Raw genomic sequence first — 70030 nt, forward strand, 5'->3', positions numbered from 1 at the left:
ACCCAAGGTATACTTTGGGGGGCCCTCCGCCCCCGTAGAAGAAAAAAAATTTATCTGTTTTTTATTAAATTTTTAATATTTTATGTTATTTATCTATTAATTTATACCATTTAGTCCCCCAAACTTTAAATTTAGTATCATTTTAGTCTAAAAAAAATATTCTAGCCCCCCCTCCATTACTCCTTGGGTCCGCCCCTGCCTGATAAACTAATAATTTCGTTTAAACAATATACTTTTGCCTCTCCGATTCGGGTACAGCATGCTAAGTTAATAATTCACCAAAAAAATTAAGAAACCGGTATAATACATAAATTAATAATGCATAAAAACAATTCTTAAATTACGTAGTACAATACATATTTTATAGATCTATGAAAGTTTAATAAAATACAATTTAATTTTCGTTTGATTCTTATTAAAATTCACATCACCATCAATCGCGTCCCTCGTTTTTTCGTAATATGGTTAGAACTTTGGGTGTAGATTTCTTATAATTCAGCTATAAAACTTTTTTCCATTGTTGTTAATAAGAGAATCATTTCGAGAAACAGGCTCTATAATACATTGAACTAATGATACAATGAATAATCTATACTGGACAGAAAAATGTATTTATCGAAAATTATAATAAAAATAATTTCATAACCGAATAATTATTAAACACTCGAATACCAAAAGAAAATTAAAAAATAAATGAACTCAAAAAGAATTAAAATAAAATAAAATAAAATACCAAACCAACCAATAAAATAATATTTCCTAAAAAAATAATAATGAATCCCAATATCCAATCATAGCTAAATAATTAATTTCTTTCTTTTTTCCTGAAAAGAATCACATGCAATTTGCCTTTATTTAGTGATCACTGTGTACAAATCAAGCCTTCGTACATTTTGTTTTTCCATGGACGCCATTGAAGAAGCTTGGAGGAAGCTCTATCCATTAATAATAAATCCATAATTCATTTATATAATTGGAATCAACAACCTCACTCCTCTCTGTTTCCTTCCTTTTTTAGATACATCACAAAATTTATTAAATCATCCATTTTTTATTTTTTTTTTTAAATTATATATACATACATGTATATATGTGAGATTCTGTTTTGAGATTTTTTTCTCCGGATTTGTTTATTAATTAATTAATTGATTGATTGATTGATGGATCGTCGCGAAGATGATGAGAATTTGGGCGGCGGCGGAGGGGATATAGAGCACGACGGCGGCGGAGGCGGCGGAGGCGGTGGCTTGGGTGGGTATTTGTACGAGAGAAGAGACAGCAATGCGTCGTCGTTTTGGGATAGGGAAGGCGGCGCGGTGAGAGAGCCGTTGTTGAATCTGAGGAGCAGAGTCAACACCACCTCTCAGATTGCCATTGTTGGCGCCAAGGTTTATCCCATCGAGAGCCTCGATTACGAGTATGACTTTCTTTTTCTCTTCTTTTTTTATTTATTTAATTAATTAATTTTTCCATTAATTATATGTAGAATTCTCACTGATTTGTTTATTGTGATTATTAGTTTTTTTTTTGTTTGGATTTGGTTATTTCTTCAAACTTTGGTTGGTTCCAGAAATTGATCTCAGATTTTGGATTGACTTTTAAATTTGGCATGTGATTAGTTGATCTGTATATGTAATATGTATCTATATGTGTATGTATCATATGCTAGTTCTTTTCTGGTGGTGTAATCTGTTAATAAACCGAATAGAGAAACGCAATCACGAAGCGACCGAATTTTAAAGTGTTTTATCTACTCTGTTTAAATTATTCTGCAATCTAGAGGGAATAATTATAATAACATATGATTCACTTTATTTTGCAGGATTTTCGAAAATGAACTCATTAAGCAGGATTGGAGAACCAGAAAAAGGATCGAGATTTTTCAGTACGTTTTCCTCAAATGGACGCTTGCTCTTCTTATCGGATTATTCACAGGCGTTGTCGGCTTCTTCAATAACCTTGCAGTCGAAAACATTGCTGGTGTCAAACTTCTCATCACTAGTAATTTAATGCTCAAGGAAAAGTAAGCCCACTCTTCTTGATTTGTACCGTACCGTATATACAGCTTTTACTTGTTAAGTCGACAAATTCTTAACATATGCGTATGTATGTATGAAATGCCGAGTTCTTGGGAATCGTTTGTACTTGATTCGTCATTTAATTTTGGAAAATAAGGATATCGTAAATTTATTTCGCTACAGATACTATCAGGCATTCGCAGCATTTGCTGGAATAAATATGATACTTGCAGTGTCTGCTGCTGCGCTATGTGCATTCATTGCCCCGGCAGCAGCGGGGTCCGGCATACCCGAGGTTAAAGCCTATCTTAACGGTGTAGATGCTCATTCCATTTTGGCTCCGAGTACCTTATTTGTCAAGGTTCGTCCAATATCTTGTTGCTTTTTTTTTTTTGTTTTAAACTTATATTTTTTTTTATCAGTATAATCTACTAATAGTCTAATACACACACATTCTAATTTTCTGTAGATTTTTGGTTCTATTTTTGGAGTTGCTGCTGGACTTGTGGTTGGTAAGGAAGGTCCAATGGTACACACTGGTGCGTGTATAGCAAATTTACTTGGACAAGGTGGGTCCCGCAAGTATCGTTTAACTTGGAAATGGCTCAGATTCTTTAAAAATGATCGAGACAGAAGGGATTTGATCACCTGCGGTGCTGCTGCTGGTGTAGCTGCTGCTTTTCGTGCTCCAGTTGGTGGTGTACTTTTCGCTCTTGAAGAAGCAGCTTCATGGTATCTTTCCCTTCTCAGTTCTCTCTCCATCGGTTTTATTATTTCATTAATATTTCGAAAATATTATTGAATCGTTATCTATAACATATTGTAACACTTCCCTGAGGAAAATAAATGATTACTCTTAATTGCTGTTGTTACCTGAAAAAAGCCCTTTTCAGTGGTATCTTGAAGTTTGGTAGCAGAAAACGAGAGACATTTTCTGCTATAGAAAATATGTAAATTCCACTTTTTATGGCCTTCTTCGGCTGTTTTAAATGATGGCTGCTAATTTGTTCCATTTTGTAACAATTGCAAGATTTATTAGCTTTATGAACCGATCTCTTTAGCTCCTCCGGATTTGATGGGATTTATAGTATATATATACGTTTGCAGGTGGCGAAGTGCTCTTCTTTGGCGGACATTCTTCACAACTGCAGTTGTGGCTGTGGTGTTAAGATCATTCATAAGCTTTTGCCGAAACGGAAATTGCGGACTATTTGGACAAGGAGGTCTAATCATGTTCGATGTAAACTCAGAAATCCCTGCTTACAACACTCCTGATCTGCTTGCGGTTATACTAATTGGTGTTCTTGGTGGCCTTTTGGGATCTCTTTACAATTATCTTGTGGACAAAGTCCTCAGAACTTATAGCTTCATCAACGAGTACGCTTGCTTTTATCTTTTTTTTCAATATATAAGTGAATGTTTTTACACATATGTATATGTTTCAATACATTTAGGGGTTGAAATTGGAACGGAATCTCCGACTTCTGCCAATTCCGATCCGACATCTTCTGATTTTGGAACAAGTTTTTTCACTCAGAAAGTTCCCATTCCAATTTTCTCAATGTTTTTTTTTTGGATTGGAATTGGAACAAATATGAGATTTTGATTTCCGTTTCGATTTTAATTTCCGAAAGTAATTCCAAAATTTTGATTTTTTTCCCCGAAAATACACTTATAAAATCAATATTATTAAGTATTTTGTATTTTAGGTGGCTAAAAATTTTGAATTTTCTGCGAGGACTTTGATCCTGAAATTTCTGATTTTTGAACGATTTTTTCATTCTGATTTCCGGTTTTTCCCTTATTTCTTTTTTTGGAACTGAACTAGAATTAGTTTTTCACTTCCGAAAAAAATCTGATTTTTCAGAAGTATTAATTCCGATTTTTTTTTTTCTGAAAATACACTTACTGATATCAATATTATTATGTATTTTATATATTAGGTCGCTAAAAAATGGAATTTCTGATTTTGGAAACTGTTTTTTTCATTCCAACTCCCGAAATTCCAATTTCCGAATTTTCCCTTTTTGTCTGGAATGGAATTAGAATTACTTTTTCACTTCCGAAAAAAATCGTTTTTTTTTTCTTTCGAAATTGCTAATTCGGATCCGATCAGTCCGATCTCCACCCTAATCACAATCATCTATCTTCTTCCCTAATCTTCATCAATCAACAATTATATTACCTGCATGCAGGAGAGGCCCTGCTTTCAAGATCTTGCTAGTTATCGCCATCTCCCTTCTAACATCTTGCTGTGCATACGGCCTTCCATGGATTGCACAGTGCACGCCCTGCCCCACCGACTCCGACAAAGAGTGCCCCACAATCGGACGTTCCGGAAACTACAAGAACTTCCAATGCCAGCCTGGACACTACAACGACCTCGCCTCTCTCTTCCTCAACACAAACGACGACGCAATTCGCAATCTCTTCAGCTCCGGCAACAAAAACGAGTTCCACATCACAACCCTCTTCATTTTCTTCACCGGAATATACTTTCTTGGAATCATCACCTACGGAATCGCAGTACCCTCCGGGCTGTTCATCCCCGTCATACTCGCCGGAGCTTCCTACGGCCGCCTCGTCGGGCGGCTGATGGGCTCTTTTTCCAGCTTAGATGTTGGCCTGTTCGCCTTACTAGGAGCCGCTTCATTTCTCGGTGGGACCATGAGAATGACTGTATCTCTTTGTGTTATACTTCTTGAACTCACTAATGATTTATTAATGCTGCCTTTGGTAATGCTTGTGCTTCTTATTTCGAAAACGGTGGCGGATTGTTTTAATAAGGGCGTTTATGACCAGATTGTGAAGTTGAAAGGGTTGCCTTATTTAGAGGCCCATGGTGAACCGTACATGAGGCATCTTTCTGCAGGTGACGTTTGTTCTGGACCGTTGATTGTTTTTTCGAGCGTCGAAAAAGTGGGGAATATTATGCACGCGCTTACGATGACTAGGCACAACGGGTTTCCGGTGGTGGACGAGCCTCCGTTCGTGGAGGCTCCAGAACTTTCCGGGCTGGTTTTGAGGTCACACTTGCTTGTTCTGCTGCAAAGGAAAAAGTTTACGAAGAACAGAGTTTTGAGTGGTTCGGAGCTTCTGACAGTTTTTCATGCGTTCGATTTTGCTAAAGCTGGGTCCGGGAAGGGGCTTAAAGTGGAGGATTTGGATCTGAGTGAGGAGGAAATGGAGATGTATGTTGATTTGCATCCGGTTACTAATACTTCTCCTTACATGGTTGCGGATACTATGTCTCTTGCTAAAGCTGCTGTCTTATTTCGGGAACTCGGACTTAGACACTTGTGTGTTGTCCCGAAAACACCTGGGGTGAGTTCAAAATTCAATCTTTGTTTCTTTTTTCTCAATGATTTCTGTTAGAAGTAAATGTATCGATGTTTTCTTGATTTTTACAGAGGCCTCCAATTGTGGGAATCTTGACGAGGCACGATTTTATGCCGGAGCATGTTTTGGGACTCTATCCACAAATTGCTCACCAGAAGTAGTCAGTCAAATTGGACTGGCCTTCGAAAAAAAATGCCATTTTTTTTTTCTTTTTTTGGGATTTACAGTCGTTTTGTCTATCTGACGAGATTGATGACTGGACGACGAAGACGAAGCCTCGTTCGGCTGTCGAGGAGTTTCTTCCTTGGCTGGCCTGCAGAATTCGAAGCTTCGGTTTCCCACATGTATGTATTTATGTATACTTGCATATTCGTTACTGAAATAAGACAATTTTTTTGGTGGACTTTACACAATAGTGGATAGTTCACTCATTTGGTTTTTTTGTATGAACTCAAAATATTTATTTTGCACAAATATGTTGTTGACATGAATAATGTCAAATTGTCAATTGTTGTGAGTGTTGCTGGGAATAAAATTTGTGTATCAATAGTCCAAGTTAAAACTGTAAGTTATACCTTACGATTTTCCACACGAAAAAAACTAGAGAAGATAATAGCGGCGTAAACATAGGAATTCAAGTAGCTAATTCTTGATATATGTTTCACCAATTACCGCATCTTGTGCCATGTGGCTGAATGTATCGTACAATCGTCTAACTGTATTGTTTTCGAGTTTAATACACGACGAATAATAATGATAGTAATGGCTTAGTAATATTATTTACAAATTCGTCCAAGGGATTATTCTCCTACAACATATGTACAACATACGGCATACTTCATCAATCTGTATCCACCTGTTATTTCTATTTCGGCGGAGCCTGTACAGTATAAATACGGACCTTTCTGTATTCGCAATTTCCACCTTTTTAAATAATGTTTTATCAATCTGAATAAGAGAGGATGCTTTCTTACAGGCGAAGAACGTTCCGATTGCTTGATATCCACTTTTAGCAAATCAAGCAGCGTTGTCCTTGAACGGGCTAGATTCGTGTAATAACTCCATGACATGTTCAAGCTGTGTCAAACAATCCAAATATAAAGGTAAGGTAGAAAAATTGACAAACACGGTGAAGATGAATACTTATTATTTTTTTTTTTAAAGGATTATATATTTACCTGAGCTCTTTCACGTAGCAAGAAATCGGAAATGACTCTCCTGAAACCTTCATCGAGAATAAAGTGACAACTGTAGGTAGGCACCGGCAAATAGCCCCTCTGAATTTTATGCTCACCTTGTGCTCCAGCCTCTACCTTGTCAAGGTTAAATTCAATTGCTGCTTCTATAGCCTGCAATAATAGCCGGAATTGTATTTTAGGAGTGGAATTGGTAAATCGGATAAAAATATAGATTACAAATTCAAACATTTGAATTTTTTCACGAACTTTTTGACAATAAACACTTCCTACTAATCTAATTCTAAAATCACATAAATAATGACTCTTAATTAAACAACTATCTCGAGTAAAGGGAAAAAAGAGAACCTGATAATAGCAGGCTTCAAAATGTAGACTTGGGTAGTATGCTTCGGGGAGGCAACCCCAAAGGCGTCCATATAAAGTATCTCCACCGATAAGATTAAGTGCTCCAGCGACAAGTTCGTCCCCTTCTTCCGCAACTACAAGAAGAACATTGTCGCCCATTTTTGAAGCCATGTTGTGGAAGAAATCTCTTGTTAGATAAGCACTACCCCACCTGAATGAACGATATTTACTGTCATAATTAACCAAAAAAATCCTAAAAGTAGTCGAAGTTTATGATGTCAGCGAGAGGTCAGCAAACGAACTTGTTATCTGTAGTGTTTTTGTAGAACTTATAGAACGTGTCCCAGTGCTTAGCCTGCCGACATAACAGACAAACAAAGTTGAGACTGTAAGTACACGAAACGGTTGTTGACTGTTTTCGGGGCGACGTATGTAACAATTATGATAAAACCTCAAAAACAATTAAAAAAAAAGATAATACGGCAGTAGGGCTGTGAAGATACATACTTAACTCAAAAGAAGATAGAATCCCATGCATACCTTAATTTCATATCCTCTTAGGCGTTTCATGGTCAAATTCTGTGTAGAAATCTGCAACAAGGAAACAATGTACATTATTAGCAACTTCTTTTCTTGTGAAACAAGTTATCCTAACCATCGTGAAATGACAACGTACCTTCTTGCGCTCTTGACGGATATTTTTCCTTTTATTTTGCTTCATGTCCATCAAGAAATCGTCGAAACTGTTGAGATAACGACAATTGCATTAGCACAAGAATAACCTTCATTTTAGTGAATTACTTATTTATATATATATATATATATATATATATATATATATATATATATATATATATATATATATATATATATATATATATATATATATATATATTGCTATCTTATAAGGAAGTGTTGCTTAAATAAGGATGGGTGGCTTACTACCTGGCCGTGATAACTGTTCTCAAAAGAAGGAATAAAACTGAATATGGATTAAATTAAAAGAGCTTACAAGTTTATGCATGCAACTATTTTCTTAGCGATATCTCGTATAAGGACATCAATAAGTAATTTTCATACACTGCAGCTCAAAGAATTTGGTTCATGCAAAGTTTATAGAAGTTGGTTAAGGAGATCATTTTGCATTCTTTACGTGACTTCTTCTTATTTTCTTCTCTGAGGCACCTATCTTTTAGCAAGCAACTACTCCTTGACTACTAATAAAGAGAACAATTTCAGATGCAATTTATTAGATTTTTCGATTCAGCTATTGCAATGAGAAAATGAAATATGCAGAATCTAGCTACCTTTTATAATTATGATTTTTCCAGTGATACTGCATTCCGACTCTCTGCAGAAAGCCCTTCTCCTTCAGCTTCCCCCACTCATTTGCAGATGGGAAAGTGATGTGCAGCGACGAAACCTGAAACTGGGAGATACGGATATTTTAGTACGAAAGGGCAATCAGAAAATATATCATTTCATTCGGTGGATTTTTATACGGATACAATGAGAAACGTTAGCTAGACTAAATAACTACCTTGATTGTCAGTGCTATCATAGCAGAGACTAAGATATCAAAGACCTGATCTCTGTAATTTGTATTACGGATTAAGATCCTCGAGCCGGTAACAGGTGTGAATGGCACACAGGACTGCAATTTCGGATAATATCTCGACCCGTAACTGTAATAGGCATCTGCCCATGAATGATCGAACACATATTCACCGTAAGAATGGCTGCAGAGTAAAATAAAGGGATATACTCAGGCACAAATATATAAGACAACGTCTCGTCTTTTTGTAAGCATTATTATGATAGCTATTTACAAGTCCGTGTCACTTGTATATAAAATCAAAACTAAAAATTAGGAACATATTTACTTTTTTCTTTTTGCATCTTTAAATAAATCAAACCTTTTCAGGTAGAGAGGAATCACTCCAAGAACTTTATCAGATTCATCCCGAGCAACAATATGTTGTGGAAGCCATCCTGTTTCCTGGAAGGGAGTTTAATAATCACTATCATGATTTCTTTTCCCATGACGTACATAATAAATCACGAGCAAATGGTACAGAAGTTGAAATTGCTAACCTTCACTGCAGATCCCGAGTCCTCTAGGCTTGAAAGAAAACCATGTGTAAGAAACGGATTAAATTTATCCGGACCTGCAGCATCAAGACTGCACGCATCCCATTCATCCGCTGCAACCTCTGAGATCGACGAAACCACTTGAACTGATAGCTTTCTGGATTTATCGAAACTAGTGGTATCTCCCTATAACAGATCAAAAAAATAGCACGACATTGACATTATCGTCATGAAGTTTGAGAATCAAACTCGAAAAGATATTAAAGGGCCACCAAGTAGGTAAACAACCTCAGATGCTGATTCTGTCAAACTGAAATCGCCAAGGGACAAGTCCAGTTTGGTGGGCTCCGCGGCCTTCCTTGGCCCCCAAAATATAGCTTTTATGCTAAATCCAACATCTGAATTACGTCTGTATCTATTAACGGATGTTTTCCTCTGTAGTAAGAGAGTTAGATTAGTCAATTTTACTAAGCAGAAAAAAAAACAAGAAACAGTAAAACATGTCTAGTCTCGGTTACGAAGAAACAATTAAATAAAGAGCACCATCATATGAATAGCACATTCAACGGCAAGACATATGTACTACAGTTTCCTTGAAACGAAATAAACCTCATCTTGTAAAATATGATATCGAGCAAGTCGAAAATAATTGTATGCCCATATTTAAGACCATAACATAAGTGAATGTAGGATATTCCATACAAATTTCAATTGACAAAACGAGGACTCGGACCGTTTTAAAGAACATCGCAACGAAGAAAAAAATACCTGCTATTGAAACGAGATGCTACAAAAATCAAATCAAATTAACAGCAATTCAATCTTTTGACAGTACGGCGTACACAAATTCTGCCAACAATTTGCTGACTAACTCATGCACAATGCAACTCCTATCGAATCAAAACCCTACTACTTGCATTACCCAATGCTATTCAAACGTATTTCAATTGGAGCAACAAAAAACATGACAAATTTCATGCAGCGCAAACAAATTGATGAAATTAATTCATTCAAATTAATACAGATACACAAACAACAATTCTAAGTTTCAATCGAAATTCAGAGACCCAGAGTAACACAATCAAAATTCCTCGAAATTCTAGATGTTAGAACTGAAGAGAAGAACCTAGAGAAAAAAAAAATACAAAATCAAGTGGTTAGTAAGAGGAGTGGAAGAAGCTTACGGCGTGAAAGGAGGTGTGGCCGAGAAATGGAGAAGAAGAAGCAGCAGCCACGGCAGCAGCAGCAGCAGCCATGGCAGGCAGAGTGAGATTTTTTAGTGTATGTTAATTTGTAATTCCAATTTACAGCCATGTATTTTGTATGTGAATTTTTTTTTTCCAGCTATTTGCAGTTTGGGGGTTTTTGATATTTTTAAAAGTTTTGGGGAGTTTTGTTATAAATCGCGAATAGCAATTTTGTGACCGCAAAATAGCATTTCCGATTTTGTATACATACATACACATACTCCTTTCCTATTTCTTCCCTTTCACCATTTACTTTAGATTTTTCTAAATTATCTTTTTTTTTTTTAAATATATATATATATATTTTAACCCCATTCAAATAATTAACTAATTATTAACAGTCCAACGTCTCATTATATTTGATTGAGTACTATGGACTAATAACTTTATTAAATTATTTCTAAAATTATTCTTCATACAAATGGAATTTGCACCAAGTAATATTACATTTTTTACTTTTTATTCTCCATTAATCTCTTTATTTTTGCACCTCACGTTTTTTTCTAATTTTTTTTAGGTAGAACAATTTCTCTTTTTTTATATATATTTTTTTCACTATTATAATAACTTAACTTTTTCCCTTTTTCTTTTGTCTGCATAAAAATTAAAAATTATGTATATAACATATTTTTTTTTTTTAAATTAAAAATTCTGCCTAATCATTTATAGACACCCGTAGTAATCTGAGTGACAGATAGTTAGTTATACAATTTAAAAACTTTAGCCCCCATTTAAATTACTACAAGTTCCTACGAGTGTCTATAAATGCCTAATGTCAAAAAAACGAAAAACAAAATACGTGTCTTTTTCATAATTTTCAATATTATATAGAATAAAAGGAAAAATATAGGTTTTTATAATAGTGAAAAAAAGGAGATATACAAGTTCTACTACGTAAAAAAAAAATAATCATTCTACTAAGCTCAACTCAAGCAGAATGGCAACACACCTGTATTTCTCACCGTACGGAGCATACAATCGACAAAACACGAAACATCTACAAGTTAATTTTTCCCCAAGTCTTGGAGGTACTTTGTAACCCTCTCGACAAAGAATTATTTTCGGAAGCTAAACAGTTCAAACACATTACATTTTTATTTCACATTCACAGGGCATGAATATAGGCACAAGTCTCTTTCAGTTTCATTTTAAAACTCTATGGAATATCTATGCCACGGTGAGAGACGCGCCATTGTGTGCCACATTCAGATCAAGAATTATAGGAGCTGCCTTCTCAGCCCTGTTAGACAAAAAAAGAAGAGAAATATCAAAGAGCTTGACTTGAACAATAATCGGAAATCCAAACGTTTTCGTCACCCCTTTTTTAAGTAAAATCAAATGAATATTTATTTTACTATGTTAGTGGTTTATAAATTATGACAGCTCAAGTAGTGTTTTCTACGGTCGACAGATTTTGACGACTTTGTTCACATAATTGCTCTGCAAGTGCGAAGAATATTTCCATTTAGACCCTGCACAATTAAATAAACGAGATTCTCGCTCTCAAAAAAATTACGAGTTTCTGAAATCCTCTTGCTCTTAAGTAAGGAGTTCAATTCTGACTTAGAGAGAACTTTCATCCACTAACATGTGAATCGCTATTCACATCCAATATATCTAACGAAATGAATTTAACTTTTAACGGTTCCCACTGACACTTCCGATGGCAGTAAAAACTGAAAGGGAATGCTCACGTGTTTCGAGTTCTTCTTGAATTGAAATAAATGAGTTTGAATATTAACAAATATTCCATGAGAAAAATAACTTTTATCTACAAGGTGTAGTCAGAAACTGTAAGTACACAAGTGATTTTTCATGTATATTTTATAATGATGGAACACTGATTTTTCAGCAATTTATTGTAGAAAGCTACTTCACAATTATAAACTTACTACTCAAAAAGATCATTCAACGAAAGAAATCCGAAACTTGATATCATTAGTTCACCGTAAATCGATTAATTGTTCTCATATACATATGCAAGTAAAATTATTACCGAAAAACAAGATTTATAAGAGACGAAAATATTGTGGATGATTTTTATTTAATTTTTTGAAATAGATGATCTCTAAATTTCAAAATGCACATAAATTGACAACGCATGCAGACGCACATACAGAGAGAGTACCATGATTCAGGCGTTTGATATAGAGCAGCCATCCTTCCAAAACATGATTCAAGCATCATGGTATTAATCACACCAGGATTAAGTGCAATAACAGCCACCTCAGGAGGCAACTCCTTTGCGACTGCCTTTGTCAAACCCTCGACAGCCCATTTTGAAGCACAATAAGGAGCTACCTAATATTATAAAAAAAAGTTTCAGCACAATAAATAACATTTTACGGAAACAGGACTTGAAAATGTAGTACTTGGGAATTAATATTCAGAACTTAGATGCTTGTAACCAAACATGCCGGGTACAGCTCAACTTCAGGAGACTGAAAATTAAAACAAATGTTCGAAAATGGCTTAAAGAGAATGTATTTGCCTAACTAACTCTTTAAACTTAAAAGCCTAAGAGAGGAGTAACTATCGTTTTATTAGTTAATTGAACCATTATATATTTAACAGACCAATGCACCAACACCGAAAATACTTAAATTATATATAATATTGCCCAACATAATAAAGCGAACACATGTGCTAAAACTCTATTTTACCTCTGCAGCAACAGATCTTCCCCAACCAGATGACATGTTGAAGATTATGCCCTGCTTTTTCTGAATCATGAGAGGGATAAAGTGACGAAGTACATTTGCTGTCCCCTTGAGATTGGTGTCAATTACTGAGTCAAATTGTTCTGCTGAAACCTCCCATAAATTGTTATTCCTATTTATCGTTCCAGCATTATTTACTGGAAAAAAATCACGCATTATTTCACATAATTTGGCTAAACGAGTACAAAATATAAATTGCGAGTGCATAAAATCGAACACAAACCAGCCCTTTTAACAACCTAAAGCAAAGTTCTCTCCCTATGTTTTCATATGCAGCAACATAAGTACCATTAAGAAATAAGAACTAAACCAATGCCATGTAAAAAATAATGTGTTTGTAATGCAAAATTATTACTTATGCCAGAATAATGGGTGATACTGCAACAACAATAAGAAAGGTGCAATAAGACCAGTTATGTACTATCGAACACATCCAAATTATTACATAAAAATGCACAAAGGAATTGGTTCCCAAAGTAGAAACAAGGAGGGGGCAGGAAAAGTGAAAAATAGGTCTTGATTGCTTGTAAGAGTTTTTTCAAAACTTTCTAATTTCAACTATTTTTATTCTTCATAATTACATGGTGATTGGATGCGAAATATTTGCGATAAAATATCTAAGGCCCTATTATTGACAGGAAAGATATTTAACCCACCATTACTCACTCACTCAATGACAACAATGAAAAAGTTCAGCCGTATGTTCAATTTGCACAGGGAAGAACACAAGGGGGGCAACCATATCCGCTTTGCCTATTTTTTAGCGAGCTGATAAACGAGATACTGTACTACTATTCAACTCCAAAACAATCTTATATCCAAACACCATTTCATCAAAAGTGAATATCGCCTCAACTAATTTGTTATACTTCGATCTTTTATTTCATTTTTTTGTTGAAATGAAATTTTATCTATGCTCGGATGAGATAAATGTATAACACCCTTCGGTTATTGTGTTTATCATCTTGTTTAATTTTCGCCGTCACTACAAATTCGTAGCCACGTGTGGCCTAAACTATTCAAAATCTGTTTGCTACAAGTCTAAGCAACTGCCATCATCAATTGAAGTGTGCACAGACAAGGAAGCATTGCCTAAAACGCATATCCAGATCGAAACATTAGATTGTTCGAAATTCAAACTATATCGTAAAAATAGAACGACCAAATCTCATCTAAAAATAAAACAAATATATCTAAAGCTGCAACAAAAGAAAAAAGATCATACAAACAACCATTTCCACAACAAACACATTCAACAGTAAACAACAATCTCAAATAAACACAAAAAAAATATAAAAATTATTTAGTAGATGTACCTATAACATTGGGAATGACCTTCTTTTCTACAACGGTACGCGCCAACTCCTCGATGCTACTATCGGACCTCTGATTGAACACCAGTTGCCAAAAAATGAAGAAAAAAAAATAAAAATAAAAAAAATGGAACCATGATTACAGACACATAAAATTAAGCAAGAGAAAAATAGAAAAAAATAGAGGGAGTATAGTGTAGGATAAAATTACCACGTCAACATTCAGGATGAGGTGTTTGCCGCTGTTGCTCTTGTTCTCGGAGGCGGCGGCGAGCTCCGATTGGAGTGAGGAAAGCTTGTCCGCGGAGCGAGAGCAGCCGATTACGGTGTGGCCGAGCTTGGCCAATTCCAGTGCTAGGGCTCTGCCGAGACCACGGCTCACCCCCGTTATCAGCACCGTCCTGAGTTCAGCCGCGGCGGCGACACCTTCCACGGCGTTCGAGACTCTCGTCGGCGATGGTGGTGCCTGTGTGGCCGACATGCTTCTCCGGTTTCTCCACGCACAAACAGAATCTCTCTCTCTCTCTCTCTCTCTCTCTCTCTCTCTCTACCGGCGGTTCTGCACTTCACAAACTGAATCTCTCTCTCTCTCTCTCTCTACCAGCGGTTCTGCACTTCACGGTTGGAGTTGTTTGGGGGAAACAACGACGGTTATATATAAAGCTGTGATTCAAATTTGAAGGCTCTGTTTGGTTGGGACCTCCTAAAATCGGATTTTTGGTTATACACAAAAATAATAACCAACTCTTTTTTTTTTTTCTGTTTTTTTCACGATAGTTAGGTTTTTTTTTTTTTTTTTTTTTATTTTATTAGTTTTAAGATCGCTTTATTCTATGGTGTTGTGGGAATTATTTGATGTTATACCCGATAAAATACAGTGTGTGATTATACACAAAAATAATAACCAAATTTTGATCTCCAATATTTCTTATTCAAAAAATCAAGTTAGCAGTACCCAAGTAGTATAATTTATGATTTTTTTTGGAGAGACTATTTGGATTGGGATTGGAATTATATTCAATTTTTGGCATTCAAAATCATTTTAGAAAATTCTATATTTTCGACAAATTATATATATGAGATATTAATGTTTTTATATGTTTTACTTTTTCATACTATTTCTTTCTAATGGAACAAAATTGAAATTATTTTTCTTTTCCTAGAAAACTATATTAAAAAAATCGAGAAATAGCCACCAATTACCTCCATCGACCACCCGATTTTTCTAATGCAATCAACTCGGTTTTCATTTCAGGTTACATTCCATGAATTTTATAGAATAAGATACCACTATACATGTGTACCTTTAATTAGGTTGGACATGGGTGGGGTCGGACAATTAGCGACCAATTACCTCCATCGACCAACCGATTTTTTGAATATCGAACATCATTCCCAGCTCGATCATTTCGGGTCGGATAATGGTTGATAATCGATTTTGTCGGGTAAATAATGGATGGACAGGTAGCATTATCGGCCATCTCCCTTTTTTTCATTTTTCAGTTTTTTCTTCAATTATAAGATGTTTTTAAAAGTGTTTTCAAAAAATATTTAAAATTTTAGTACGTAGATATTTATAAATTTATGTTTCGAGTTTTTGAGTTTACTACGTCTATATATTATTTCAACGTGAAGAAAACAAGAATTACGATTAAATATTTATAATAAATTTTTATTATCAAAAAAGTCTGTAGTACACTATTATCAGACCAACCGACTTTTGAGTAAAATTAATGTTTAGTTAGAGAATTAATCCAATTTCGTATGTATATATATATATATATATATATATATATATATATATATATATATATATATATATATATATATATATAACAAATTTATTTTTCAATTACTACATTTTAATTTTAATTTTATACCCGCACCTATTCGGCGTGAAGAAAGGATTCTGCAGATGGGAAAGTGGTATGCATCGATGAAACCTGAAACTAGGAGATACGGATATTTTAGTACGAAAGGGAAATCAGAAAATATATATATATATATATATATATATATATATATATATATATATATATATATATATATATATATATATATATATATATATATTAACCCCGTTCAAATAAGTAACTAATTATTAATAGTCCAACGTTTCATTATATTTGATTGAGTCTATGGACTAATAACTTTATTAAATTATTTCTAAAATTATTCTTCATACATTTAAAATTTGCACCAAATAATATTGCATTTATTATTTTTTATTCTGCATTAATCTGTTTTTTTTTTTGCACCTCACATTTTTTTTCTATTTTTTTAGGTCATACAATTTCTTATACATATATATTAGAAACTTATGGGCTCGTTCGGTTACCTATATTGGATTAGATTGGATTACATGAGATTGGATTAACTTCCTACTGACTAATTAATTATTTAGTTAGTAGAATGTACGGTTTCTTAGGTTAGATTTTCTATTAAATTTTGTTAACATCAGTTATTACGTATGAATTCTCTATAAAACCACTTAATTTACAATAATAAAATATAATTTTAAGGATAAAATTGTATTTTTCCTTTTTAGTCACCCCTATTAAATTAGGGATTATTAGCAATACCTCCATCATCTAGGAAATGCAGTTAAGCAAAACTCCCTTCCAAAAATAATTAGAGAAAACCCCATTGGTTAGTATTCTATCAAGTATTATTTTTATAATTCCAAACCTAACCTTAATTGTCAATATACTATTTTGAAACCCTAATTTCTCCACTGCTACCGCCGCCGATCCTCACCGACCACCACCGTCCCCTCGTCCTTCCACCACTCAACCTCACTTCGTCTTCACCGCTCAAAACCCTCACAATCACAGTCGCCGACACCATCGCCGCGCGTGCACATGACGCCAACAAGTCGTACACGCTCGACATCCCCTCCATCGCCGTCGCCGCCGTTCTGACCGCAGAAACCCCATGGGGAACTATGCGGGGACTGGAGACGTTCTCGCAGCTGGTGTGCTTGAAGTCGTCGGTGGTGGCCTGCGGGTGGTGGTCTGCTCCGCCGCCGCCGCCAAGGAGTTCTTCACTAAGAACAGGTAATTCATAAACAAATCTGGATATATGCTCGCCTTTCTTTCTTCCTTACTGTAATTATCGCATTTAAACTTTCAGCCAAGGGGAAAAGAAAACTCCCACCAAGTCCGGCGGTGTGGTGACGATGGGGAGGCTGATTTTGAGTTTTTTTGTGGATCGGACGGAGGACGGCGCCTGTAGAGAATTTCGCACAGGTTGAAACCTTAATCGACTATGTCCATGTTCAATAGTCGATTAAGCTAATCGACTATGTTCTGGCAGTCGATTAAGGTTGATCGACTCCATTTTTTTTTTTGGATTTTTTGTTTATTGATTCCAAGTGTTTAAATCAATTATAATGTTTGTATATTTTTTGTTTTTTTGTAAAATATAGTTGATTTTGCATTTTTTTCGCAATTGTGATTTGTTATGTTTAGTAGCAGATTCTTAATCGACCATGTTTCATCATAGTCGATTAGAAAAAAGAAATTTAAAAACAAAAAAAAATTTAAAAATTAAAGATTTTCCTTCATCGACTATGAAGCATAGTCGATTAAGGCTAATTGACTATGTTTCATAGTCGATTAAGGAAACTGATACAGAAGGGGGAAAAAAAAGGGGAAAAAAAAATCGCTGAGCGCGTGACCTAGTGATGATGTGGCGGGCGGGGGCAAAGCTGGAAAACATAATGGCTCAAAATGGGTGTGAGCTTTTCTCAAATGAACTGAAATATTTTGGACCTCTCTCCATTAAAAAAAGTAATGAGGGGGTTTTCTCAAAGAGTCCCATTAAATTAATCTAGGGGGAGGGGTGCTACTAATTTAATGAAATAGTAGCATTTAATAGCGGGCTTTGAATTTAGTAGCGGGTTTGAAAAAGTGTGAATCTTACCAATCGGACATGCAATTAGTCCCTACTATTTAGTCAGTTGAACCTTATAGCGGTAACCGAACGAGCCCATAGTAATATAGAGAGAAATAAGTATATTATTCTCTTGTTCTTTTTTTTTGTGTCCAGCTCAATACAATGAAACACTATGGGCCTTTTTGGTTGGATGGTTTGGATAGATAGAGTGGGATGGGACAATTAATATTGGGATTGATATGACTCTGAGTGACACTAATCATCTGGTTTGGTTTGTGGGATGACTTAGATATTAATAGTCAAATAATTAACAATCTTTTATTTTGTTCACTTGATTAGATGGGATTACAGGTGAAATGTCTAAAATACCCTTAAATTCACCTGTCACCACCACCATCCTCTTCTTAATTTTTTTTAACTCAACAATTTATCATCTCTTGGATAAAACAATTGAAAATCTCATTTTGCAAAATTCGAGCCAGCCATTTTAAGTTTTGACATATTCATATATGCACACAATAATAATTGTCGTCTTAACAATTAAATTACGAAAAAACAAAAATCATGAAACCCTTACCAAAAGGCGTTACCAAGTCTTAAACACTAACGAAGTCTACAAACATATGTAACAATTCATCTAAACACTCCAATCCCAAATAATGGATCCATCGGACATCGGAACATCTCTCGAACATTACTACTTTTGTCTTCATCATCAACATCCGCATTGTCGCTAGCATTGCCATTGGCATTTCCATTGTTGACATTATCGATAATAATATTTGGAAATTGACGATGAAGATAGTTCAAACAGACGCAATAATCCGGAGCTGTCAAATTTTTTCGTGGTCCGTTGTTCGTCCACGTCACATTATCACGAACTTTATCATCATCATCATCATCATCTATTTGCAAAGAATGCTTAGTATTTAAGCCTCCAAGCTCCAGGAAGTTAACCAGCAGGGCTTGTTTCTCTTCAATCGCCCATCAACATTCTTCGTAAAGAGAAAATTAATTCACCCCAAAACACTTTTATTGTTTTGTCTCCTACAAACATGTACATCAAACCCATAAACTATTAAGTAAATGCAGTACTTAGACCACCAAACTAAAGAATTAAGAGGTCTTCACACTGCCATTAAACATATAACTAATCAGGTTATTGACAAATCAATTTGTGGTTGCTATCGACCTGTTTAACCAACTACATATATGTATTTCAATTGAATATGTACATGTAAACTGAGTTTGCTTCTCGCAATCATCAAAGTTCCACACAATTGTTTAAGTTAATAAAATAAATTGGAAATCTCAACAATCCATTGTCTACGAAAAGAAGAATATGATTTGGAAGAACCACAATAATACATACACAAATACACTATGATTTTGCAGTAACAAAATGGCAAAAAGAAGAAAAAAAAGGAACTCATTTCTTCTAATAATATGACATTACCCCCGAAAAAAAATTCACTTCGCACTACCATTAAGCAGACGAAATTTATATGGACAAATACAATAAACACAACTAGATATTTAAGCTATTTCAAAAATTTGACTCCAATGCGTACTAGTATACATTTTCAACAACAAACGTAATTTGTCCTGTACACATCTATGTATGTATCATCATATCAGTTACATGCACTTTAATATATAAAATATGTCCAAAATCAAACACACCAATTTTTTTTTATTATTATTTGAATATGAATTGCATAATTAAACACATTAACAAGTAAACATATTGCACATGTTTTTCAGAAGATGACACATAAACCATAACCTGACATTTCAATATATAACTAAAATAATGTGAATAACAAATGCTATACGACTGTTAACCGAATGCAGAACCAACATACCAAATCAGAAATCACACATTGAACAAGAACCAAAAATTAATAGGTTAATATAAAGAAAGGACCAACTAAAATAATTCAAATCCCCTTTGTATTTGAAAGAATCGAGCGCAATTATAACACAAATTTCACATTAACAAAGGTTAAGTAAAAAAAATTAAAAGACAAACAACAACAAAAAACGAACACCCCCGGCCCTTTGTTGGCACAATTTTATGTAAAAAATACAAGGAGAAAGGAAAAATCAAACCCAAACATAACATTACGCAGGAATAATAGATTTAAATTGCAAATATCTAAAAAAATACAAATGACCCATATTTTATACTTTCCACCCAAGTACATACCTGAATTAAATTCAATGAACTTGCGCGACAAAATGGGTTATTTAGTCAAGAAATCGTCAACAATGTAACCAAATAGCTGTAGTCTCTGCTCCCACTCAAAAACCCTAATTTTGTTGGAAAAATAGAAGGGATTACAGCATACAAGACTTAATAATGACACAAGATGAAAAGAAGATTCTGAAATTACCAATCGAAGTCTGAATCTGAAATTTGTCCTCCACTGCATTCAAACATATGTTTTTTTTTTTATGAAATTCAAAACTCCCATAGTCGTAAAGACGGTCCTAATTTACAATTGTCTTGAAATTTAAGCAGAAATATTATGTGAAGAACTTGTCGATTTCATGGAAAAAGAAATTGGCCGGATGAAGGAAGGGTTCTTACCTCGTAAGATTAGGGCTCTGCCGTAAATGGGGTTTTCTGAAGAAAATACTTATTTATATGTAATATTTGTGTAATTGTTGTATGCTTTAAGGGGAATATCGACATTGTACATGGAAGCAGCTGATGGGATTAGACGGTGATAAGTTGTCAAGCCAAGCCAAAAGCTTGACAATTAATAATTCGATTGGATGATAAAAATGGTGGGCCCATTTATCAACATGTGATCAACCCCCAAACCAAACATCATACTAAGTAGTACTATTTGTCCCATCATGGCTAATAATGCCAACCAAAGATGCCCTATATATAGTATAAGTAAGACCATAAAAGGTCATGAGTTACAAGAAGTTATGGGCCTATAATGATGAGTAAATGATGAGAATAGTGGTGAGAGTAATAGTGGTCATCCATAACCTCCTAGAGTTTCGTAACATTTTTCACTATTATAAAAACTTTACTTTTTTCTTTTTCTTTTTTTTTGTCTGCATAAATATTAAAAATTATGTATATAACATATTTAAAAAAATAAATAAAAAATCTACCATAGTCATTTATAGACACCCGTAGAAAACTATAGTAATCTGAGTCACCGATAGTTACACAATTTAAAAACTTTAGCCCCCATTTAAATCACTACAAGTTCCTACGAGTGTCTATAAATGACTACTATCGAAAAAAACAAAAACAAAATACGTGTCTTTTTCATAATTTTTAATATTATATAGATTAAAAGGAAAAATGTAAGTTTTTTCAATAGTGAAAAAGAAAAAAAGAAAAAAAAAAAAAAAGGAGATTTACGAGTTCTAGTAAAAAAATGAACATTCTACTAAGCTCAACTCAAGCAGAAGCGGGAAAATATAAATCACCTGTATTTCTCACCGTACGGAGCATACAATCGACAAAACACGAAACATCTACAAGTTAAATTTTTCCCAAGTCTTGGAGGTACTTTGTAACCCTCTCGACAAAGAATTATTTTCGGAAGCTAAACAATTTAAACACATTACATTTTCTTTACATTCACAGAGCATGAATACAGGCACAAGTCTCCTTCACTTTCATTTTAAAACTCATGGAATATCACACGGTGAGAGATGCACCATTGTCTGCCACAGTCAGATGGAGAATTAGAGTAGCTGCCTTCGGAGCCCTGTTAGAAAAAAGAAGAGAAATATCAACGGACTTGAACAATAATCGGAAATCCAAATGTTTTCGTCACCGCTTTTTTAAGTAAAATCAAATGAATATTTATTTTACTATGTTAGTGGTTTATGAATTATGACAGCTCAAGTAGTGCTTTCTACAGTCGACAGATTTTGACGACTTTGCTCATTTAGACCATGCACAATTAAATAAATGAGATTCGCGCTTTCAAAATAAATTACGAGTTTCTCAGAAATCCTCTTGCTCTTAAGTAAGGAGTTCAATTCTGGCTTAGAGAGAACTTTCATCCACGAAATGAATTTAACTTTTAAGGGTTACCTTTGACACTTCCGATGGCAGTAAAAGCTAAAAGGGAATGCTCACGTGTTTCGAGTTCTTCTTAAATTGAGAAATTTGAGTTTGAATATTAACAAATATTCCATGAGAAAAATAACTTTTATCTACAAAGTGTAGTCAGAAACTGTAAGTACACAAGTAATTTTTCATGTATATTTTATAATGATGGAACACTGATGTTAGGTGTTGGATACGCAGAGGTTATGCTTCAATATTCAGCGATTTGTTGTAGAAAGAAAACGATAACAAATAAGTGCTATTTCACAATTATAAACTCACTACTAAAAACAATCATTCGTCAACTAAAGAAATCCGATGACTTAATATCATTAGTTCACTGTAAATCGATTAATTGTTCTCGTTTACACAAAACAAGATTTATAACAGACGAAATTATTATAGATGATTTTTATTTTATTTTTTTGAAATAGACGGATCACTAAACTGCAAAATGTGCATGTACAGAATATACAGGAATGTACAAAGTATTGACAATGCATTATGACACACAGAGAGAGAGTGTACCATGATTCAGGCGTTGGATATAGAGCAGCCGTACTTCCAAAACATGATTCAAGCATCACAGTGTTAATCACACCAGGATTAAGTGCAACAACAGCCACTCCAGGAGGCAACTCCTTTGCAACTGCCCTTGTCAAACCCTCCACCGCCCATTTTGAAGCACAATAAGGAGCTACCTAATATTATTAAATAACGTCTCAGCACAATTAATAACATGGTCCAGGAACGGGACCAGAAATTTTTTGAGATTCAGAACTTAGATGCTTGTAACCAAACATGTCGGGTACACTTCAACTTCAGGAGACTGAAAAATTAAAACAAATGTTCGAAAATGACTTAAAGAGAATGTATTTGCCTAACTAACTCTTTTGAAAAAGGTGATAAAGTAACTTTGCAAAAGTCATATTACGCTCCCTACAAAAAACACAAACTCTTGTTGTTCCTCAACATATGAAACATATTAATTAACAAATTAATACGTGCCATGTAGCTTAATTAATAACCATTCACACAGATTAGGTATGTTAATTAAGATGTATGAACACGACTTAGTTATTAGTTAAGTTGTGTCCCCAGATTAATTAGATTGTCGGACAGCTTAATTAGGTTTCGGAGACAGCTCAATTGGGATGATTACAAAATTTAATTATCACCGATTTACAGCAAAAACGTTTAGCAAGCTTTCCCTCTTTTCTAAGACAATGCCTCTTCCCATTGTTGATGGAATTCTTCTCTTTAAAGTATATAACAAACACTGAATTGAAAAACACTTTAAAATTAAAAGCCTAAGAGAGGAGTAACTATCATTTTATTAGTTAATTGAGCCATTATATATTTAACAGCCAAATGCACCAACACCGAAAATACTTAAATTATATATATTATTGCCCAACATAACAAAGCGAACACGTGAAAACTCTATTTTACCTGTGCAGCAACAGATCTTCCCCAACCAGATGACATGTTGACGATTATGCCATGCTTTTTCTGAATCATGAGAGGAATAAAGTGACGAAGTACATTTGCTGTCCCTTTGACATTGGTGTCCATTACAGAGTCAAATTGCTCTGCTGAAACCTCCCACAATTTGTTATTCCTATTTATCGTTCCAGCATTGTTTACTAGAAAAAAAAATCACGCATTACTTCACATAATTTGGCTAAACGAGTACAAAATACAAAAGGCAAGTACATAAAATCGAACACAAACCAGCCCTTTTAACAACCTAAAGCAAACTCACTATGTTTCATATGCAGCAACATAAGTACCATTAAGAACTAGACCAATGCCGTATACAAAATAATGTGTTTGTAATGCAGAATAATGGGTGATACTGAAATAACAATAAGAAAGGTGCAATAAGACCAGTTATGTACTATCGAACACATCCAATTATTACATAAAATGCACAAAGGAATTGGTGCCCAAAGTAGAAACAAGGAGGAGGCAGGAAAAGTGAAAAATAGGTTTTGATTGCTTGTAAGAGTTGTTTCAAAACTTTCTAATTTCTAACTATTTTTATTCTTCACTATTAGAATGGTGATTGGATGTGAAATATTTGCGATAAAATATCTGAAGCCCTATTATTGACAGGAAAGATATTTAACCCACCATTACTCACTCACTCAGTATCCGTTTTGCCTATTTTTTAGCGAGCTGATAAACGAGATACTGTACTACTATTAAACTTCAAAAACATCTTATATCTAAACACCATTTCATCAAAAGTGAATAGCGCATCAACTAATATTGTTAAACCTTGATCTCATAACCATCACAATCTCAAAGCTAACCGGAATTTTTATAGTAATAATAATAAATCGATCTTTTGTTTCTTTTTTGTTGAAATGAGAAATTTTCTATGATAGGATGGGATAAATGTATAACACCCTTCGGTTATTGTGTTTATCTTGTTTGATTTTCACAGTCGCTAGAAATTCGTAGCCACATGTGGCCTAAACTATTCAAAATCCGTTTGCTACAAGTCTAAGCAACTGCCATCATCAATTGAAGTGTGCGCAGACAAGGAAGCATTGCCTAAAACGCAGATCCCGATCGAAACATTAGATTGTTCGAAATTCAAACTATATCGCAAAAATAGAACCACCAAATCTCATCTAAAAAAAACAAATATATCTAAAGCTGCAACAAAAGAAAAAAAAAATCATACACACAACCATTTCCACAACAAACACATTCATCAGTAAACAACAGTCTCAAACAAACACCAAAAAAATAAAATTATTTAGTAGATGTACCTATAATATTAGGAATGACCTTCTTTTCTACAACGGCACGCGCCAACTCCTCGACGCTACTATCAGACCTCTGATTGAACACCAGTTGCCAAAAAATGAAAAAAAAAAAAAAAAAAAAAAATGGAACCATGATTACAGACACATAAAATTAAGCAAGAGAAAAGTAGAAAAAAATTGAGGGAGTATAGTGTAGAATAAAATTACCACGTCAACATTCAGGATGAGGTGTTTGCCGCTGTTGCTCTTGTTCTCGGAGGCGGAGGCGAGCTCCGACTGGAGGGAGGAAAGCTTGTCCGCGGAGCGAGAGCAGCCGATTACGGTGTGGCCGAGCTTTGCCAATTCCAGCGCTAGGGCTCTGCCGAGACCACGGCTCACCCCCGTTATCAGCACCGTCTTGAGTTCAGCCGCGGCGGCGACACCTGCCACGGCGTTCGAGACTCTCGTCGGCGTTGGTGGTGCCTGTGTGGCCGCCATGCCTCTCCGGTTTCTCCAACCACACACTGAATTTCTCTCTCTACCGGCGGTTCTGCAATTCACGGTGGGAGTTTGGGGTAACAAAGACAGTTGTATATAAAGCTGTGATTCAAATTTGAAGGCTGTGTTTGGTTGGGACTTCCTAAAATCGGATTTGAAGTGAGCTAATTTATGAGCCATTTACCTTTTGTGAAGAATAAGATAAACAAAAAAATAATAGCCAACTCTTTTTTTCACAATAGTTAGGTTTTTATTTTTATTTTTTATTTTTATTAGTTAGATATCGATTTATTCTATGGTGCTGTGGGGTTTATTTAATGTTACACGCGATAAAATACATTGGATAATTATTAACTGTCGATTTGCACACATTTACGTGTATGTGTGCTTAATGGGAATATATTCTATTAAATCAACGATTAAAAATCACTCCATGTATTTTAACCGCCGTAAAATCTCAATGACCAGTGTCATGGGTAGGGGTGAGTTCGGGACGGGATTTCGGGAATTCGAGATTTTCGGGATCGGGATTTCGGGATTCGGGATAGAAATTTTAAATCCCAATCCCGTCCCAAACTATTAAATCCCGATTATATCGGTATCCCTAAATATTTCGGGAATCGGGATTGGGATCGGGAAATCCCATATTTTGCCTAAAAACTAAGAAATATTACATCTTTTTTCCATTAGTATTATTTTATACACTAAACCAACTTGAATATATTATATACATACTATTGTTCTTGCCTTATTTATTTTTACCACAAAACTTGGAACAAATAAAAATTTAAAAATTTAAAAATAAGTTGAAACAATATATTTTATATTGTATTTCTCATCTCCTTTACACTATATATATATATATATATATATATATATATATATATATATATATATATATATATATATATATATATATATATATATATATATATATATATATATGTGTGTGTGTGTGTATATTTTTTTATTAGTTTTTTTTTCTTTTTTTCCTAATTCGGGATTAAAATATCCCGATCGGGATTGAACCAATTCCCTAATACCGATCCCGTATTTGTTCCTAATCCCAATCCCGAATCCCGTAATCCCGAATTCCCGAAGTTTTAGTCCCAAATAGTAAAATTCCGATCGGGACGGGACGGGATCCCGAATCCCGATCCCAAATGCCCAGCCCTAGTCATGGGGTGAAAACTGAAACCAAATTCTGATCTCCAATAATTCTTATTCGAAAAATCAAGTTAATAAAGAAAATCAAATTTTAAGGAGAAGAAGAAGCATAAGCTTAATAAAGAAAATCAAATTTTCTCTCTGAATGAGAGGTTTTATTCTCTCTGAATGAGAGGTCACCAAGTTGAAATCTCCTCTGTTCACAGATCCCCATCCCCAGGAAACTCGATTGTGCGCATATAACTAATGGGACTTTTAGTCGTTTGAGTTTTCTGCTAGGGTTTCGTGGCTGCTAGGGTTTTATCGTGTTTACTCGGTTTTGTTATTTTCTCTTTATTTGTGCCCTATTTTTTCGAGTTTGTTTATTGCCTCCGCAGATCTATTTTCTTTATCTAGTTATCTAACCCGCCTCTCTTTTTTCCTTAGATCTATTCTCTGGTTGTCATCTATTGGAATTTCTAAAACTCAGTTGTCTGCCCTTTATCTATCTCACGGCATTATGGAAGGACTGGCTGAAATAATGACGTCGAAGTTCTCTCTCACGCACGAGGAGGAGGACGGAATAACTGTTGTCCCAGCCATGAATTCACAAGGGATGGGATCTGCGACGATTCATCTTTTGGTGGGAAGGGTGGTTTCGGATAAGATATACTCGGCGAATTCTCTCAAGGGTAATGTTATGCGACTCCTCCAACCTGTCAGAGGGTGTGAAATTCAAGTAATAGATTCTAATAAGTTTGTGATCGAATTTCGTCATAAGTTGGACTGTGCCAATGCTCTTGAAGGCTGCCCATGGCTCCTGGACAAAAATGCTCTCATCTTTCAACAGTTGGGTGAAGAAGAAGACCCAATGAACGTAGAGGTAGCCTCGATGCCTATTATTATCAGACTGCACCAACTCCCCATCGGGCAGAGGACAACTTTGGTGGCATCTATGATAGGCAACCGCATAGGAAAGTTTGTGGATATGGCGAGGGGACATCAACCGAAGTACTCTCAGTATTTGCGTATCAAGGTGCTGATCTCAGTATATGAACGGCTACCGAATTTCTGTTACCTATGTGGGATCGTTGGCCATGGCGAGCGTCGTTGTCCACTCCGTTATGCGGATGATTACGTGGACCCTGGGGATAACTTCCAATATGGACCATGGTTGAGGGTCTCGCAATTTGCGGAGGAGAAGGAGGTCCGACTCCCTCTCCAGGAACTTAACATAACTAGCCGTGGAAAGAATACAATTGGGGAGAAGAGTGTCCAACGAGGGATGGATATTTTCAACTTCTCGGCTCAAAAGGAGAATAACTATAATCCTCAGGCGATAGAATCTTCTCTTTTCACCACTGAGATATATATGCAGGATCAAGATGGGATTTTATTAGACAACAGGAAAAAACACATTGTGCCCTCGACAAATAAGAAGAAAAGGGGTGCTCACTTAAATGTGTCGGGGTCTAGTGGGACTGGAAAACGGCAACAACTGACTCTTCGAGATGAAATCATATCAACGGCGGAGACTGCAGGGCAGTCCCGCCGATCACCATGAGTTGTCTATTCTGGAATTGTCAAGGGCTCGGGGTCCCCTTGACAATTCACACTATCGGAGGTTTACTCTGAAAACATGACCCCGACCTGGTGTTTCTATCAGAGACGCTAGCAACATCAGTACTAATCGAGCGTCTTAAGAGAAGGTGGAATTGTTATGGTATTTCGGTTGACAAAGTGGGTAGAAGTGGTGGGTTGGCACTTTTATGGAAGAAGGATATCACAGTAGACCTCTTGAGTTTTTCGAGGAACCATATTGATGTTTCTGTGGAATGTCGGTGTTCCGGCCGCCGATGGAGGTTGACGGGTTTCTACGGTATTGCTGATCACAGATATAGGAACCAATCGTGGGCATTAATTCGTCATCTTTATAATCAGAGTACCCTCCCATGGCTTGTGGGAGGGGATTTTAATGAAGTCTTGACTAATGATGAGAAGGAATGGGGAAATGTAAGGATGCCCGGCTTAATAGATGACTTTCGGCAAACCTTGGTGGACTGTAATTTACTTGATTTGGGATTTGTCGGATTCCCTTACACATGGTCCAACAACCGCGCATTCCCCGAAACGGTTCAATGTCGTTTGGATAGGTGTTGCAGCACAAACAACTGGCGGGATATTTACCCGACAGCCCAGGTGCAACACCTCGATCCTATTGGATCTGATCATCACCCCATATTACTTACCTTGCGTCCAGATCACAGTAATCACATTGGGGTGGGAAAACGAGCGTTTCGCTTTGAGGCACTATGGATCAATAGGGAGGAATGTGAGCCCATTATCCAAGGGCTATGGGAAGCAGAGGCAAACCCCAATCCAGCGGAGGCTTTTCTATCTCGGGTGCATGGCTGTAGGGTGGCGTTGGTTCATTGGAACCGGACTTTTGTTTGGGAGAGAAAGAATCGTATAGAACTGCTTAGAAACAAACTCAGAGATTTTACTATGGGACCTCAAACGACAGAAGTAATTACCAAACTTCATACAGTAAGAACGGAACTAGAGAAAATTTACGAAGAGGGGGACATGTACTGGAAACAATGTAGTAGAGTTCAATGGATGCAAGAAGGCGATCGAAACACTAGTTTCTTCCACGCGAAGGCAACGGCTGGGAAAAAAACCAACACGGTAGCTCGGCTCAAGGATAACCTAGGCAATTGGAAGGAGGGTCCGGAAATGAAGAGCGTGATTTCAAACTATTTTGATTCTATTTTTCAGACAACCTTTTCGAGTGCAAATGAGATAGATGAGGTGGCGAGTCATATTGAGCGGAGGATCTCCGAAGCTGGCCGCCAGAGCTTAGATTTACCATTCACTCCAGCTAAGGTATCTCGGGCCATCTCTCAGATGGCCCCGCTTAAATCACCGGGTCCCGACGGTTTACCGGTTCTTTTCTACAAAAAGTATTGGCATATCGTTGGTGATTCAATTATTTCTTGTGTTCTCAATTTTCTTAATCACCAAGTTCTCCCTCATCCTATTAACTCAACCTTCCTTGTCCTTATCCCGAAAATTAAGAACCCTGAGAAAGTTTCTGATTTAGACCTATAAGCCTTTGTAATGTGGTTTATAAAATCGGCTCAAAAATGATTGCTAATCGACTTAAACCCCTCCTAAATGATCTGATTTTCCCTACCCAATCCGCTTTTGTGCCAAAATGTTTAATCACTGATAATGTCTTAGTGGCCTTTGAAATTAATCACTATATTAGATTAAACTCTAGTAAGCGGAAAACTTACATGGCTATTAAGTTAGATATTAGTAAAGCGTATGACCGGGTGGAATGGGGTTTCTTGGAAAGTGTTCTCCGAAAATTTGGCATTGGAGATCGTTTTGTGAATTTAATTATGATTTGTGTGAAATTTGTCTCATTCTCCTTTTTATTAAATGGTTCGCAGTTTGGAGCTCTTGTGCCGACGAGAGGACTACGTCAAGGAGATCCATTGTCCCGTATCTATTTATCTTATGTACGGAGGCACTCACAGCCATGCTCCATAAGGCCGTACACGAGGGTCGACTACATGGTGTCAAAATAGCTCAATCAGCTCCCACCATTTCCCACTTATGCTTTGCGGATGATACACTTCTTTTCTGTGAGGCAACAACTGAAGACGCAACGACGGTGAGGGATATTCTGACTCGCTATGCGAGAGCGTCGGGACAAGAAATTAATCTTGAAAAGTCGACAATGAAGTTTTGCCCTTCGACGATTGCGGAGAGGAAGACCCAACTTCATGATATTCTTGGTTTTTCCATAGTTGACCACCATGATCGGTACCTCGGACTTCCAACCACTCTGGGTCGAGCAAGAGCAACAGTCTTCTCTTTCCTTAAGGATCGAATCTGGAACAAAATTAAGGGGTGGGGGGAACGACAACTTTCAAGGGCTGGAAAGGAGGTTCTTATAAAATCAGTTCTGCAGGCGGTCCCCTCATATGTGATGAGTTGTTTTCAGCTTCCACATGGACTTTTGCGTGATCTCGAATCGGCAATACGACGTTACTGGTGGAGTAGTGGCAAACACCGTTATGTGCCATGGCTTTCTTGGTCGCGGTTGTGTCAGTCAAAAGAGACGGGGGGTATGGGCTTTCGAGAACTTGCGAATTTTAATTTGGCGCTCCTTGCGAAACAAGTATGGCGGCTCCTCACCCAACCAGACACGTTATTCTCCACTCTCTTCCGAGCTAAATACTTCCCACACGGCAACATCTTCACAGCCGACTTAGGACTCCGACCGTCTGTGACGTGGCGCAGTATTCGGGCAGCCATACCCTATGTGGAGAAGGGAATAAGAATTCGAGTTGGAAATGGTTTCAATACGGCAATTTGGGGTGATCGTTGGCTGACGGATGACGGTAACCGCCGTATTTTGACACGCAGATCGATGACCTCTGTCTTTCCTGATAAGGTGGCTGACCTAATCGATCGAGACACAGGTACATGGAATATGGAAGTATTGAAGCATGTGTTTTGGCCGATTGATTGCGACCGGATCCTAGCTTGTCCTCTGGGCGGACCTCAAACACAAGATCGTATAGTTTGGCACCACTCTGCAAAAGGTAATTTCACCGTTAAATATTGTTATCACCTAATTCTTTCCTCGTGTACTCAGCAACATAACTCGGGCGATCAAGGGCCTGTTGGGGGCAGTGGAACGTCTGGTCATAAATGGACGAAAATATGGCAGCTTCCGATTCCACCTAAGATGAAGGTTTTTATATGGCGTGCCTGCTCTGAGTCACTACCCACGGGGGTGGAACTATTTAGGCGTAAGATTACTCAGTCACCATTTTGTTTCGGTTGCAAAGAGAAGATCGAGACCACTATTCATGCACTAAAGGAATGCAATCATGTTAAGGATATTTGGTTGAGTGCGCCGTTCAATTGTCCGGTGGGAGAGGCATTTGGTTCGGTTTGGGCATGGTTTGAGGCTCTACAATCTATCTTGAGCCCGGAAAAGTTCATTCAAGCAATGGTGGTAATATGGAAAATTTGGGACAATAGGAATTGTCTTTTGCATGGTGAGAAGGTGACGCCAGCTCATGATATCACTAATTGGAGCACCACTTACCTAGACGCTTTCACACAGGCACGACATTCGTACACCATGGACAAGCATCAACCTCATCCCACCTCTTGGAGCCGACCACCAAATGGAGTTATCAAGATCAATTTTGACGCCGGTTTTCCAGCTGGGGAACAATTCTATGGTATCTCAATGGTAGCTCGAGATGACAGTGGCACATGCTTGGGATGGCTGGTTCGTCGGATAGAGGGTCGACCTGCGATCGTAGTGGGAGAAGCCATTGCTGCACTTCAAGCCATGCGAATGGCGGCGAGCAAAGGGTGGAATGCAGTTAGTTTTGAAGGGGACAATATTGAGGTTATGACAGCTTTACAGGATAAAGATATACTATCTTCCTTGATTGGTGCAATTATTGAAGAATGTCTTAGTTTAGTTCGCTCTTTTGAGACTTGTAGTTTTCATTTTGTTAAACGCTCAGGCAATGAACTAGCAGCACATGCCCTTGTTTCGACCCTATGTCATAGTGGTGGTGATGGTTCTGTCCTCCCATCCTCTCTTGCCAATTTGGCTTAATAAAATTTTGTTTTGTCAAAAAAAAAAAAAATCAAGTTAAAAATACTCTTTTAGGTATAATTTATGAAATTTCGGTTTTTTCTGGAGAGACTATTTGGATCGAGATTGGAATTATAGATTCAATTTTTGGCATTCAAAATCATTTTATAAAATTATATAAAAAAAATCGAGAATTACCCACCAATTACCTCCATCGACCACCTAGTTTTTCTAATGCAATCAACTCGGTTTTCATTTCAAGGTAGCAACAATTAATTAGACTTGGCATGGGTGGGGTCGGACAATTAGCGACCAGATACCTCTATCAACCACCCGATTTTGTTGAATTTTGATAATCATTACCAGCTCGATCATTCCAGGTAGGATAATAGTTGACAATCGACTTTGTCGGGTAAATGATGGGTGGGTTGGTAGTATTATCGAACATCTCTTTATTCTTTTTTTCATTTTTATCTTTTTACAATAATAAGTTGTTTTTTTAAAAGTTTTTTCAAAAGATATTTAAATTTTTTAGTATAGATTTGTGTTTCCAGTTTTTGGATTTACTTCTTTTATGTATTATTATTTCACCGTTAAAACAACAAGAATAACAATTAAACATTTATAATAATTTTTTATTATTAAAACAGTCCGTGGTACACTATTACGAGACCAAACAAGTTTTGAGTAAATTAGTTTTTAGTTAGAGAAATAATCCAATTTCGTATATTACAAATTATTTTGATATATATATTTATGGCGGCGGATGTATGCAAGTCCGTTTTTGTATTAGTTCAAGACCTCCAATATAAAAATACTAATTTACCCTTAATGAAATTCAAAACCAAATAAAAAACATAAATCATAAAAAAAAAAAATCGGCGTTACAACACCGATTTTGACTTGTAAAGTCGGCGTTGTGTCGTCGATTTGGTTAACAAAAATCGGCATTGCGACGCCGATTTTCGTGTACAAAATCGGTCTGGATAAACCGATTTGGGAAACCAACGAAAACACACAAAAAAAAACAATTTCAATCTCAATTTTTCTTCCAAAATCGGCTAAAACATTGCAACTCAACAAGAAGTAAGCATAGATTAATGTTCATCCACGCATATTTATCAAAAATCGATGCTCGATTAATGTTTTTGAATTGACAAACAAAAGTTTTAAAAAAGACTTGTTGGTGGTGGTGGGGTGGTGGTGATGGTGCGGTGGAAGTGGTGCGGTGGGTGAGTCGATGGTCGTCACCGGCGCGGTAGAAGTCTCGCTGGTCGGTGTCTCGGCAGTCTGGTGGCGTCAGTTGTGAGTTTTTTCTATTTTTTTTTTTTTTTTTTACTTTTTTATTGTTTATGTTTTGGTCTTGAACAAATTAAAAATAAAGTTTATTTGTATTTGATATTATTTATTGATAAGGGTATATTCGTCCCTGTTTAATCTTGATGTAATAAAATTAAATTAATTTACGGGTTTGAACTCGTTTGAACTAATAAAAAGATGGACTTGCATTTATCCCCGCCATATAAATATAATAACAAACTTATTTATCAATTACCACATTTAATTTTAATTTTAATTTTTCACCCGCACCGCACCGATTCGGCGTAGAAGAAAGGATTCTGCCACAATCCCAAACCCAGAAGATTTCCCCAAATTCGAAAAACTCCGACCATGGCACAGCAGCAATTATTGATCAACGTGATGAAACATAAACCAGAAGAAGATGAAGAAGAAGAAGAAGGAGAAGCAGAAGATAACCTTAATAGCACCAATACTTGCACGGCAACTTCGGAAAACGCGGCGGCGGCGGCGGCGAGTCGGAAAGAGAGGAGGAAGGCGGCGAAAAAGGAAAAGAGGAAGAAAAAGAGGAAGGAAATGGCGGATATGGCGCGCCGAGAGGAGGAGGCTCGGCTAAACGATCCCGAGGAGCGGCTTAGGCTCCAAGCTGAGGAGGAGCAGGAGAAGTTGAGAGTCGAGAAAGAAAGGATGGAGTTCGAGGAGAGGGAGATGAAGATTCTGGAAGAATGGGAGAGAAGAAGAGCTCAAGAACAAAGGGATGAGGAGGAGAGAAGACTAGCTCAGGAAGAAGAACATCAATCTAAACAAAATCAGGTGACCTATTTTACATATTCTAGTTGTTCATGTATTTTTCTCTCTATGTATTAGTTAAAAAAAGGTGTATTTCTTTCGATCAGTGATTAAATATGTATTTCAGGTGAATGAATGATTTAACTTCAAACAGAAGCTATGGTTCCTCATTTGTAATCTAGTTGCATTAGGTTTTGATGATTCTTGTTTTACCAGCTATTACTTACGTCAGAAAAAAAAAGATAGATCGATGAGATGCGATGTTTGGAGTTATTTTTGGGGGATGCATATGGTTGTTGGTGATTGTATCGTACCGACGGAACTCGAGTAGTCTACGAGTCACTTATTGAGGTAGATAAAGATATAGTTTGTTGTAATATACCCTGATAGTGGCTGTTGGATAGAAAAATATTGAAATAGGACCCTTCTTTTAAATTGATCCTAAAATGTTTACTTTTCGTCGGGATTCTTTATTATGTGAAATTTGGTTTAAATAGCTCAGGGGGAAAAAATGCTGATACAGTATTATGTGAGCTGACATTGTCCGAAGTTTCCTTAAATAATTATTTAAATATCTTGTATGGGGATCAGGAGTCCCTTGAAATGACTTAATCTAATTTTTTTAGGGATATGTGAAGTATTTAATTTGGACTTCTTTTGTTGGATTTTTCGTTTACTAACAATCCCCCCACTGTAACCTATTGTTAGAGAAAGATTCTTGTTGTTTGTGTATTGTGATATTGTTTTGCCAATCTGTATCCTCACTGTTTGATCTAGTAATATAGTGTTACCAGTTTCTTACCTCATGGCTGCTAAATATAGTGCTTTTCTGAGGCATCTGACCTTCCATGCATTCCTCTGCTGCACAAATGAATTTAGCGATTGTACTATGTTGAATTTCTTACGAGGCTACTCATACAGGTAGGATATGAGAATGAATTAGATGAAGATGGTTGGGAGTACGTGGAAGAAGGGCCTCCTGAAATTATTTGGCAGGGAAATGAGATTATCGTGAAGAAGAAAAGAGTCAGGGTGAAAAAGCAAGATGCAGGCGAACAGATTACTAAAGAGGTTTCACTTTCTATTTACACTTTGTTCCGATTCGTTACATTATAATCATCCCGGTGAGCTAATGTTTGGAAGAATCCTATAACAATGTAGGATCCTAACAGGCCCACGTCAAACCCTCTTCCTCCACAGTCAGAAGCTTTTGCCGATTATAAGAACACACCTAGTCTTTCAGCTCAACAGCTGCTACAAAGTGTTGCTCAAGAGACTCCAAACTTTGGAACGGAGCAGGTGGAATCTGCTATCCTAATCTCTCTTACAATATGTCTATTGATATAGTAATGATTAGCAGATGGTAGGACATTAGTCGTATCGGGAGAAAGTAATGCTATTTATATCCCCCCTTGCGACCTTCTCTTTCAAAAAGAAAGCTACATCTCATTTCTTGGTTGTATGTCTGGCAGGATAAAGCTCATTGCCCTTTCCATCTCAAAACAGGGGCTTGTCGTTTTGGTTCACGTTGTAGCAGAATTCACTTTTACCCCGATAAGTCATGCACTTTGCTGATCAAGAACATGTACGGTGGTCCTGGCCTAGCTTGGGAGCAGGATGAGGGTCTTGAGGTCTGTTAATGAAGTCTTCATGAGACTCTAGTATCCTGCTATTTAATAATTCTTACAGCATTATGTAGTTGCATGTAGTCTCTTTTAACTCTCTGACCACAAATGCTTGATAGATATACAAAATGTCTTTTAAAATAGAATAAAAAACTAAGAGAATTCATTTTGTCCTTCCTCTTTCCAATCTTCTGATCGTTGATTGAAGAAGAGGACATACATGCTGGCAATAATGGATTCTGAATGCTTTCTTTCTATGCAAACATGACAGGGACAAGCGTTGAGGATAGTAATAATAAATTTGCTCGTAAACACAACGTTATTAGTTCTTATTTATCTGGATTTTCTTATTGTTATGCATGTTTCTTTTTCATCGCTTTGTGGAATGCAAGTTTGAGCTCTAATTGATTTCATGCTACTGAAATTAAATCAGAAAGATTTTTGAAAGAAGGTGCATGGTACTGGTTTTGGTGGAAGTTTCACTAGAATGGATGTTTGTGTATACCAATGTGCTTCACATGATCAGTATACGGGTAGACCAAAGATTGTAGTTATTTTCTTATTTTGCTACAAGTTCTATGTAATATTTGCTTCTACCTTGATTGGTGCCTTTCTTGCTTCTTCTTTTCGACATTCTTTTTTTTTGCCATTTATCATATGTGACCTGCTGATGTGAACTTATGCCTAGTATCTCCACATGGACATAAAGAAAATGATACATCTTCTTACTCTCGAATGTGTTAGCTTTTAATATTATTTTTTGACAATTTGGAGAATCTTTATATGCTAAATGGGGTTTTTCAGTTTTCACACTACCTATTTGAGTTCCTTAACTACTACTAGTATAATGGTGAGCTTTTGTTTACCAGATGTTGCAATCTACTACCTGTAGGTGTCAGTGTCACATCTTAAGTTTTGATATTGTGAAAACTTCAGGAACTTGTCTTATCTGTATGCGTTAGAGAAGAATTGCATCATCCTGCCCGTGACTGTAAGTGCACACATAAGAAATTCTTATAAAAAACGTACATACTAAAGCTGTGGCGATTGAATACTTATGGTTTATTCCTTAATGAACCTCTATTATATATGATGGGCTTGCTGATGAACTTGTATCACATGGCATGTATCCTCTACACATGACAAAAGTTTAATTGAGATGCAGTACCAGACTACCAGGTTACCTCAAACTTGACAAGTATGTATATTTTTTACAACTGACACTATTATGATTATTATTATACTATGTGAAAAATATTTGGATGAATGATAAGAAAAAAAAAAGAACATAAATAAGTTGTATACTAGATTGATTATGTAGAGTGCTGACGTCTAATGAATAGGGTAAATGTGTAGCACTGCTGTGTTTTGTCTGGCAGTGCTTCTGACCGCCCTTTATTTTTACGCACATTTCTCTGTAGATCAATTTTTTCATGTCTGTTCCTTTACACAGCACACAGATGAAGAGGTTGAATCCGCTTATGAAGAGTTCTATGAGGATGTACATACAGAGTTTTTGAAATTTGGGGAGATTGTAAATTTCAAGGTAGCCTCATCTTCAATAGAAATTTAGATGATTAAGTTCATTCAGTTTTCATTTAATAATTTGCCTGCCCTCATCATTATGGATTTGAGCTTCATTACACTATATAGGAGAGACATTAGATTTTAGTGCCGTATGCAAGTTTGTCATTTCAAAATGACTATTTAGGTGCTGTTATCTTCTGTTCAAGACGGGCAAGAAAAAAGCTAATCATTCTGATATAGCACACAGTAGTTGTAGTTGTACTGAAGCAAATTTTTCTTTTTGCGCACTGCCGATCTACAATTTCATGTGTAATGAATTAATAACCATGTTCAGGTATGCAGAAATGGTTCATCTCATTTGCGTGGAAATGTGTATGTGCACTATAAGTCTTTGGATTCTGCTGTGCTGGCTTATCAATCAGCAAATGGTCGTTACTTTGCAGGAAAGCAGGTATCGATCGCCTCCTTTATTTCTTGCAAATAAAATTTTTCATTGACTGATCGCTATTATGATTGGATGCTTGGTTTTATTTTCAAAAACATCCTTTTTTTTTTCCTTTTTTTACTTATTAAAATGCAAAAAGCATGTTTGTGATTCCATCTTATTAGAAATACTCTACTTCACCTTTCTTATTTACCTACAAATATACCTCTCAATCCTATGTTGACTTTAGATCATTCCTCTTAATGATAATATATTGAGGAGTTTAAGCTAAATTGACAGGTATATAAAACGAAAATGATTCATGTTTCTAACACCTAGCCATTATCATGAGGGTGTCTTAATGCAATTCAGTGTTTAATACCAACTCAGTTACGTGTTGCGATGCAATTAACAGTCTTCATTAAACTTCATACGATTGCATTTTCTTGCGGATAAGGACTATATTCTTTTGAAGTGACAATTGTATAATCGAAATTGGTTACGGCGATAACAGGTTTCTTTTGCCTAATGTACGCAGTACGCTGCAAATTATGTTAATCTGGATTCCGGAAGTTATACAAGTTTCGAGTTCATGCTATGATCTACCGTCTTGCTAAAAAATCTAAGTATGCGTTTCGATGCAGTTTGTTTTTGCTGCTTGATGTTTTCATGTTGATTTCCCTATTTGTTTTTGCAGATTCAATGCGAGTTTATTGGGGTAACAAGATGGAAAGTTGCTATATGTGGAGAGTTTATGAAGACGAAGCTTCAGGTAAATTTAAAACACTTTATGAATCTATGTTTCTTCATACTTGTAGAATCATCCTACCTCCCTTGAGAGGTATCGCTACAAAGTTTTTTTTTTTAAGCTACAAATGCATGTTTTTTTTTCTCCATACAATAACTAAGAGCACCATGTTCCCCGCATATGTGCATTTCTTCCTAGACATGTTCTCGTGGAACGGCCTGCAATTTTATTCACTGCTTTCGAAATCCCGGTGGAGACTATGAGTGGGCTGATTGGGATAAACCACCTCCGAGATACTGGCTGAAAAAGATGACTGCTTTATTTGGTTATTCTGATGACTCTGGATACGACAAACAAATAGAGCGAGGAAGCCCAAGATCTTTCAGGAATTCCAGCAGAAGTTCGACTGATGATGCAGACAGGTGCGCTTAAATGTTTCCGTGTATGCTACCATGTAATTGAAATTTGGCATACTAGTCAGGTGCATAAATCGAATGAACGCAATGCTTGAATAACATTCTGTACCTAACCCCAGTTTGGCTTTTCTTTTATGCTTTGCTGGCGTATACGAGATTTCTGGTATTCTGACATGGATGGCCCATGATTGCCTTTGTTAGCCGTTGTTTGAATATCTGAGGAGTTGTTTTTCTTGTTTTCTTCTATGTCAGATATCACTCTCGCAGATCTCAATCAAGGGACATCGATTATGTAAGAAGTTCAAGAAATCACTCCGAGGATCATGTTCGAAGCAATTCTCATCGGCGATGGTCCAGAATTGCTGACACAAAAAAACAGCCAGAAGATCTCGACGACAAAAAATACGACGATACATCAAATTCTAGAGAGAAGCCACATCGTAACAATGTGTCCTTTGATAGTGATTCCGACAGAAAATGTTCAGACAGGAACGAGGATAGACACAGCAGCTACGACAGCTCAAACCGCACTCGGACTCACATGAAAGGGAAATTAGGAATTCGAGATGGAAAAAGCAATGACAATGGTACTGATCGAAGTAAGTATGATAGTGATTTAACGAGGCCCCCTTGTACTCAAAATTCATGTTAATAAAACATATTCTTTTCGCCAAAAAAAAAAAAAAAAAGTGACAATGATAAGAATCTTGCAGGCAGTACCTACAAAAGCCACCAAACAGTTGATTGGTCTGATGGGGAGAGAGTGTGTGGGCCCCATATTCACGCAGAACAATCTCCGAAATCTAATGGTTCTAAGGAATTTGAACATAAGAAGTCCAACAGTCGTAGCTGTAGATATTCTGATTCTAGCTCTCGATACTACTCCACGAAAGATGCTCGAAAATTGGAGATGGATGAATCCGAGAAAGAAATTCATGATAATCTGAAGAAATCATCAAAAAGAAAAAGAGGGGCTGACAAGAAATCGGATTCTGAGAGTCGAGCTCGGTCTCGTGCTGCTGACTATCGAATTGATAAGGCTACTGACGTAAGAGACCGCTGGGAACCCGAAAAAGTCGAGCCTGCAGATATTTGATTAGGGGTTTAAATTAAGCTATTGGTAAGTAGTATATGCTAAATGACTATTTTAACCTGGTGATTATTATGATATAAATGCATACGTAGAGGTGAAGGTTATGTACTCAATGCTTCACTAATGAATCCAGATAGTGTACTCAATGCTTCACTAATAGAAGATAACAAAGCTGGAAAAATATTGCATTTCCTTTTGACCAGACAGAAAACCAACTGCTTTAGGTGCAAGGGGGATTTTTTTCGTTTTTCCAATTCAAGAGAGAACCGGGAAGAGAGAATTTGTTGGTTATACAAATTGACACAACCACATGAAAATGAACGTCGCGTAAAGCAGTTGTGGCAAAGGCTAACCGTTTCTGGAAAACCGGTTATTTCCTCCAACTCGGTAACGGACATGCCAGAACGTTCCAAAGTAGAAGTTGTTCGTCCGGTTGAAACAATTATGAAAATTAAGAATAGAAGATTATATCATTAGTGTCGGGCTAAATACCTAACAAGCAAGTGCATGTATTGTAAACAAGTAGTAAAAGTGGACTCGGAAGAGTCGGGTGTCGATCCGACGGGGAATGCTTAAATTATCTAGTTCCAAGCACCGAATTCTAACAATTATAATTTTTGTCCAGCATCGAGATTTTAAGTTCTAAATTATTAAACTAAATACGGAAGCAAAAAAACACAGAAAAATCTCAATTAAAAAAAGAACCTAAGATTTTATCTTCCTCCTATGCGATGATTCTTCACCTCATTAAACATCTATTAAACATCTATTATGCAAATTAAATTCATGATTATTAATTCGAGACGCTAAATTACTCATAATCCAATGTCGCGTGTATTATAAGTTTATTATTCATAAACAGTTCACTATATGTCTATGCAAAACCAATTATGAACAAGGCATTAACTAACAAGTCTCGTAAACGGCTACCTAAGGTGATATATGTATGTCTACGATACACATGTAATTAACACACTAATCCGGTGAAAATCACTCGAAGGCTCTTCTATCCATGTTCTAATTATTAAAACGATCTGTCGATTCAAAATTTAACAATAACACATAGCAACATAAATTAGCTAGATTCAAGCACTAAATAAGATCAGATAGAAGAAATAACCATGAAATTAAACTTGCATGATATTAGAAAAATAGGTTCAAATCACCACATAGGATTCCAATAAAATTTCAAAATCGATGTCCGAATGATGAATTGATGGGCACTCTTCAAGCGCATTTGCATATTCCGCACAATTAGCTTCGAGCTCGGATATCTTTTGGTTTTGTTTCAAGATGAGTCTTCTCAACTGACTTTAGAAGAGTGATTTCGGCCTCTAGGAAGATTTGATTTGCTCTGTACTCATACATATTTGTCAGCGAGATATTGTCCGCTTCAACACTCTGTATCAACAAGACTTTCGTTTCGTTGTCCAAATGTGTTGTACCATTCGTCAGCTCCGCAAGATGTTTGACGAGGGATTCATTCACTGTTTTTAGTTCACCATTCTCTTTGAATTCTCCTGGAGCTCATTCGTGTGTCTTTGTGTTTGGCTCAAGATATCAAAAGACAGTCCATCAGCTATGTTAAGCGTGATCTCATTTTGGAGTTTTAAAAGTTGAAGTGTGATAGATGTTTTTTCGTCACCAAGTACTTGCTTGTCGTTTTTTAGTACTAGCAAGGTGCACGTGCGTTGCACGTGTCGTAGTATTATTATATGGTGAAAATAATTTTTTTGTGTCCATATTAGATTGCAAGATGCCTTTTATTAAATATGAGTCAATTGGTTTTAGACCAAAAATATATTGCTACTTGTTGGTGATAATACCTACACGCAAGTGCACGTATCGTACAAGTAATATAGTTGACAATTAAGTCCGGATATAGATCTCACAGAGAATATTTAATTACTTAATCCTAGACGCTAAATCCTATCAATTATTATCAAGCCCACCCTACACAGTCGAAAGATGAATAATAAACTAAATTAACTAAACTAAATTAAGCAAATTAAAAGACAGAAGCAAGAAAGCAAGTAAAATCGAACATTTAACCAGAGAAAGCAAAACGAGGATTTTATTCTCCCCCCTTTGTGATTATTACTCCCTCAATCCCTTCAATTATGCAAGTAATTAACTCAGATTATTAACCTGAGATGCTAAATTAATCATAACCCGCTTCCGCGTGTATTACGATTCTAATACTCTAGATTCAATTATTGTATTCCTACGCAATTAATTCTAGAACACAGCATTAAGCACAAGTCTTAATAATGGCTACCTAAGATATTAACTATATTCCTATGTTAATACCACAAAGGCTCTTCTACCACAATTCTAATTATTAACCCGATCTTCCGATTCATGCGATTAACAATAACATAAAAGCACATAATGTGATCAAGTTTATGCACTTAATAAAACAAGTAGAAGAAATAATCCGGAATTAAAACTTGCATTAAATCATAGAATTGGGTTGATAAATCTCACATAGGGTTCGAAATAAAATCCTAGGAATAAAAGAGTTAGCTACTCATGATTAAAGTAAAAACAAAATAATAATTCATAAAAAGATAAACTATGCTTGTAATCTTCGAATTCTTCGTCTTTGTTATTGCTTCGTTGCTCTTGAAATTGCGTAAAAGATTGATGCCCAATTATGTGCTTGGCTTGGTCTTATATAGGATGGAAAATTTGGAGGAGAAGGTAGTTTTCATGTGCAATTAAAATTCATTTGCTGCGCTTCTACGCCTTCTCGGACGGCCGTCTGAGATTATGTACTAAAATCGGACGACCGTCTCAATTCCAGAGACTGCCTCTGTTTCTTGGACGACCGTCTGAGATTTAAGTGTAATTCTCAGACGGCCGTCTGGGCTATAATTCTTCAGATTTTTGACTTCTTCACTTTTCGCCCATATTTTCTCCAAAATTGCAGTTTTTACCCCTTACTTATCCAATTCTTGAATTTGTACCTAAAATACAATAAATCAACAGTTTAAGCACCAATTATCATTAAAACACACCAAAAGCTCCAATTAAAACGTATGATTAAGTGTAAACATATACACTTAACACTACTTCTTTAAATATTAGAGAAATGTAAACTACATCAAATCAAACTTAAAATGCTTCTCTTATCTTCTTTGTATTGCATATACATTGAAATTCAGGTGAATCCTAGGAAAACATATTTTTCGAGATTTATGATCAGATCTGCAGTCAATTACAAGATTTTGTTTAGTATTGCTACTGTAATATGATAGTTCTTGATGTTAATGATGTCTATGTGAAATTATTGAAAACTAATACAACTCTTATAACTCTCTGGTGGGACAGCAAATGTACTCATGATAACCAAAATGCATCATCCAATTGTAATGTTCCTCATAGCACACCTAGTCCTTATGCAACAGTACTCTGCTTATTATGGATTACCCTCTCTTTAACCAATTCCATATTTTTTTTCTTATTGAATGATGAAACATATATTAGAAAAATAAACAAAAAACTTAGAAGCCTGTGCATTAACATAATTTCCAGCTACCAAAGAGCATGAATATAAATTATGTTCCAACCATACTCTACACAAATTTAATTGGTCTATATGCTTCACAGTAGTGTAAAGAGACGGTTAGGTTCGTGCAACCTTTACAAAGAGTATCACTCCACATGACCGCAAGTCTAGAGTAGCTCTATAATGGTCTCGATCGTTTCAGAGTTAGAGAATTTAGATAAATTCGAAACATAGAAGATGACAGGTTCTCATAAACAAAAAGGAGACTTGCATATTTTAATAACATACCTCAGGGCATTTTGACTTTGACATACTATGTACCAGGCCATCATCCTGTCAAAATAATGACATAATAATTTCACAAAGTGAAACTATGTCTAATTATAAAGAATAAATAATTCATGGAAGAACTTTAAATATTGTCCATAAGTTTGCATACAATGATATCTTTGATATGTTACAAAGATTGAAAGATATATCTCAAGTGAACTTGTATCTCAAGGGTAGTAAAATGTGCCTTCTTTATTCTAGAGCACTGAGTTGATTGTCTATTTGAATGCATTCTAAAAGAGCGTATCAAGAGCATAATTTTGACCTGTATACAGTAAAACCTGCTACAATTCTAAATAAAACAATGAAATATATTAATGAAACTAAAACAGTTTGTCTTCAACCATTGGTATGTCATGAAATATCAAAACAAAGAACGGACTACATGTACAACCATTTCTTCACTTAGCTTCCTTAAACTAACTATTTAGTAAAACCATTCGAGAATACAAGATTGAGCTGAAATTTCTGCCTATGCATTTTGGATGGCTTCATTTTGTCCTTCAGCTATCAGTTTCATCATCATGTGACTACACCATGGATCGGAGAATCCATTTGTTGTTGACTTCACATGTACGGTTGTACCTCCCATGCCTGTTATGTCTAAGAAAAATGATGTACATCCAATATCCTTATCTTGTAGTTTTGACGGATCACATCGACTTGCTATAAAAGGAAAAAAAAAAAACGAACCAAATATAGTTGTTGAATGACCACCTCAACCGAAAATTAAGCTATTATTATTTAATACTAATATCTTCAATTCGCCCCCTAAAGTTTAAGCAAATTAAATTTGAAGCCTTGCACTTGAAATATTTGAAATGGATGGCGGTGGGATTCGAACTCATAACCTTTCATTTGGTCTGACTCTGATACCATGTTGAATGACTACCTCAACCGAAAGTTTAAGCTATTAATGAAGTGTATCATTTGTCACTAAAATCTCCAATAATAACGGTGACAAAGCATATAAAGTAAACTGGCATAATTCACTCTAGTATCCCCTTGAATGGCTCGTAGATTTTCTATAATAATATCTCCCTAAAACTCACCTGAATAGTAATGGGAACCAGATCGAAGATTTGTGTTAAAGGAATTTAATATCTAATAACATTAATTTCTTTTATGAGAGCACGACAGCGAATACAAGTGTTTTACATAAGGTGGGAGGTATTGTCTGCACGAAGGAGAAGGAGAAGGAGACTGATGATTCAATCAGAGCTTAAAACTTAACTCATGATTTTTAATTTGGAGTAAACACAAAACTTACTAAATTGAAAAGGAAACTATCTATAGCCATTGGACCCTAATATTTAGAGGGAAAAAATATGAATTGGAAAATATAAGAAGTTCATGAACAAATAAAATCACTAAAAATTCAAATAATATAGAAGATAAAACAAACAAGGGGCATTAAAATTTTTGCCATCAAAATAAAAATCACGGAAACAAGTTTATATAAATAAATTACATGAGAAATAACTTTTAATTTCATGTTATATTTGTCTACCATTTGACAACATAAAACCATCAGTCAAGTGCATAAAATTTAGAGTAAATTCCACTTTCCCCCTTGTACTTTGGCTGAATATGACTTTACTTGAAAAATTGTCTCAATATGGCCATCGCCGTTAGTTATCAGACCTTTGACCTTAACACCGTTTGATCTAAGTCTGAAAATTACAAAAAAAAAAAAAAAACACTCCTCCTAGCTTAAATAATTATTAAAAAATCCAAAAAATAAATAAATAAATAAATGGTGGCAGACGTCGTTGACTATGTTTTCTCATTTCTTGATTTTTTTATTATTTTATTATTTTATTATTATTATTATTATTATTATTATTATTATTATTATTATTATTATTATTATTATTATTATTATTATTATTATTATTATTATTATTATTATTATTATTATTATTATTTTTATTATTATTATTATTATTTTTATTATTATTATTATTATTATTATTATTATTATTATTATTATTATTATTATTATTATTATTATTATTATTATTATTATTATTATTATTATTATTATTATTATTTTTATTTTTAAATAATTATTTAAATTGGGAGGGGTGGCAGTTTTTTAATTTTAGAGCTTAGATCAAACGGCGTTAAGGTCAAATGTCAGACAACTAACAGCGAGGACCACGTTGAGACAATTTTTCAAGTATAGGGGGCAAATGAATAGAATGGGGTAAAGTGATACCGATCCAAAGTAAAAGAGGGGAAAGTAGAATTTCCCCTAAAATTTATATCACTAACCAATAGAGATAGTCAAGCCACCAAAAGTGAAGTCTCCGAGTAACTAAAACATGACAATCCAATATAATCATGTAATGCAAAACTACCAATAGCAATATAAATCCCATTTAACAGATTATTTCCTATTTATCCACTCACAATTCATAACATTAGCAAAGATTAATAACATGGCAGTTCAATTCCTATTTTCATAAACGGGATGTGGAATACCAAGAGCTACGTAAATCAAAAATTAAATTATGGTTTCCAGAAAATGTATAGCTTAGTCTTGTTGGAGAAAGACTAACAACTTTGATGAGATTGGATCACTGGCTAAACCCAAAGTCATGCAACATCACCTTTGGATTAAGCAAATAAAGCAGTTGCAGGATCAATACATTTTCTTTCTTTTGTTATGAGTCCCTGATAATGTACATACGTGAATTTGAGATGACAAGAAGAAGTCAATTGAAATAGAAAGTCGTTACAAACTTCACGTATAACATTCTTAGTCATAAACTATATCACAATGAATCTTACCTGCCAATACATAAATAAAGAATTGAACGGAAAAATTAAATGTAATTGCAAGTAAATTTAGTAGATAAAAGTTAAATCAATAATCCCCATGCATAGACCATTAATTTTATGAAACTGAAACACGTGTTTTGAATTACCTGAGTAGAAATAATTTTAAATCAATAATCCCCATGCATATAACCCATACATGTTTCATTAAGTCAATTAATTCAAATGAATAAAAAAAATTAACTTAGTACATAGATGTGGGAAAAATATGCAAAATAACTTACGAACTTTATTAACAGAGGTTCAATCCGATCTTGATATGGAGGATTTATTCCTTCATTAATCTAGAAAACTTTATCAATTTCTCAAAATTTAGGGTTCAAACAATTAAACATAGAACTGAAAACAAAAAAAAAAGTAAATAAAAAAAGAAGAAAACGAAAAAGAAATCGAGAAGAGAAAGAAAAGATGAATGAGAACTTGAAACTGGAAGTTACGATCATTTATTTCTTTCTTTGGTGTAACTGATGCAAAATTGAAATTCATATTGAATTATCGACCATTGAGTTTCTTTGAATTTCTTATATGACTAACATTTAATAGATACATGAGTTCATCTTTTCAGATGCCTTTATACATTGAACTCTAAAAAATATCAATTATTTTCATAAACATACATTAAAAGACTAATTATAAATTAATATTAATTATTTTAATTTTGATAGGGGCATTTTGGTCATCACAAAAAAGGGAAGAAACCTCCCCTAACATTCCCACTTTTATATGTAGTATAGATTACTATTTCCATCTTAAGGTCTTCTATGGTGGCCTGCAGTTGCAACACTTAAGCTTGTTGTTATGTCATTTGTTTTGTTTCTACCTCCAACAACCTCTTTGTTTCATTCAGCTCGGTTGTGATCTTAAGTTCAAGTGAAGACTGACTCTTTTGGTACCAGGTTTTGATCGTTACATCTTCGTCAGAATCTGAATTAGCGTCAAAATGAACACTAGCATCGTTGTTGCTATTATGTTCATCAATGTCAGGCTGACTCTCATCATCATTGTTGATATTGTCGTGGAACAGAAGTCCATTCAAGATCTATTGTTCTTAATCGGTTGGAACCAACAGATTTTCGCTAACGAGTTGTGGAATGATATCTTTTATTTCCTTGTTGCTCAACACAGTTGCAAGCTCTGTTATATCCACCGCCTAAATCTTGGAAAAGCAAAATCAGCCATTGGATGCACGAGTGCTACACGCTCACACACCAATACTGGTTAGATATGCATAAATTAGTCAGCATGGAGATTTATACGTGTTTAAGTATAACTGCATATGGCACCAAGTGGCTATAAATGAATATTCATACTTACCAGTATAAATGGTATGCAACCACGAACTGTGTCGCGTTTTTTTTTGACGTGTGGATTTGCTTAATGAAGAAAGCAGTTATTCATCTGGCCTAGTTGAAGTCATCTATTTGATTTATATCTTCACAGTACTTGAACATCCACCAAGTTACGAGTTCGACTGAAATATTGAAAATGATGGTTGACATAAGGTGCATAATTATAAATCTGATCACGTCTTCAATGCCTTCATTTTCATCGCAATCTACGCACTCAAGTAGCTTATATTTCAAAGTTTTTTGATAGAGTGATGGGTATGCGCTGAATCTCCGTGTTGCGAGCCCTTAAGGCTTTTTTGACTTGTCGAAAGTCATTCTTGTGTTGCCAGATTGGATGTTAAAGATTATCTTGCAATCATGTGATGTGATTGTAATATTCTTCCCTCTTACATGGAATGCCCTGTCTGTTTTGCTGTAGGTCAGCATTATTTGAAAAGCTCCATTTTGTGTGCCTGCCACGTCGTCTCTGCAGAGTTTGTGTTTTGTAAATGGTACAACCAGGTGATAGAAAGGAGGACGGTGAAGACATGCATAGTGTGGTGGTTGCAGGTGAATATCTTCGAAGAATGACACGATTGACGACATGTTGGCTCAGTATAGTATATCCAATTCCTCCTCTTACGTGTGTCTGTCGATTCGTTTGTTTCATTATTTGGACAATGATGTAAATATATGTTAGGGTGTCAACGTGACTACTAACAACTATTCTTGAAAAGAACCACCACACACAGGAAAACACATGTTGTAGCAAATATAAATATGACTATACAGCAGTGCACATGAAAAGAACCACTACATAGAAAAACACATGTAGCAAGCATGAATATGACTACATATGTCATATATGATTATGCAGTACTACACATGAAAAGAACAACCACACAAAAAAACACATACTGCAGCAAGCATGAATATGACTACAAATGTCATATATCACTATGCAGTACTACACATGAAGAGAACAACCACACACAAAAATCACATGTTGTAGCAAACATGAATATGACTACAGATGTCATATATGACTATGCAGTACCCCATCACCCAATATGACTACAACTGACTACTATTAACATGAACACATGACTATGCAGTACCCCATCACCCAATATGACTACAACTGACTACTATTAACATGAACACAGTACCAAAATTGAATACATGACTACCAAAATTTGGACAAATTGGTGTAGTTGAAGTAGTAAAATGGTTGAATTAGGGTAAAACATGTTTTGAGGGTTACGTTGTCTTCGTTCTTTTGCTTTCGATTACGGCCAGTAAAACATTTTTTATTGGGGGTGTTAGATATGAACGGAAGGTAAACAAAATATGTTGTAGTTAGCCATAAACTTACGTTTTTGCTGTATCTTCTTCGCCATTGGGGGAAGATGACTATTGTAGACGCTAGAGGAAAGTGATGATCGGAAGTTGACTACGGTAGTTGATGTATGGTTTGCCTTCAAGGAAGATGACTACTTCAACCAACCCTCATTAGGAGAGTTGGTACCTAGCCTTACCAATAGGGTAAAAGGTCTAGGGTTCGAGTCCCCCTCCCCTATTTCCCCTTGTAATGACTTGAATTACTCAAAAAAAAAAAGGAAGATGACTACTTCTTTCGTTCTGGTAGAGCAGTTTTGGGGTCGCCGGTGAATCTCTGTAACCAAGGTGGGTTGCGATTTTACAAAGGAAGTACATGCATCGTTTTTAGTAAATTTTGATAATGGGGCACGTTTAATGGGATTTGGTTTTTCAATTGATTTAATCCGTATTTGGCTGCAGGGGTAGTTTCGGGATATTAGGTTCTAGGGGTTATCTCAAAGAAGAATTTTAAGGGTGGACATATCCCTATTTAGTTTCCATATTAGGGGTGTATATCAAATAGCCTCATTAAAATATTTATCAATCTATAATGATTTAATTACAGTAACGTTATTAATTTTATCCGTATAATCATCAATTTCGATTTTCATGGATTGTGTTACTAGTAATTGTCATTAATTTTGATTTATAGATTGCTGCTCATTCTAATATTCGAATTTTTGATTTTTTTACCTCTTTCCAAAATTATGTTCACAATCCATACTATATTGATATGCCTAATTGGGCCAACCAAATGGGCCTACAATTTCTTTACCTACTGGGCTACGAGCCCAATATCGAAGACCAATATCACCGAGGCCCAAACACCTTCAAGTAAGGCTTGGGCCCAACAAAGCAAACCCAACCCAATAAACGACATATAAATAGAGGTTTTACTCATTTTATTAAGGTACGTCCTATTAACTGAGCAATACTATCAACTGTATTCTCTGGACTATTTCTATGATCAGCATGTCAGACTTGAGCGTCGGAGGGGTTTCCGCCGGATCAACCCCCGGCGTAGTTCACGTGTGTTCATTTCGCAGGTACCTCAGGATCATCAAGTTACCAAGCTACTGATCTGCTTTGCTCTCCCAGTTCATTTTCTACACTACCTCAGGTGATCTAAGTAATTAGCATCATCATTTTGGCGCCGTCTGTGGGAACGATGCAAACCAGATCACGTAGCCAACAAGATCCTCCTGAGGCGTCTGCTCGGAGAGAAAATGACACAGCTAACGACCTCCCATCTTGTGGAGGCTCTGGCTTGCCACCTCCTCCACATCCCATGGATCCGCATCGCGAGGTTCAGGTGATCCCCCATCGGGACCCACTACTCGCCGATCCACCACTCCCTGCTCCTCGAATGGTTCAAATAACCGAGGATGCGTTCCAACGCATGATAGCAGAAGCTTCAACTCGCGCTGCCAGAGAGGCCGTGACCCAATATTATCGCCACGATGGGAGCAAACGCTCCCAACGCGATACCAACACCTGCTCCACATGTAGAGCCACCTATGGCACCACCGCCATCGACTCCCTAGGGGCTTACATCTGCCCCCAAAATATTTCACTCGCCAAGGGTTGTCGACTCCCTGGGGGCTTACATCTGCCCCTAAAATATTTCGTTCGCCAAGGGTTATCGACTCCCTGGGGGCTTACATTTGCCCCCAAAATATCTCGCTCGCCAAGACTTATCGACTCCCTGGGGGTATACAGTGCCCCCAAAACATTTCGCTCGCCAAGTGTTATCGACTCCCTGTGGGCTTACATCTGCCCCCAAAATATTTCGTTCGCCAAGGGCTATCGACTCCCTGGGGGTTTATAGTGCCCCCAAAATATTTTGTATGCCATGGGTCATCGACTCTCAGAGGGCCTACTTCCGCCCCCCCTCGACCGGTTCAGATAACCGAAGAGGACCTTCAGCGTATGATCGCTGAAACTTCAACAATATCAATTTCTACTTACTTCTCGAACGGTTCAGATAACCGAAGAAAACCTTCAGCGTATGATCACGGAAGATTCAACTCGTGTTGCCACTGAATCTGTGACACCATATATCGCCAAGGTGGGGCATCTCACCCCAGTGGTACGTGATCGCCTCATCCTAAATGGGGGGCTATCCCATCTTAAAGTTGGGCATCTCATCTCAAGGGTGGTACATCCACTGACGTCCCCAAGGGGGTGCACATCCCATCTCAAGGAACGAGGATAATCTCCCTACTCAAAAAATAGAACATCCCCAAGGGGGTGCACATCCCATCTCAAGGAACGAGGATAATCTCCCTACTCAAAAAATAGAACATCCCCAAGGGGGCGCACATCCCATCTCAAGGAACGAGGATAATCTCCCTACTCAAAAAATAGAACATCCCCAAGGGGGTGCACATCCCATCTCAAGGAACGAGGGTAATATCCCTATTCAAAAAATAAAACATCCCCAAGGGGGTGAATATCAACCAAATAAAAAAGAAGATGAAGAAAAAAGAGAAGAAGAAAAAAGAAGAAAAAAGAAGATGAAAAAATAGAAAAAAAAAGAAGATGATGAAAAAAGAGAAGAAGAAAGAAGATGAAAAAATACAAGAACAAGAAGAAGAAAAAAGAAGATGAAAAACTACAAGAAAAAAAAAAAAAAAAAAAAAAGAGGAAAGGAAGCGCGCGTGCAGTGCACGCGCGCGCTGACGCGCGCGCGCGTCAGCAAAAGCAAAACAAAAAAAAAAGGACAGGAGGCGCGCGTGCACTGCACGCGCGCCAGCAGCAAAAAAAAAAAAAAAAGAGACATGAGGCGCGCGTGCACTGCATGCGCGCGTGGCGAACACGCGCCAGCAGCCAAAAAAAAAAACAAAAAAAAAGGGAAGATGAGCGCGCCTTCCCATGCACGCGCGCGCGCCTCCCAAGGCAACCTTGGAGCGCGCGCTCCCATCTAATTGGGCACAACTTTCACCGCCCTCCACCGAATCGCCCGTAGATTTTGACTCGCTTCACCAAATCGCACGAGAATTTCAACACGCTCCACCAAATTGCGCGAGCTCTTTAACGCACCTACCAAATTGCGTTCGCTATCAAATGGAAAATAAAAAAAATAAAAAATTATTTCTCCACACCATGCCAACGATTAACGCAAGACTACAACACTGATCTACTCTCGACACGATCCAGTATCCTTTTCGACTTGGCTCCCACATCGTCTCGAGAGTGGGGGGCTTGCGAGACAACTTCCACGAGGAGCCAACTCGCTCAGTACTACCACCCGCAGCGAGATAACTCCCACGAGGAGCCAACTCCCTCGGGTCTCATAACCACAGCGAGATAACTCCCACGAGGAGACCACTCGCTCCGTCCTACAACCCGCAGCGAGACAACTCCCTCGGGTCTACGAAACCATAACGAGATAACTCCCTCGAGGAGCCAACTCGCTCAGTACTACCACCCGCAGCGAGATAACTCCCACGAGAAGCCAACTCCCTCGGGTCTCATAACCACAGCGAGATAACTCCCACGAGGAGACCACTCGCTCCGTCCTACAACCCGCAGCGAGACAACTCCCACGAGGAGCCAACTCCCTCGGGTCTACGAAACCATAACGAGATAACTCCCACGAGGAGACCACTCGCTCCGTACTACCACCCGCAGCGAGATAACTCCCACGAGGAGCCAACTCCCTCGGGTCTCATAACCACAGCGAGATAACTCCCACGAGGAGACCACTCGCTCCGTCCTACAACCCGCAGCGAGACAACTCCCACGAGGAGCCAACTCCCTCGGGTCTACGAAACCATAGCGACATAACTCCCACGAGGAGACCACTCGCTCCGTCTTATAACCCGTTGTGAGGTAACTCCCACGAGGAGCCAACTCCCTCGGGTCTCATAACCGCAGCGAGACAACTCTCACGAGGAGACAACTCGCTCGGTCCTACAACCCGCAGCGAGTCAACTCCCACGAGGAGACCACTCGCCACATACTACGAACCCGCAGCGAGACAACTCGCTCGGTACTACAACCTACAGCAAGATAACTCCCACGAGGAGACAACTCGCTCGGTACCCCAACCCGCAGCGGGACAACTCCCACGAGGAGCCAACTCGCTCGGCACTACAAATCCGTTGCAAGGCAACTCCCACGAGAAGCCAACTTGCTCAATACTACAACCTACAGCGAGAAAACTCCCACGAGGAGCCAACTCGCTCGGTACTACGAACCCGCAGCGAGACAATTCCCACGAGGAGCCAACTCGCTCGGTACCACAACCCGCAGCGAGACGACTCCCACGAGGAGCCAACTCGCTCGATACTACGAACCCGCAGCGAGACAACTCCCACGAGGAGCCAACTCGCTCGGTACCACAACCCGCAGCGAGACGACTCCCACGAGGAGCCAACTCGCTCGATACTACAAATCTGTTGTAAGGCAACTCCCACGTACAACCACCTCGCTCGATAATAAGACTCGCTGCGAGACAACTCCCACGAGGAGACAACTCGCTTAGAGCAACCTCAATCCGCTCGCTCCTCAATCGCGCGTCATCCAATGCTTCTACAACTTCGTTGCGAGACAACTCCCATGAGGAGACAACTCGCCCGAAATTCAATATATAATCGCAAGCTCAAGATAGCACGATTACGACCCTATAAACACTTAGAAATATTATGGGAATCTATATAGCCTGGCCAGCTTGATTACTCAAATTTATCTACTTGTTTTCGACGGGTCCTTCATTAAAACGTGGCCACGGTCCAAACATACTTACGACCCACGAGGTCTAACAAAGGGCACGATCCCCATATAAAAATCTTGAGAGCCTGATCCCCTCCTCAAGTACATCACGCAGAAGGCTATATGTAAACACATACAAGCAATGCGTCAAAACATTGAAAATGTCGAAAAATAACAACTCCCACGAGGAGAATACTAGCTCCGTGCTACTACATTATCGTGAGAAAACTTCCACGAGGACGTAACTCGATCAACTCGATTACCGACGACTCAATTAACTTATATCGCGGCAACTTTGTCGCGCTATGCGCCAACGCGCATTCACACCCCTCCGACACACGCTCCAACGCGTTTTCGCATACCATTAGGCCATACGCCAACGATCGACTTCTACAATTTTTACTCTCGACACGATCTGAGACCCATCACAACATGGCCCCCACATCGACTCGAGAGTGGGGGGCTTAATGATATGCCTAATTGGGCCAACCCAATGGGCCTACAATTTCTTTACCTACTGGGCTACGAGCCCAATATCGAAGACCAATATCACCGAGGCCCAAACACCTTCAAGTAAGGCTTGGGCCCAACAAAGCAAACCCAACCCAATAAACGACATATAAATAGAGGTTTTACTCATTTTATTAAGGTACGTCCTATTAACTGAGCAATACTATCAACTGTATTCTCTGGACTATTTCTATGATCTGCATGTCTGACTTGAGCGTCGGAGGGGTTTCCGCCGGATCAACCCCCGGCGTAGTTCACGTGTGTTCATTTCGCAGGTACCTCAGGATCATCAAGTTATCAAGCTACTGATCTGCTTTGCTCTCCCAGTTCGTTTTCTACACTACCTCAGATGATCTAAGTAATTAGCATCATCATATATAAACCCCGCATATCACGTCAATCTTATTGTTGATACTCGAGTTATCTACGTCACGTTATTGTATGTAATTAAATTTGTGTATTTGATTTTTGTAGCACTTTTAATTCATTTATTGTTTTTTTTAGGTTCCCATTGATATTCAAATATTTGTTTACGAATTTTAATACTTCCCATATAAAGTTGGAATGAACGAATCCAATATCGTTCAGAAATGAATATTGGTTTTCAATTCGTGTTATGTGTCATTTGTAGGGGGAGCAAGTTGGACTCATCAACCCGTTGAATCCGTTAAATCCGGTAAAAACCGCTCCACTAGGATTGAACGGATATATTTATATATAGGATTGGGTCCTGAAATGGACAAGATCCGCGGGTTTGGGTCTAAGACGGGTTCAAAAAAATTTAATACCCATGAAACCCGTCCCGCCCCGCTATATAAAACGACATCGTTTTGTTTATATTATATAGTATACTAAATTAATAATGTATATTACATGAATAAGTATCTCTTACGTGTCAAAACTTATATCTATAACGACATCGTCTCGTTTTGTCTATGGTTATCTATTTTATTTTAAATCTCGTCTTATAAAGGTTTGAATTTAGTTACTATTTTTTGGATTTATGACTAAAACGTATTAATTTTGATTTACTCTTGACATCTATCATTGATGTTATTCACCTTTATTTCAATTTAAAATTTTACACTTGGTCATTCATTTTAATTTCTAAATAATTTGGCGTAAAACTTATAAATTAATAAAGAAAATAACTTTTTTAAATTACGACGGTTTTCGACCCATGAAGGTCGATTTCTACTTTAAACCCGCAATAGACCCGTCTATCTAAAATCCATCGAAAACCCGCAAATTTGATTTCTTAAAATCAAGAACCGTTAGTTGACGGAACAAGGACGGTTTTGCTAGAACCCACGGGTTTACGACCCGCGCACACCCCTAATACTTTGCAGCAATAAGGTATTTCGCGCCAAGAAAAATTATGGGATCGACATAGGCATTCATGCAAAATTTTAAACCGGGTACGAGGCGGGAACGGGTATGTGTGTACCCGTATCGTACCCACCCCATATATATAATACATTTATATATTATATATTATTGATGATGCTAATTACTTAGATCACCTGGGGTGGTGTAGAAAATGAACTGGGAGAGCAAAGCAGATCAGTAGCTTGACAACTTGATGATCCTGAGGTGCCTGCGATCATAGAACACATGAACTAAGCCGGGGGTTGATCCGGCGGAAACCCCTCCGACGCTCAAGTCAGACGTGCTGATCATAGAAAATAGTCCAGAGAATACAGTTAATAGTATTGCTCAGTTAATTGGACGTACCTTAAGGAATGAGTTCAAACCTTTATTTATAGCTTAGTTGAGATTGTCGGGCTCAAACCTTACTTGAAGGTGATTGGGCCTTGGTGATAATGGTCTTCGATATTGGGCTCGTGGCTCAGTAGGTAAATAATTTGTAGGCCCATTGGGTTGGGCCAATTAGGCATATCATTAAGCCCCCCACTCTCGAGTCGATGTGGGGGGCATGTTGAAATGGGTGACATATCGTGTCGAGAGTAAAAATTGTAGTAGTCGATGATGTGCGATAACGCGTTGGAGCGTGTGTCGGAGGGGCGTGAATGCGCATTGGTGCATAACGCGACCAAGTTGTCGCGATGTAAGTTAATTGAGTCGTCGGTTTTGTCCCGCGATGATGTAGTAGCGAATTATCTCCTCGTGGGAGTTGTCTCGTCGCGGGGTAATAGTGTTGATCGAGTTATCTTCTCGTGGGAGTTGTCTCACGATAATGTAGTAGCACGGATCAATTAATCTCCTCGTGGGAGTTGTCTCTGGGGTAATAGAATTGATCGAGTTATCTCCTCGTGGGAGTTGTCTCGCGATAATGAAGTAGCACGGAGCTAGTATTCTCCTCGTGGGAGTTGTTATTGATCGACATTGTCAATGTTTTGACGCGTTGCTTGTATGTGTTTACATATAGCTTTGTGCGTGATGTACTTGAGGAGGGGATCAGGCTCTCAAGAGATTTTTTTATGGGGATCGTGCCCCTTGTTAGACCTCGTGGGTCGTAAGTATGTTTGGACCGTGGCCACGTTTTAATGAAGGACCCATCGAAAACAAGTAGATAAATTTGAGTAATCAAGCTGGCCAGGCTATATAGATTCTCATAATATCTCTAAGTGTTTCTAGGGTTGTAATCGTGCTAACTTGAGCTTGCGATTATATAGTGAATTTCGGGCGAGTTGTCTCCTCATGGGAGTTGTCTCGCAGCGAAGTTGTAGGAGCATTGGACGCGCAACTGGGGAGCATGCGGATTCAGGTCGCTCTGTGAGAGTTGTCTCCTTGTTGGAGTTGTCTCGCATCGAGACTTATTACCGAGCGAGGTAGTTCCTCGTGGGAGTTGCCTTGCACTAGGCTCGTAGTGCCGAGCGAGTTGTCTCCTCATGGGAGTTGCCTCGCTGCGGGTTGTGGTAGCGAGCAAGTTGTCTCCTCGTGGGAGTTATCTTGCTCTGGTTCTGTAGACCCGAGGGAGTTGGCTCCTCGTGGGAGTTATCTCGCTGCGGGTGGTAGTACTGAGCGAGTTGGCTCCTCGTGGGAGTTGTCTCACTGTGGGTTGTGGTACCGAGCGAATTAGCTCCTCGTGGGAGTTGTCTCGCTGCGGGTTCGTAGTACCGAGCGAGTTGGCTCCTCGTGGGAGTTGCCTCGCTGCGGGTCGTAGTATGGAGCGAGTGGTCTCCTCGTAGGAGTTATCTCGCTGTGGGTTCGTAGACCCGAGGGAGTTGACTCCTCGTGGGAGTTGCCTCGCAACGGGTTATATGACTGAGCTAGTTATCTCCTCGTGGGAGTTGTCTTGCTGCCTGTTGAAGTACCGAGCGAGTTGGCTCCTCATGGGAGTTGCCTCGCAACGGGTTGTAGGACGGAGCGAGTGGTCTCCTCGTGGGAGTTATCTCGTTGTGGTTTCGTAGAGCCGAGGGAGTTGGCTCCTCGTGGGAGTTGTCTCGCAACGGGTATAGGACGGAGCGAGTTGGCTCCTCTTGGGAGTTATCTCGCTGTGGTTTCGTAGACCCGAGGGAGTTGGCTCCTCGTGGGAGTTGACTCGCTGTGGGTTGTAGGAACGAGCGAGTTGTCTCCTTGTGGGAGTTATCTCGCTGCGGGTTGTGTAGGGCCGAGCGAGTTTGCTCCTCGTGGGAGTTGTCTCGCAAGCCCCCCACTCTCGATTTGATTCAAGAAAGGTACCGGATCATGTCGAGAGTAGATCGGTGATGTAGTATTCCGTTAATCGTTGGCCTGGCGTGGAGGAATAATAATTTTTATTTTCTCTGCGGAGAACGAACGCTATTGGGTGGGGCGCGTTGGAATCCTTGCGCGATTTGGTAGAGCGCGTTGAGATTCCCACGCTATTTGGTGGTGCGCAGTGGAAGTTGTGTGCGATGAAGTGAGTGAAGAGAGGCGCGCGCGCGCATTGATGTTCGTAAGACCGAGCGAGTTGCATCGCAACGGCTGTGGAGCGATGTGCGTATCTAGGACACACATGTGGATCGATGTCGCACGGTGGAGGATCACGTGGGTCGAGGCCGTACGGTAGAGGATCACGTGGATCGAGATCCCGTGCGCGAATGAAGGTTCCGCAGTGGAGAAGGAGCACACGCACGTAGCGCGGTTGGAGATGTCGGAACGTGCACAACGCGATTGGCGCGGAATCAAGTTGAGAGTAAATCGGTGTTGTAGTTTTGTCATTGTCGTGGAATAATGATAATAAATATATTAATATTCATTCTCCCTTTTTGTTTTTGTTTTTTTTTTTTTTTTTTTTCTTTGGCGTAGAGCGCGCTCATGATGGGGCGCGGGGCGCAGACGTGTTGAGTGCACAGGGAGCCGGGCGCGGGCGTGCTGGGCACCCGAGGAGCGGGGTGCAAGGCGCGCGCGCGGGGCAAGGGGAAAGGGGCGCGCACTGCGTGCGGCAAGGGGAGCGTGGCGCAAGGCGTTGGGGAGCGGGGCGCTACTGGGCGCGCGTGTCGGGGAGCGGGGCGCGGGCGGGCGCGCGCGTGTCGGGGAGCGGGGCGCCGGCGGGCGCGCGTGTCGGGGAGCGTGGGGCGCGGCGCGCCCGCGGGGCTGCTGGGGCGCGCGCGGCCGGGCGGTCGGGGTGCGGGGTGTTAGGGCGCGGGCCGCGCGCGGGCGGACGGTTGTGGCGCAGGGCGCGCGCTCGCGGGCTGCTGGGGAGCGGGGAGCGCGCGCGCTGGCGGTTAGGGGGCGGGGCGCGCGCTTGCGGGTGGTTGGGGCGCACGATCGGGTTCGATTTTTATTTTTTTTTTTTTTTTTTTATCTTCTTCTTTTTTCTTGTTCTTCTATTTTTTCATCTTCTTCTTTTTTCTTCTTCTTTCTTCTTCTCTTTTTTCATCTCCTTTTTTCTTCTATTTTTTTCATCTTCTTTTTTTTTCTTTTTCTTTCTTCTTCTCTTTTTTTTTTTTCTTTTTTCTTCATCTTCTTCTGGGGTTTCGCGTGCGCGATTTTACCCCTTTTTTTTATTTTATTTTTATTTTGGTGGTTGATGTTCACCCTTTGGGATGTTCTATTTTTTGAGTAGGAAGATTATACTCGTCTCTTGCGATGTGATGTGAACCCACTTGGGGTTGAAAGGTAAAGGTGATGCCCAACCTTGGGATGGGTTAACTACCCACTGTAGGATGAGGCGTTCGAGACCTATGGTCCGAGGTGGATGCACACGGTTGTGTGGTTTGCTTCAGTGACAACACGAGTTGAAGTTTTCGCTGTCGTATGCTGGAGGTCATTATCGGTTATCTGAACCGTTAGAGGAGCAAGTAGAAGTTGATATTGTTGAAGTTTCGGCGATCATACGCTGAAGGTCCTCTTCGGTTATCTGAACCGTTCGAGGGGGGCGGAAGTAGGCCCCCTGAGAGTCGATGACCCATGGCAAACAAAATATTTTGGGGGCACTATAAACCCCCAGGGAGTCGATAACCCTTGGCGAACGAAATATTTTGGGGGCAGATATAAGCCCCCAGGGAGTCGATAACCCTTGGCGAGCGAAATGTTTTGGTGGCACTGTATACCCCAGGGAGTCGATAACCATTCGAGGAGCAGGGAGTGGTGGATCGGCGAGTGGTGGGTCCCGAGGGGATCACCTGAACCACGCGAGGCGGATCCATGGGACGTGGAGGAGGTGGCAAGCCAGAGCCTCCACGAGGTGGGAGGTCGTTAGTTGTGTCATTTTCTCTCCGAGCAGACGCCTCAGGAGGATCTTGTTGGCTACGTGATCTGGTTTGCATCGTTCCCACAGACGGCGCCAAAATGATGATGTTAATTACTTAGATCACCTGGGGTGGTGTAGAAAATGAACTGGGAGAGCAAAGCAGATCAGTAGCTTGACAACTTGATGATCCTGAGGTGCCTGCGACCATAGAACACATGAACTAAGCCGGGGGTTGATCCGGCGGAAACCCCTCCGACGCTCAAGTCAGACGTGCTGATCATAGAAAATAGTCCAGAGAATACAGTTAATAGTATTGCTCAGTTAATTGGACGTACCTTAAGGAATGAGTTCAAACCTTTATTTATAGCTTAGTTGAGATTGTCGGGCCCAAACCTTACTTGAAGGTGATTGGGCCTTGGTGATAATGGTCTTCGATATTGGGCTCGTGGCCCAGTAGGTAAATAATTTGTAGGCCCATTGGGTTGGGCTTAATTCTAAGATACTTTAATTTTTTGCATGATAATTTATGATATTTGATTTATTTTATTGTTGTAAGAAATTTATATATATATATATATATATATATATATATATATATATATATATATATATATATATATACACACACACACGCACACACACACACGTGTATATTCGGAGAACGTTCATGTAATACCAACTGTAAAAAATAAACGTTACAGCATACAAGCTAAACGAGACAACAGTCGATTACAAACCTGTTGATAAAGTTTGACATACTTTCTCATATTTTTTAGGGCACCAGCCCGAGCCCGAGCCCGAACCCAAACCCCTCTCGAAAATTGGAAAAAAAAAAAAAAAAAAAAAAAAAACACACAGTACGGAGTAAAGGGTTTAGAAAACAAAATTTCCGAAAAATACGGTGCAGTGTCAATGCCTAAAGTGCCTGACATTAGTGAAAACGAGCGAAACTCCATACTTGTTACAGCAGTCGACTGCATCAGCATCCCTTATGCTTCCTCCAGGCTCGGCAATAACACCCACCCCACTTTTACATGCTTCTTCAACCGCATCATTCCATGCTGTTTTAAAAATAACAAAAAAAATAGTAAAAAAATAATAATAATAAACTCGATTTTCTTACCGATATAATATTCTTTGTTTACTATGTTGATAAACTGGCAAGTTTTACCGCCAAAAACGAAGTAATTGCAAACTTACCAAATGGGAAGAAGGCATCGCTGGCTAATGCAGCTCCCTTGATTTCATCCCCTGCTTTCTTCGTTGCTATTCTCAAACTCTCGAGCCGATTCGGTTGCCCGCTTCCCATACCCAACATGCAATTGTTCTGCATAAGAAGCACATTTTCTATTTCAACAGATTGTAACCAATAAGACGGAAGGAAAAATGAATTAAATAAAATTGCTGACCTTGGCAATAACAATGGCATTGCTTTTCACGTGCTTTACGCAGAGCCATGCAAATTTTGCGTCACTAAGTTCGTTTTCTTGTGGAGACTTTCCGGAAACGACGTTGAACTCGATATCTTCCGGGGTCAAATCATCTGCCTCCTGAGCTAGCCACCCACCACCAACTTGTCTCAGTGAGAGCTTCCCTCGTTTGTTCTTAGTCGCCTCGAGTATTCTCAATGTTTTCGACTTCCCTCGGAGTATTTCGAGCCCCTTCTTGGTATAACTGGGAGCGACGACAATCTCGTAAAACATACGAGTTTCACCGTCCGTCGGGCTCCTAAACTCCCTAATATCTTTCGCAAGAGCCTGTCGAAACAAAGTGGAAACATGAAAGGGAGCTACTAGCAAAATCGAGAATGAAAAACTAATTAATAAAAATGGTATTTACCTCGTCAACTTCAACATTGAAGGCAACGATGCCACCGAAAGCACTGACTGGATCTGCTTTCACTGCCAGCCTGTACGCTTCGATAATATCGTCGCGCGATGCTACTCCACAAGGATTTGTGTGCTTCACAACCACACAGGTCGGCTTACTGAACTCACACACGCAGTTCCAAGCTGCATCCGCATCTAGATAATTATTATACGACATCTCCTGTACGTACGTACCAGATACATCAATCAATCATTTTCCATTTTAAAAGAAGATGCTCTACACAAAATGTCGGTTCTATCAAACATTAGAACCACTTGGTGTACCTTTCCATGGTGCTGAATGGCAGTCGCGCAGCCACCACCATTGACCTCCTCGAGAGACTTGTCAACGTAAAATGCAGCCTTCTGATGAGGATTTTCACCATACCGAAGTGAACTCTTGAGAGACAAAGGTACTGTCAGGCTGGGTGGAAACTTATCTGCAATGACAATATATTAATGAAAACATTACGATATATTAATGAACATTACATTACGATACGCAATTTTTTCTAACATACCTTTACTGGTCTGCTTCCACAACCACTCGGAAACTGCGGAATCATAAGAAGCAACGTGATCAAAAGCCTTCCAAGCCAGCCACTTCCGGAACTCCTGGTCATTCTGTCCTCCTTTGAGATATTCTAAGAGTGCTGGATAATCATTCGAGTCCACTACAACCAAAACATCCTTATGGTTCTGTGAATGACAAAATGTAATTTAGAAACGGGTTGAGAAACAAGTGCATGAATATTCTAATAACTGTCCTAGTAAACTTGTAGAGGTAATAACAATAGATGGAAAAATATTGTAAAAGAAAATCATTTTATTCGTCTTCGTTTCTTGAACCTGAAGGAAATTTTCAGCATAATTTACTAGTATCGAAATAAAAGTTAAGCATGGATGACCTTTGCGGCAGCTCTGATCATGGTAGGTCCACCAATGTCAATGTTTTCGATCGCATCCTCAAAAGAAATCCCACTAGAAGAGGAAACCTTCTCATAGAAGGGGTACAAGTTAACCACTACTACATCAAATGTACCTGGAGAGCCACAAGTTGACAAATAGCTTATGCATCGTAACATGGAGAAACAAAGGAAACTTAAATGTTTATCAATTAAAATAAAAGCATTATGACTTAATAGGAATTCATCGCGGTATAATATAAGTTTCTGTCAAAAAAAACTGTCTTGTAGCTTTTTTTGGCTTATTCCTAAATATACAGCTCAGAGAAAAATGGAAAGAGCAGACGCAAACGGCAAAACACAAGATATGCAATTCTTAACTAATTGTTCTACCAACAAGAACTATTAACTCACCAATCCCATGATCATCGAGGGCTTTCATGTGATTCTGTTGATCTCTTCGCGCAAGAATACCTCCATGCACGTTCGGATGTAAAGTTTTTACACGGCCATCAAGCTGTAAAGGATGTAGAAGAAAACATACGAGTGGAATCTAATTAGAATATGCAACACTTTAAGTTAAGGAAAGTTAGGCAGTGATTTTCTACATTTGCAAGAATAGCATCAATAGCAACGGCAAAAAACAAATTCTATAGTGAATTAAGCTTAATTACAATACAGAATGTACCGTAGAACAACATAAAATAGAAGAGAACAAAACAAGAAAAATATTGCATTTCCTCTTATACAGATTTAGCTCGACCAGACAAAAAGAAAAAGGGAAAAAAGTTAGGCTACTTCCAATCTTTAGGTGCAAGGGGGAACTTTTTTCTGTTTTTCCAATTCAAGAACGAACTATGAGGAGAATGTATTGGTTGTATAGATTGCTCAAACGGATTCATAAAACTACATGAAGATTAACATCGAATAACGCAGTCGAGGCAAAGGCTTACCATTTCCGGAAAATGAGTGAGTTCCTCCACCTTGGTAACAGGCACGCCAGAACTTTCCAAAGAAGAAGCTGTTCCTCCCGTTGATATAATTGTGAATCTTAATAATATAAGATTAGACATTAGTTAGTGTGGGGCACAATAACTTACATACAGTAAGGATGTGATGCAAGTTACATGACAAAAGTAGCCAAATCGACATGGACCCCAAAGCAACATATTAATTTGAAAAACGGCAAATCCTCGTTTACAGCCACCCCCTTTGGTATAACTCCTCTATTACCCACTGAACCCAATCATGAACTAAATCATCTCCTCACATGCTTCAGAAGCAAAGAACATATATTACGGAATCCTAACAATGAAGTGACACGGAGAGAAATATGTGAAATTCAAGTCTTCGATATCAGCATCTATACATTACTATAAAATACACCTTACGTCAATTACGTCAAATACTCAATCTCTCAAGTAAACAGTTTAAACCAATAAACCACTATTTTTACTTGGAAAAAAAACAGATGTATATTCAATGGTCAATAGTATGTATTCCAAAAGAACAAGGAGCCAACTTTAAATCACACCATCGTACCAAACACAACTTGAACTTCTTCAACAGAAATTACGAAAAAGATTGCAATGTCAAGTTTTTAAAATAAGAGTAGTCCTCACCCGAGTTCATGTAATCCATTGCCAAGCAAAACCAAGTCTCTCTTGTCTGACAATGAAATCAAAGCTTGCTTCTTCCCTATAATATAAGAAATTAGAACAGCGCGAACAGATTAAATGTACACGAAATATATAATATTTTGATAGATAAATTCACACACACACACACACACACACACACACACACACATATATATATATATATATATATATATATATATATATATATATATATATATATATATATATATATATATATAGAGAGAGAGAGAGAGAGAGAGAGAGAGAGAGAGAGAGAGAGCGAGCGGGGGGGGAGTACCGGACAATGATGCGTTGGAGTCTATCGGCGGAGTTGAAGGAATTTCTGCCATGGCTTTAACTCGAAACGCAGTTAACTTATGCAACGTCGCCAACGGCTAAACCCAGACACAATGTGGAATAGAAACGCAAGCAAAAAACGAAATGCAAATACAAAAAATTAAATAAAATAGATTTCGTTATAACCTCAAATGAAAATAAACAATGATATAAAATTTAAATAATTTAAAATACCAATTTTTTGGCCGCAGAGAGAATTCTGGGGTGAAGAGCAATGGAGGAGGTGGCGCAGGTACAGTTAGTGCAGGGCGGGTGAGCGGAGCTAACGAATGAGTAGGTGGTGATGGCGGCGGTGGTCGAAGCTAGAGAAGCGACGGCGGGCATGGTTCGCCGGAACGCCGCTGTAGAGGCCGGAACGGAGGCCACGGCGACAAAGTTCCGGCTTATAGCTTCTGGCGGTGTAAGTGTGTTTTCCGTGGCGGCGGAGGGCTGGTGACGCCGACTACTGAAGAGAAGGGGTTTTAATTAGGGTCACTTCAGTTTTCAAATGTTTCAAATTGGTCCCTAACTTTTCTTAATTTCTATTAAGGGACAGAGTTATATTTAGAACTTTACACCTTAACCCCTAAATTGGACATTTCTGTATTTTTATACCCTTTTGCAAATTTGAAGGTTTTAAAGGGACTGTTGCAACATTGATATAACATTCTCTTTTTTCAGTGCAAATTCTACTTTCCCCCTTGTACTTTGCCTCGTTATCACTTTAACCCCTTCTACTCTCGATTACATCGATTTGCAGGCACTTGAACAATTGTCTCAATGTGGTCATTATTGTTAGTTGTCATTTGACTTTAACACCGTTTGATCTAAGTTCTGAAATTACAAAAACGTCACCTTTCTCAGTTTATATAATAACTAAAAGAATAATAATAAATAAATAAATAATAAAATAATAAAAAATTTAAGACAACGAGAAAGCATAGTTCACCACGCAAACCACAATTTATTTTTTTATTTTTTCTTATTTTTTTAATAATTATTTAAATTGAGAGGGGTGGTTTCTTTATAATTTTCAGACTTAGATCAAACAGTCTTAAGGTCAAATGTCTGAAAAGTAACGGGGAGGGTCACATTGAGACAATTTTTCAAGTACAGGGGGCAAATCGACGAGAGTAGAAGGGGGTAAAGTGATATCGAGCCCAAGTAAAGGGGAAATAGAATTTACCCATTTTTTTAACTGTAATCTTATTTTATAAATTATTATATTATTATTTTAATATTAGTAATTTATTATAAATTTTAAATCGATTTTTAATAAAAAGTGTCCGTTTCGACCGTTAAATCTCTGCGGCGTTGCATTTGTCTGAAAGGTGGTCTCTGCAATGTTGCATTTTATATATATTCAGATTTCAAAACTATGTATAAGATACATAAAACTTAATATTGAATATTATAAATACATGAAATATAAATTTGTATCAATTAGCATAGTTGTATAAATTGAGCATTTTATATGAATTTTATAAATATTTATTTGTTAAAATTTGTAAATGTTTTTTTTTTTTAAATTACATGTTAGATATATTTCATTTATTATAATATTCCAAAAAAAAAGTAGGGCAATTTGCTATAGGTGTATACTAGATTTTATATAAATTGATCGAGTTAAAATTCCCATTTTTTAGTAAATAAATTGTATTTATTATGACAAAAATACCGTTGATAACATATGGAAACATAAACCCCAAAATACTAGTCCACTTTCTAGGAACCTTAACCCCACCTTTGTACAATCATTTATCGTATTTTTTATATTGTTGTTTGCAGTTTTTGTGTTGTTGTTTTAAGTTTGTACTTTATTGTGGATTATTGAACCATCAATTTTTTTTTCTTGTGTTCTGCATTTGTTGTTGTTCGTGTGGTCTGCATTTTCTTGTGGTGTGCATAGTGTGTGCGTTATGCTTTTTATTTCTTATTTACAATTATTTATTTGTTTGAAGTTTCTTGTTTGCAATTTCTTGTATTCTGCATTCGTTGTTGTTTGAACAAAAATAATAAGATTCTCAGCTCGTCACGATCTATCTCATGAGATTTAGTATTTTTCTCAACTCAACAAGGGTCCATTTCTTTAGAGTGAATCTCGATTTAGTAGTATCCGGTGTCCAAGTTGGGCACCCATGCAATCTTGGCGCGTTCTTCGGATCATTTCATCAAAATCACGTTCGGAGATCCGTTCTTCGATCACCTTGCCATACCTTGAGTCGATGCAACTATCATCTCATGTATTCACAAACGCTAAATCCAATCAACAATCATACCAAAATATATCTGAAAAAATAAGAATAAAACTACCAACAAATATATTTCCTACGTTTTCATTTTTCTGGTATGCACTAAACATTCTTAGGTTTTCCTTTCCCTACAAGAAATGGGGAAAAAAATTGGTGTATACTTGGTGGGTAGCGGCATAAATTTCATTAGCGATGAAAGAAGATACGAACTTGTCAAAAAAAAAAAAACTAAACTGAATATTCTCTCAATGATATTGACGAATCAAGAAAAAATATGTGAAACACACTCAATCATGTTATCATCAACCATTCATCAAATCCTATTAAATGCCTGCAAATCGAATCAAAAATCAAAATTAGATGTATTCATTTAATAAAATCAACCTCCACTTATATAAGTTCTAAATAAGAGGTGTCCAGCCAATCATCCATAAGAAAAAAAAAGTCTAATACTTTAAATATTTTAATTTGGAAAAAAACAAAATTATTATTTTATTGCTTGATTTATTTCTGACAAAACAATTATTTTTTATTTTTGTATACCAATATTCTTCTTCGTAATCATCAATGAATTTCATTTCATGGCAAAAATTGATGTATAAATGGATTTCAACACTCTAGATAATACCATCACTTTCAACAATATTATGCTCCAAGTTCAATAAGTTCATGGTGTTGATGTTTAATTATTTTAAAATTCCGACCAAAAAAATATCGTCTAAAGTTTAATCTAACTTGTGTTCGAAAAGAAAAATCCGAATTCGCAAGAAATTTCAGCATACACAAATTCAGAATTCACCCCCCTACAGTAAGAAATAGACAACATGAAATATGACAAAGGAACAACAAGACAATTAGATTTTTCATTATATACATAAACAAACTTGTAGCCAAACAAAACATAAACAAAAAGGCAAGAAAAGGGTGAGAAAAAGATCTCTCTTTCGAAACTTAACTGGGATCCAAACAAGCAAAGCATCATAAGATTCCCCCGACAAAAAAAAACCAACAGCATAAGATAACACTATAAACCGAATCCTCATCTTTTTTTATGGCACCACTCTCCTCGATATTGTATTATTACGCAAACGAAAAAAAAACCGCCCTTTTGTCTCACCAAAGCATTATATCCTTTCGGCCTTGCTTTAAAACAAAATTGCAAGTTGATTTTTCAGCTTTTTCCACTTTCCGATTTCGACCTTATTGCAACAAATTAAAGATAAGGAGAAAAATGCGTCAGTAACCGGACCCCACAGTTGAAGATTGTTCTTCGGTTATAACAGCAGCGTCTGAATTGAGTTTGCCCGATTGAACCTCTGAAACAGGAAGCTTTATCTTGGGTGAAAGCTTCTTCGCTTCCTCGGCTGTGTAGATGTATATCTTCTTCACCATGGTGCAGAATTCACTACAAACATTTTACCAAAAACGCAAATTTAGAATCCATTTACTTTCTATAATCGGCATTTAAATAAATTATAAAATAAAAAATTTTAATACTTAACTGCCATGGATCGTCTCCGACCATCATCATGTCATCTTCATCATCAGTGTAGACAACCTGCCATTTCTTTGTGGGCCCGGAGAGTTCCCCTACAATTTCGAACATCTCTTCGAATTTCTTGAGTAAATCCTCGTAGCAATCGAACCTTGTCAAATCTACTGCTCTCCCGACTGCAATTCCTTGCATGTGAACCTAACCAACGGCACGAGCATATAAATTATTCACAGTTCCCAATACTGAAATGTTCAATTTTTTTTCCATTTTACTAAATCCGGTTTTGACTCCGAACGTTGTGTTAACCCTTTCCTAGTTTGATTTTGGCAAAATTGAAAACACGGAAAATAATAGTCCTTTGAGTTAGCTTTCTAATCCAACGTGAATCAGCTAAATTGGATGTCGGGTGACAAAGTCATGCATGAACGAGTTACATTTTTCAAATTTTAGATAACTCAAATACATCAAAGTTGCGGGCAGATCTTAGTGATTCAAGTTGGATTATAAAGCTAACTCGAAGAACTATAAATTCCGTGTTTGAAGTTTTGCTAAATCCAAACTCGAAAATGGTCAACATCCCGTTTGGAGTCCAAACGATATTATTAGTGATTCAAAGAAAGCTAATACCAAGCAAAAAAATTTACCTTCGTGCAGCTCCGGATTTGCCTGTTGTGCGGTTCATGTGGGGATCTAAGGCAAAACTTATCAGGATCATAGCTGGCTGAGGGAACATCAGACGGGTTACGATTCGATGGCTCGGATTGCTGTTCGTATTCAGAATCTAGATGAATTCGAGAATCCTCGATAGCTGCACCAGGCTGGCATGCTGCTGACGTGTCATCGCCTGTTGAATGGTCAACCAGCTCGATTCCAAATAGCCTGCACCCGTTGACCTGTCTTTTTTCACTAACGGGGGTAAATGACTCTGCAGCAGTTTCTATTTGATTAGGCTGGTAACTTGAATTGATCGAAACAGGCATCAAATTGTCGGTGTAACTCATGGGACTGGCTCTGGTGTTAGAACTGAGCTTAGGCGATTGATATAGGCCGCGAAATGAAGGAGATTCAGAAGGT

General features: G+C 37.7%; 9 protein-coding genes across 11 annotated transcripts in view; 4 read left to right on the forward strand and 5 right to left on the reverse strand.

Moving 5' to 3' along the window:
* Window positions 1-729: 729 nt before the first annotated feature.
* On the forward strand, window positions 730-6798 carry CLC-C (chloride channel C). 2 transcript variants are annotated; one of them, XR_016034377.1, is made up of 8 exons: window positions 784-1417; window positions 1823-2023; window positions 2202-2379; window positions 2488-2750; window positions 3126-3395; window positions 4214-5342; window positions 5429-5701; window positions 6334-6798. XR_016034377.1 is itself a non-coding variant. In XM_012984788.2 (7 exons), the coding sequence occupies exons 1-7, from the start codon at window positions 1161-1163 to the stop codon at window positions 5516-5518; spliced, it is 2388 nt and encodes a 795-aa protein (XP_012840242.2). In that variant the 5' UTR covers window positions 730-1160; the 3' UTR covers window positions 5519-5865. The 2 variants fall into 2 exon arrangements, 1 of the variants encoding a protein (XP_012840242.2); XM_012984788.2 differs by lacking the exon at window positions 6334-6798 and having other exon boundaries at window positions 730-1417; window positions 5429-5865.
* On the reverse strand, window positions 5991-10458 carry LOC105960600 (acyl-CoA). The gene is made up of 12 exons (XM_012984789.2): window positions 10177-10458; window positions 9281-9427; window positions 8996-9178; window positions 8818-8900; window positions 8442-8640; window positions 8209-8330; window positions 7578-7644; window positions 7442-7492; window positions 7204-7256; window positions 6902-7112; window positions 6536-6706; window positions 5991-6434 (listed from the first exon to the last, which is right to left on the reverse strand). Exons 1-12 carry the CDS (start codon window positions 10246-10248, stop codon window positions 6375-6377), a joined length of 1419 nt encoding a protein of 472 aa, XP_012840243.2. The 5' UTR covers window positions 10249-10458; the 3' UTR covers window positions 5991-6374.
* A 672-nt stretch (window positions 10459-11130) lies between these two features.
* Window positions 11131-15019, reverse strand: LOC105960601 (NADPH-dependent pterin aldehyde reductase). The gene is made up of 5 exons (XM_012984790.2): window positions 14484-15019; window positions 14276-14345; window positions 12903-13096; window positions 12368-12540; window positions 11131-11479 (listed from the first exon to the last, which is right to left on the reverse strand). The coding sequence occupies exons 1-5, from the start codon at window positions 14751-14753 to the stop codon at window positions 11407-11409; spliced, it is 780 nt and encodes a 259-aa protein (XP_012840244.2). The 5' UTR covers window positions 14754-15019; the 3' UTR covers window positions 11131-11406.
* A 6544-nt stretch (window positions 15020-21563) lies between these two features.
* On the reverse strand, window positions 21564-25756 carry LOC105960602 (NADPH-dependent pterin aldehyde reductase). Its single transcript, XM_012984792.2, has 5 exons — window positions 25247-25756; window positions 25043-25112; window positions 23712-23905; window positions 22788-22960; window positions 21564-21912 (listed from the first exon to the last, which is right to left on the reverse strand). The coding sequence occupies exons 1-5, from the start codon at window positions 25694-25696 to the stop codon at window positions 21843-21845; spliced, it is 957 nt and encodes a 318-aa protein (XP_012840246.2). The 5' UTR covers window positions 25697-25756; the 3' UTR covers window positions 21564-21842.
* A 1447-nt stretch (window positions 25757-27203) lies between these two features.
* On the forward strand, window positions 27204-28226 carry LOC148772159 (uncharacterized). Its single transcript, XM_088814863.1, has one exon. It carries the CDS (start codon window positions 27204-27206, stop codon window positions 28224-28226), a length of 1023 nt encoding a protein of 340 aa, XP_088670989.1.
* LOC148772160 (uncharacterized) lies at window positions 28223-32321 on the forward strand. The gene is made up of 3 exons (XM_088814864.1): window positions 28223-28286; window positions 28329-29642; window positions 30121-32321. The coding sequence occupies exons 1-3, from the start codon at window positions 28223-28225 to the stop codon at window positions 32319-32321; spliced, it is 3579 nt and encodes a 1192-aa protein (XP_088670990.1).
* Window positions 32322-33853: 1532 nt separating this feature from the next.
* Window positions 33854-40432, forward strand: LOC105960603 (Zinc finger C-x8-C-x5-C-x3-H type family protein). The gene is made up of 10 exons (XM_012984793.2): window positions 33854-34412; window positions 35310-35459; window positions 35550-35687; window positions 35861-36019; window positions 37467-37559; window positions 37875-37991; window positions 38662-38736; window positions 38911-39134; window positions 39381-39727; window positions 39842-40432. The coding sequence occupies exons 1-10, from the start codon at window positions 33972-33974 to the stop codon at window positions 40222-40224; spliced, it is 2127 nt and encodes a 708-aa protein (XP_012840247.2). The 5' UTR covers window positions 33854-33971; the 3' UTR covers window positions 40225-40432.
* Window positions 40433-61113: 20681 nt separating this feature from the next.
* LOC105960604 (AICARFT/IMPCHase bienzyme family protein) lies at window positions 61114-65729 on the reverse strand. The gene is made up of 12 exons (XM_088825640.1): window positions 65405-65729; window positions 65172-65268; window positions 64856-64931; window positions 64187-64283; window positions 63648-63750; window positions 63237-63370; window positions 62850-63027; window positions 62614-62768; window positions 62300-62509; window positions 61870-62217; window positions 61661-61787; window positions 61114-61521 (listed from the first exon to the last, which is right to left on the reverse strand). Exons 1-12 carry the CDS (start codon window positions 65552-65554, stop codon window positions 61370-61372), a joined length of 1827 nt encoding a protein of 608 aa, XP_088681766.1. The 5' UTR covers window positions 65555-65729; the 3' UTR covers window positions 61114-61369.
* A 2564-nt stretch (window positions 65730-68293) lies between these two features.
* Window positions 68294-70030, reverse strand: part of ARF1 (auxin response factor 1) — a 6120-nt gene continuing 4383 nt past the window's right edge. For both annotated transcript variants that reach the window (XM_012984795.2, XM_012984796.2), the window contains exons 14-16: window positions 69601-70030; window positions 68964-69154; window positions 68294-68866 (exon numbers count right to left, since the gene is read on the reverse strand). The exon at window positions 69601-70030 is cut by the window's right edge and continues 13 nt beyond it. In XM_012984795.2, coding sequence (XP_012840249.2) covers window positions 68698-68866; window positions 68964-69154; window positions 69601-70030 — 790 coding nt within the window. In that variant the 3' untranslated portion in view covers window positions 68294-68697. The remainder of the gene's footprint in view (window positions 68867-68963; window positions 69155-69600) is intronic.

Source organism: Erythranthe guttata, chromosome 2, assembly GCF_056151865.1.
Source record: "Erythranthe guttata isolate IM_541 chromosome 2, IM_541, whole genome shotgun sequence".
In the NCBI taxonomy this organism is placed as follows: domain Eukaryota; kingdom Viridiplantae; phylum Streptophyta; class Magnoliopsida; order Lamiales; family Phrymaceae; genus Erythranthe; species Erythranthe guttata.

Excerpts from the sequence above, each read along its gene's own strand:
- CLC-C (XM_012984788.2), top strand. The coding sequence starts at position 1,161 with ATGGATCGTCGCGAAGATGATGAGAATTTGGGCGGCGGCGGAGGGGAT. Across the intron at positions 2,024-2,201 it reads AATTTAATGCTCAAGGAAAA|ATACTATCAGGCATTCGCAG; the intron begins GTAAGCCCACTC and ends ATTTCGCTACAG. Across the intron at positions 5,343-5,428 it reads TTGTCCCGAAAACACCTGGG|AGGCCTCCAATTGTGGGAAT; the intron begins GTGAGTTCAAAA and ends TGATTTTTACAG.
- LOC105960600 (XM_012984789.2), bottom strand. The coding sequence starts at position 10,248 with ATGGCTGCTGCTGCTGCTGCCGTGGCTGCTGCTTCTTCTTCTCCATTT. Across the intron at positions 7,493-7,577 it reads TCCGTCAAGAGCGCAAGAAG|ATTTCTACACAGAATTTGAC; the intron begins GTACGTTGTCAT and ends TCCTTGTTGCAG. Across the intron at positions 7,113-7,203 it reads AAAAACACTACAGATAACAA|GTGGGGTAGTGCTTATCTAA; the intron begins GTTCGTTTGCTG and ends TCGTTCATTCAG.
- LOC105960601 (XM_012984790.2), bottom strand. The coding sequence starts at position 14,753 with ATGTCGGCCACACAGGCACCACCATCGCCGACGAGAGTCTCGAACGCC. Across the intron at positions 14,346-14,483 it reads TCATCCTGAATGTTGACGTG|AGGTCCGATAGTAGCATCGA; the intron begins GTAATTTTATCC and ends GTGTTCAATCAG. Across the intron at positions 11,480-12,367 it reads TATCAAACGCCTGAATCATG|GGCTGAGAAGGCAGCTCCTA; the intron begins GTACTCTCTCTG and ends TTTGTCTAACAG.
- LOC105960602 (XM_012984792.2), bottom strand. The coding sequence starts at position 25,696 with ATGGCTCATAAATTAGCTCACTTCAAATCCGATTTTAGGAAGTCCCAA. Across the intron at positions 23,906-25,042 it reads GGTCATTCCTAATATTATAG|TAAACAATGCTGGAACGATA; the intron begins GTACATCTACTA and ends TTTTTTTTCTAG. Across the intron at positions 22,961-23,711 it reads GAAGATCTGTTGCTGCACAG|GTAGCTCCTTATTGTGCTTC; the intron begins GTAAAATAGAGT and ends TAATAATATTAG.
- LOC148772159 (XM_088814863.1), top strand. The coding sequence starts at position 27,204 with ATGACGTCGAAGTTCTCTCTCACGCACGAGGAGGAGGACGGAATAACT.
- LOC148772160 (XM_088814864.1), top strand. The coding sequence starts at position 28,223 with ATGAGTTGTCTATTCTGGAATTGTCAAGGGCTCGGGGTCCCCTTGACA. Across the intron at positions 28,287-28,328 it reads GACAATTCACACTATCGGAG|AGACGCTAGCAACATCAGTA; the intron begins GTTTACTCTGAA and ends TGTTTCTATCAG. Across the intron at positions 29,643-30,120 it reads AAAGTATTGGCATATCGTTG|TTTGGAGCTCTTGTGCCGAC; the intron begins GTGATTCAATTA and ends AATGGTTCGCAG.
- LOC105960603 (XM_012984793.2), top strand. The coding sequence starts at position 33,972 with ATGGCACAGCAGCAATTATTGATCAACGTGATGAAACATAAACCAGAA. Across the intron at positions 35,460-35,549 it reads GCGAACAGATTACTAAAGAG|GATCCTAACAGGCCCACGTC; the intron begins GTTTCACTTTCT and ends ATAACAATGTAG. Across the intron at positions 39,135-39,380 it reads TCGACTGATGATGCAGACAG|ATATCACTCTCGCAGATCTC; the intron begins GTGCGCTTAAAT and ends CTTCTATGTCAG.
- LOC105960604 (XM_088825640.1), bottom strand. The coding sequence starts at position 65,554 with ATGCCCGCCGTCGCTTCTCTAGCTTCGACCACCGCCGCCATCACCACC. Across the intron at positions 65,269-65,404 it reads TCTCTGCGGCCAAAAAATTG|CCGTTGGCGACGTTGCATAA; the intron begins GTATTTTAAATT and ends GTCTGGGTTTAG. Across the intron at positions 61,522-61,660 it reads CGATGCCTTCTTCCCATTTG|CATGGAATGATGCGGTTGAA; the intron begins GTAAGTTTGCAA and ends TTTTTAAAACAG.